General features: G+C 42.8%; 3 protein-coding genes across 11 annotated transcripts in view; 2 read left to right on the top strand and 1 right to left on the bottom strand.

The window, feature by feature from the left end:
* The window catches only part of LOC116930876 (hemicentin-1), a 36,080-nt gene extending 22,529 nt beyond the window's left edge, over nucleotides 1-13,551 (top strand). The window contains 24 exon segments of the mRNA XM_032938307.2: nucleotides 620-827; nucleotides 1,420-1,574; nucleotides 2,730-2,906; nucleotides 3,057-3,221; nucleotides 3,390-3,556; nucleotides 3,934-3,963; nucleotides 4,282-4,432; nucleotides 4,531-4,824; nucleotides 5,195-5,277; nucleotides 5,421-5,679; nucleotides 5,811-6,077; nucleotides 6,145-6,335; nucleotides 6,782-6,944; nucleotides 7,008-7,262; nucleotides 7,400-7,651; nucleotides 7,935-8,066; nucleotides 8,488-8,521; nucleotides 10,544-10,848; nucleotides 10,851-11,027; nucleotides 11,269-11,346; nucleotides 11,628-11,740; nucleotides 12,030-12,533; nucleotides 12,924-13,259; nucleotides 13,415-13,551. Of these exon segments, the coding sequence (XP_032794198.2) occupies nucleotides 620-827; nucleotides 1,420-1,574; nucleotides 2,730-2,906; nucleotides 3,057-3,221; nucleotides 3,390-3,556; nucleotides 3,934-3,963; nucleotides 4,282-4,432; nucleotides 4,531-4,824; nucleotides 5,195-5,277; nucleotides 5,421-5,679; nucleotides 5,811-6,077; nucleotides 6,145-6,335; nucleotides 6,782-6,944; nucleotides 7,008-7,262; nucleotides 7,400-7,651; nucleotides 7,935-8,066; nucleotides 8,488-8,521; nucleotides 10,544-10,848; nucleotides 10,851-11,027; nucleotides 11,269-11,346; nucleotides 11,628-11,740; nucleotides 12,030-12,533; nucleotides 12,924-13,247 (4,484 nt within the window). The 3' untranslated portion in view covers nucleotides 13,248-13,259; nucleotides 13,415-13,551.
* A 19,188-nt stretch (nucleotides 13,552-32,739) lies between these two features.
* Nucleotides 32,740-36,852, bottom strand: LOC123470159 (protein ARV1-like). Of its 9 annotated transcripts, XM_045169982.1 has the most exons (8): nucleotides 36,671-36,847; nucleotides 36,482-36,601; nucleotides 36,276-36,426; nucleotides 36,072-36,192; nucleotides 35,133-35,199; nucleotides 34,962-35,062; nucleotides 34,801-34,895; nucleotides 34,589-34,729 (listed from the first exon to the last, which is right to left on the bottom strand). In XM_045169982.1, the coding sequence occupies exons 1-8, from the start codon at nucleotides 36,764-36,766 to the stop codon at nucleotides 34,725-34,727; spliced, it is 756 nt and encodes a 251-aa protein (XP_045025917.1). In that variant the 5' UTR covers nucleotides 36,767-36,847; the 3' UTR covers nucleotides 34,589-34,724. The 9 variants fall into 9 exon arrangements, with proteins under 9 accessions (XP_045025896.1, XP_045025911.1, XP_045025917.1 ...); XM_045169958.1 differs by having other exon boundaries at nucleotides 34,589-34,895; XM_045169988.1 differs by lacking the exon at nucleotides 35,133-35,199 and having other exon boundaries at nucleotides 34,689-34,729; nucleotides 36,671-36,843.
* A 6,351-nt stretch (nucleotides 36,853-43,203) lies between these two features.
* On the top strand, nucleotides 43,204-43,776 carry LOC123474095. Its single transcript, XM_045175933.1, has one exon. It carries the CDS (start codon nucleotides 43,279-43,281, stop codon nucleotides 43,774-43,776), a length of 498 nt encoding a protein of 165 aa, XP_045031868.1. The 5' UTR covers nucleotides 43,204-43,278.
* Nucleotides 43,777-58,380: the final 14,604 nt, after the last annotated feature.

Raw genomic sequence — 58,380 nt, 5'->3', positions numbered from 1 at the left:
AGGTTTCGCGGAAGCCAGTCTTCATTCAATTGATGATTATGCCGAAAACGTTCGCAGTGCCCTGTGCTTTTACGCCAAGAAATAAAGAAATTAGCAAGATATTATTACCCAAGATGTAACAACATCCCACTTTTTCCCATCGACTTGGAATTTGCTGTTGTTCTTCCCTGGAAATTGTAACAGCAATATCGTTGATGCGAAAAAGCTCCGAGTGTCATAATGAATAAGCAGAGTTTAAAAAGCAAATGGAAAACAATTCAAGTGACAATGACCGAATACCCACGCAAACTATAAAAACTGCCTCGCATTGCAGACAGACAATTAACAAATACCATGTCCCCCGGATTTTCCCAACACCTACTCTATTCCAGGTCTACCTCTTCTCTCCCTTTGGTGAAAAACGTCAGAATGTTTATGAATTTCACACAGTACAAATACGAAAAACAAAACAAAAAACGTTTAACATGGCGCCAAATGGCACGACTTTTTGTCCACAACGGGATAAAAGAATTCAAAGCGCAATTACAGTATAGCTTTGCAATTTTTTCTTAGCAAACACAAATTGGATTTACCTCAACTTAATCTTGTTTCCTCTTTTAAATGTTCATATGTTAAACAGGTGCTGAGCTGGCATTGGCAGGCAACGTACCGACTGTATTAGAAGATCTATCAGGTCTTGCCGGCCAGGAAGTCTCGGTACCGTGCAGTGTGGACGTGGCCACCTGCGGAGATTTCCACAGCGTCAAATGGTACCGCGAATCGCAACGAGTCTTTGTCTACAGTGAACTGGCTAATCTAGAACGGTCGGAAGGATCATTGACCAACAGGTATGTCCATTCTTCTCATATGGTTTAACCGGTGGAGCGCATTGCGTTCAACATGTATGCGTGCATCAGTACTGTCTGTAGAGTATATGCGCTCTTGACCCTTCAGCGGTGGTTTAGTTTATCAAACATGAACGACCTCAAAAGGAATAAAACGAGACGAACGAACACTCGAAAGAATTTTTAGAGTTTTGATTTTGTTGCAGTAAGTAACTATAGACATGCATCGTACACAGAGCGCTACAACAATGGAAAGAAGTCACATTGGTTGGGAGCGTAATTCATCAGTTATTTTTTTGTCAGCCGTCTCCAACCTGCTAGTTGTTAGAGGGTGAGTCGCTGCATGGAATCACCACCACCTGTTGTGAGACGGATCGGTGTTTGTGATCAATGTTTTGGTTTTGGATATCGTCACAGACGTGTTTATATTTCTTCGACATACATATTTATAAAATTGATACATTATGTTCAGAAACAACGTTGTCGTTCTCCGTACTTGCCTGTCACCTGATGATTATTGATGTTGGTTTTTTGTTTCTGCTCTTTTTTTTTTTTTTAATGATCTTTGCTGGCTTGTTCTCTAACGCGTCTGAAGAGCTCGGTTCGTCCTGTCGTCGAATGAAACCCAAGCCGGGTTGAAGATCAGCAGCTTGCAGTTGTCCGACGAAGGTCTTTATCGATGCGAGATCACCTATTTGGAGATCAACGAAGGCTGTCCTGTCGTTCAATATGTTAACCTCACCGTTCTCGGTACGTATTCTATAGTCTTGTACGAACCTGTGTTGTTACATCTCTTGCCGTGTTCAAAGCAACCCAATCGGAATTTTTAAAATTCGATTTTGGTCATTTGTTTCAACATCATACCGACGTCGCCATCTATCGATTATATTCTGTATGTTTCCACTTATCTCCTTTAGGAGTTTTCACGTTTCATATTTTTTTGTGTGTATTCTATATGGTTCGTCGTGCTTCTAGCATCGCTCTTCTAGCGAAGCAGCTGCATTAGTCAGCACCAGTATCATCGATCGTCTTATAAGAAAAAGAATGATAGAGAAATGTCAGAGTACCTATGAAAAGCCGTAGTCCTCCAACAATTCATCAATAATCGATCGAAAACGCAGGCTCGTCATATCGCCTCGCTTAATGTGTCCTAAGGCTAGTTATATTTCTCATCGGGTTTAGAGGGAGCAAGTTACAGTTCTGCCTAGCAGTCAGCCGTTTTCATATGAGTTCAGCCGCGCATCACAACCTTAAGAAGAAGACGCAGAATTTAAAATAGCGATGAAGCAATCGATTCTACGAACGTCCTCACGAGAGATCTATATTTTAAAAATGATTGGAAAACAGGCACGGCGCGTCAAGCGCAATCTCTCGACTGTTGAGATAAGTCCGTTTAGGCAAATGCTGGAAAGCAACTATGATTGAAAGGTGAATTGCATTGATGGTCGATAGTATGTCATTCTTTGGCCGGCTGGGGGAAGTCGCCAAATGGTGAATAGACGTAAAACGGTCAGACAACTTTGAGGAGAAGTCGCTTCCCCAAAAGAGTCGAATGCAAAACTTTGTTTGTCACCGGTGCCAGCATTTCTTTTTGTACTAAATATTCGGAACATACAGAACAAATTGATCCCTGGAGAACTTAAGTGTTATTTGCGGTCGTCCGTTTTCTAGGCACTGGGATGCTGTCTGATTTTTCTACATTCTGTTTGACTCCTGTACATCAGGATGCATGCAGAGAAAACCGGAAATGTAGAATTTAGATTTGGGATGATTCAAATGATAGCCGAACAGATGCTGATGGCTTCGAGTATCGTTGGAAGCATTTAAAATTTTTTGATTTTAATAGTGATATGGGCCCTATCTTTGGCTGGAACATTCTGTTGTAAAAATTCATGTTTGTCATAGCGGCCCCTGATTACGTCGAGATTTTGCTGGAGGACGGGAAAACGTCAGCAGCAATTAGAAATGTATCACGCATCGGCCCGTTCAACGAAGGTACAATCGTCACCTTATTATGCCGATCTGGAGGCGGCAGACCCGTACCTCGCATAGAATGGTGGAACGGATCACACATCATGGAAGGTAAAGTCTTTCTAGTCGTTCTTTCAATGTTTTGCTCTTCACGCATTCCTCGTTTTATCTTCAAAGCCATTTAAATGGACCCCATATGAAATCTATTGGTGTTGACACAACAGTAGGCGTTTAACAATCTTTTTGTGTGTGTGTGTGTAGCAGATGAAGTGGTGGCCACGCAGGAAGACAATGGCGCAGTGACTGGTATCAATCGGCTTCAGATAGCCCTATCGCGTCAAGACCTGGATGCACAGTGGCAGTGTCGTGTCCGTAGTCCAGCCCTAAGTTCACCGTTGGTGGCCAATTTGCGCATCGATGTACATGGTAAGTTGCCTTTGCATTTTTTGTTGTTGTTTGTTTTGCGTGACACTCTGACAGTGGGAGATTTCCGGATGATAGTAGCATTGGTGACGAGGAATCGTAATCTCGAAATAAGAGTAAACAAATTGGAAGGAACATGACGGCACTTTTATAATTGGATTTGTGATTCAGTGAAACCCACCAACGTGACACTCACCGGACTGGATACGGCAGTGACGGAAGGAACTGCCGTTGTCGTTTATTGCGTGGCCGATGGCGCACGGCCAGCTGCTGCCATCACCTGGTACAACGATTCATCGCCACTGCAGAAGAGCGCCGTTGAGACAACGCAACTACAGGTCAGTGCCAACATCCTTCGCAATTCACTCTAATAATTTACGCCATATTTTGATTGCCTAAAAACGAGTCAAATCTTTGAAAATAGTTTGCTCTGAAAAGGTGGAGAAAGATATTTCAGGGAAAAAGGGAAATTTCGTAGGAGGGAATGGCCAGAGCCGTGAGTCGAAGTGGTAGCAAATATGCTCGTGAAATGTGTCACGAAAGATGGAATGTGTAATAGATTCTGCTTCATTAAGTATGGGGACTGCCAAACGTGCCAGAGATGACAGCGAGGCACTCATCCATCGTTTCTATTGTTGACGCTTCCCTCTTTTGATTTCTTTATTTTAATTCCTATCTTTGGTGTGGTTGATCTCGTCTGGGCGATCACCGTCAGCCGGAAGACGAAGCGGAAGTCGAAGAGCAAGTATGTTATAATGAATGTCCTTTTAGAGGGAAAACAAAGTGAACAAAGAGTGATGATAGCATGTTAACGACAGTTATTTGTTTTTTCTAACCAAATACTCTTGTGATTAGCACTTCCGTCACTAGCGTGTCAGGTGATACTGAACTCTGTTACATTTTCCTAAAGCGTCAACGTTTTCTGATGACTGCTTCCTAGTAAAAACTAGTGTCCAATTTGTGCTTGCCGCCTGCTTTAAAAAATGGCTTGTGTTCCAGGACAGCACGTATAACGCTTTTGATCAGAAAAGTGCTTTAATTCCAACCAATTATTCAATTACAGTCGGACGGCACTTTCAGCACGCGGAGCCGACTCATTTTCACGCTTAATCGACACGACCATCGACGTTATATCACGTGTCGTGCCGGTAACACGGTCACTGACGATTTACAGCATAAACCAGTCCAAGCGTCACAGCTCCTCAGAGTTGAATGTAAATACACTTTGATTTCTTTTTTTGCAATGTGAACACACGTCAATGTTTGATTTGTTTCTTCTCGCATCCCCGCGCGATGTAAAATACGTTTTTAGATGCCCCTACGGTAGCCGTTTCTCCGGAAAACGTCACCGTCAACGAAACGATGGACGTGCTCATTTTTTGCACTTACGACGCCAATCCGGTCACCTTGACGTCTGTCCAGTGGTTTAAAGATGATGTCGAGATCATTATCAACGGTCCCCACAAATACGAAGGTGCCACCATCGACCAACCGGCTCTTCTCCTCAAAAAGGCAACAAGAGATGACGCTGGGGCTTATTCCTGTCGCCTTACCAATGCCGTTGGCACTGGCCACTCCGAAAATGTTGCCTTCATTTCCGTTCAATGTACGTACATCAAGTTACATACATCTATAGTCTACTGCAACTCACGCGTATTCTGTGTGTCCTAAAAGCTCCCATTTGCTATTCTCTTTGGCTGTTATACGATTGATTTATACCTGTCTCTCCATGTATTGCAGAATCAGTTTTATTCCATTTGCGTAGGTAATCTACTGATATTTTTATTTGGAAACTTGATCGATCATTGTCAGAATTTGGCACTATCTCACTCAAGCCATTAGCTATTGACCTTAAACAGACGTTTTTTTTTTATTTGCGTCTTGTCTTTTAGCTAAAACCATCTACAAAAAAACTCTTATTTTCCGGTAGACTTTTGAACAAAACTTCTTAACACGCAACTTGAAATTCGTTTTAGATCCAGCGGAAGTGCGTTTGGTCATGGAACCCGAGCTGCCAGTCAACGAACTGGAACGTCCCAATATCACCCTCAATTGCCAGGTAATTTGTTCGTTTAGAGCTTGCAATTCTTTACTATTAAACGCAATACTGTATGAATGGATTTTTCGCTTTTACCGTCTAATATGTCGTCAAATACGTAATGGGAATATTGGAATAATGACTAATTAAATGTCGTTAACCAGGTGAGCAGCGGTTACCCACCCGTGCTCTTGGGAGTCCGCTGGTATTTAGATGGCGAGCTCCTCAAAGAGTTGCCTGATTGTCCGCTCAATGAAACCATTACCTCATTTTCGATGTACGACGAAGATTTGTGTGACGTAGACCCCAGCAAATTACTTCTCGAATACGTTGGTCGCTCATTCCAAGGGAATTACTCTTGCGAAGGCATGAACGCCGCCGGATGGGGACCACCTTCCGAAGTCGAAACTCTTGTCATTTACTGTAAGGAAAATAGAACAAATTACAACCACCATTTTGATTGACGGCTTACAAATTTTGACGGTGGAAAAAAAAAACCAACCGTGTTGCAGAATTAAACCCTTTTGAAAATCTTTTATTTTATTTTTTTATAGATCCACCGGGCAATACCACACTGACCTACGAGCCGGACGTGGTAGTGAAAGATGGTCCTCTGACTTTGACTTGTGGGGTTTCGGATGTCGGCCAGCCTGCTGTTACACAATACAGATGGACACGCAATGGCCACGTCATTCCAGAGATTAGTGATGCTCAATGGAATGTCAGCCAAGTGACGCTTAACTATCAAGCTAACTACTCGTGTACGCCAGTCAATGAGGCCGGTGAAGGCGAAACGGCTACCATTGAAATTGAGGTCTTCGGTGAGTGTTGCATCTAGTAGTTTCACATTTTTACTTCGTGAACCTTGTTTTATTCTTTGTATCTCAGCTGAACCTACTTTCATTGAACGACTGCCGCTGACTTCCGGTGCTCTCTCTGACGCCGCCGACGCCACCAAATTATCATGTCGTGCTGAGTGTTATCCGCTCTGTCAGATCGATTGGTTCCGCAACGGAATACCCATCAGAGAATCACCCATGTATACGGTTGTTGATAGTTTTGTGCCAGAAAACATCAAGGTAAAAAGAAAAAAGAAAGAAAGAAATGATATATGTATACTGTATATGTATCCGCTGTATAATGTTAGACATGAAAGGTATAATAAGTAGTTATGCTAATTCCTGTGTGGTTATCTTCAAAGAGAACGTTATAGTATAGAAATAAGAATAATATAATTTTCAATAATTGAATATAATAACGGGTTAAATATTTATGGTAACTAGCTGGCATGATTCTGTTCGTCATGCGATTTGTTTTTTGTATTAGTTTTTTTCTTATTTATTGAAACGACTCACTTACAGAACTACAAAATGTTCCGCATAGTCTGGACGAAAAAAAACAAAACAAAAGCACACATATAAACAACTATTTCTACAAATGGTCTTCTATCTGTGCATTGACCTGTTTCCTTTTCAGCAGGTCCTCAATGATTAACACATATTCCTTTTCTTGTTTCTGTTGCTAGTTTAATCAACACCAATCGGTCAAATCAAGTTTGTCTTTCAACATGCGTATGTGGAGCCAGGCAAAGTTAGATCCGATTGCCGACACGGCGAATTATACTTGCATTACGACAGACAACGTGGTCGGTGATGGTGTCTCGAGCACGACCTTCTTCACGGTTGAATGTAAGCAAAACCATTGCAATTTCACAATGTTTAGCAGGTTGAGTTATTCATTTGTTATGACAGATGCACCCACCACTGCGATTATTGATAACCCTACAATCGAAGTGGAGGAAGGTTCGATCGTGGGCCAGTTGGAGTGTTCAGCTTCTTCCTATCCGTTAGCCAATTACTACTGGCAACACAACCATCAGATCATAGGCAACGGACCACGTCTTACACTCGACTACGGACTTAGCCGTGACAAGACGGGCGAATACTCTTGCATAGCTCATAATCAGCACGGCAATACCAGCGCTAAGGCCTTCATCAATGTCGTTTGTAAGTTTTGCGTGCATTTGGTTTCGGATATCCAAATTCGTGACATTATTTTAGTTTATGTAAAATAATTGGTCAAATATCAGCTTTCCAATAAGTATCGAGTTAACTTTTGGGTACATTGTGTCACTCACGTACAGTTAAACCCGAGTGTTCCATCACTCTGCGTGAGATGGAAGGGAAAACGCGGTTAATTTGCGAAGTCCACGCCAATCCTAAGCTGGTCGACTTCATGTGGATGCTGAACAATGCCACGTTGACTACTGACATTGTGCACATGGGTTTGCAAAGTGTTCTGACAATCGACGGACCGGCTCCCACCAGCGGAATTTACTATTGCCATGCCAACAACTCGGTCGGATTCGGGACGCCCTGCGAGATTAGCGTTGAAGGTATAGATTGTTTTATTGCATTTTTTTTTTCATGTTTGTTCAAGTATACCTGCGTTTCAACAAATAAGAGGAACACGGGAAGTTCCATGATAGGAAAGTGATGTACAAGAATATTTTTTCTTAACGATGAACGGCATGACCTGCCAGACCATTAGAAAACACCATTGCGTGTTGGCCGGCGGAAACCTTGTGTAGAAAAACGGATTTAACGCACCATGCTCGATAAAGATTTACAGTACGTTTCCGTTAGTCATGTAGTATCTCTTTTTTTTTTTTAATTCAGGTGGGTTGTTGGCGAAGCTGGGTGACGAGAACATCATTATAATCGCCATTATAGCTGCCGCCATAGTCGTCATCCTCGTCGTCTGTATTGTGTTACTCGTCATTTGCCGAAGGCAGCGAACTGATGATAAATGTAAGTCCTTCTTTTAACTTGTTTTATTTTGGCGTTTCATGACTAGTTCGAATATCGATCATGGTAAGTAATTGGTATCTTAAAAGACAATGTGGTATTGCAAAGATGGTGGGGCACTTTTCAATGTCAGTCATTTCGAATGACGTAATCTGGACGTAATCGTAAAGACAGAATACGAAACTATAAACCAGTGTTTGCCATGTAATAGATCAATGCGTTTTGGTATTTATGTTTTGATTTACGTACGGAATGCATTTCCAGCTTTTTGTCGATTCGTTTGCTTGCGTCGATTTGTCACTAACAGTTTGTATTTTCTTGTTTCGTTTTTTTTTTTTTTGTTGTTGCATTTTTCCCCATTATTAAACAAACAATACCAAAATGCCCAACATTTCACGAACGTCGCACACTTATCATTGTTCAGATAACCCTGCCGCTACCATGGAACAACGTGAAAAGTAAGTTACCACTTTTTTCCTTTACGCATTTTTTTCATACCCTGTCTACGTACGACCATGACGAGGCTATTCGCTTTTCCTATTTATCGCTTTCATTCCAGTGCAATCTATCACCCACTTTCGAGGACATAAAATGATTTTTTCTTTTTCATTTCGCGGGATCTTATAGTATTTTTAAACATTAAAAAGCAATCAAATATCAGACAAAAGTTTTGAAGAATTTCTAAAATTGATTGCAAGAAAAGGTACACAGCAATTAGTGTTCCGACAGTAAAATATTCTTTTGCTAATGGTGAATGGTTGCGACGCACTGTCTTTCATGACCTCTTTTCGTTTTCCGTTGTTTTCATTTCCTTTTCTGAAACTTAAGGTCGAGTACTGATTTGCGTGATAGATGCAAACGCAGCTCAGTTAGTGAACACTTTAGTCACGAACGATGGTCTATTAAGCCAAATAAGATTGAGGATATAACTCAGTTCTATTTGTAAAATACGTATTTTGATAATATTAATGTATTGGCACCCTGTCTCTTTGTATTTCCAGTCACTCTGCCCGTTTTGTAATCAATGTGTACGCCAAACCGGGACCGTGAGCAATCTGCGTATCAACAGCAACTTTTTCAATGAAATATTTTAATACTACAAAGAAAAATTCGAAAACGTTGAAGTTTTAGAAACAAGCGAAGCGAAACAAATGCCGCCTATTACTTTTCTTTTCTTTTCTTTTCTTTTTATTCATTTATTTATTTTTTTCTTTTATTTTTTCCTATTCATAAAGTGATTCAGTTCATCCGCTCCTAGCAGGCAAATAGCCCCTGCTCGGCTAAGAATAGGTTCTTCGTTTGTAGTTATGTGCCTCTCACGATTGAATTGGTTCACCGATGGAGGATCATTATTGCATTTTCGGATTTGGCACCTTTAACTTGAAAGTGTGTCCCTACCGCACATCAAGATAACCGTTTACTAATCTTGTTTATATTTATAAATCGCGTTAAAATTATCTTCTTTTTTCACATGAATTTCCTATTCGCGCAGGAGCTTGTTTCTCGTTTCTTGGCATTTATTCATAGTATGATAGTAATGATAATGTTTGAAAAATTCTAGAACACTTTTAAAAGATTATGTTGAAGAAAAGAGCAATAGATACGATTGTTTGAATTCCATTCGTCACAAGTAGCGCCATCTTTATTTTCCCTTTCCAACTATGTTTACGTTTATGATACAAATGATTTCTTAGCTGAACAACGTAAATTCGTCTTGACTTGATATTTGCCCTGCAATCCGAGGGGTTGGCAACTTTCAGGAAAAGTGTACGGGATTCTCAATTTTGGCTTAGATTCACATTAGATTCTGGACTAAGATTCTTAATTTGATTTAGGATTCACACAGGTTGAGGCTTAGATTCAAAATGATTCTTGACATAGGTTTATCAGATTCAAATCAGTTGCCAACCCGTCGCTGCAAACCGATTTCAAATTCAATTTGCGGCGCGTAAAACGAGTGAGCCTGACCTAAAAAAAAAATATGTATTATTTTTCCAAGTTTATCGTTTGCACAAACTAAAAAAAAAGCAAAAAAAAAAACAAAAACAAAAACAAAACAGAAAAAAAAACAACAACAAAAAAACAGTTTTTTTTTCTTTTGCCTTTAAATTATGCCACTACGCGCTTCGCCACCTTGTTCCAAGATCAAGGATGCCACTCTGATGTTGATGACCCTTTTACGTTTTCATGAATTTTACTTCTTCAGACATCTAGAGCCAACAATCCTTTGCCATTCTTAATTGTTATCACCTCATTATCCTAAATGCACGAAGTTATAGTCTTTTGTTCATTTCTGCCATTTGTTTCTTTTTTTCTCGTATATTTTCGCATGGATTCACCACCTTTCCTCGCTGATGCTCATCTTATGAACCTGCATGAAACCTGCACCTAAACAACACCAAAAACAAAACAAAAACTTAATGAAATGATGAAATAAAATAAAATAATATAAAACGAAATGGATCAACGAAATCAACCAGTCCGGAGGGAGGATCCCTTATGACTCTACAATCAGGAACAACAATCCAACAAGTTCATCAACATAAATGGCCACTACGACCCGGTGTCCAGGTGCACGTCAATGATACAAACAGCCTTACATTGGCCGCTTCCGGCTCTGTCCTTCTTTCGCCTGTTGACCAAACACAAGACGAAGCGCCAAATTCCAATTCGAAACGACCGCGTTCCGATTCCTCTGGTTCGCAAGCAGACCAATTTGAAGCGGACAAAGCAGTTGATCGCCAAGTGGTAGAGTCCAACATTCCATATTACGAGACGCTGCGGGATCAAAAACACATTTGGGTGGAAACCGCGATTCAGTAGGCGAGTCCCAGGCAACGGATTCCGGCAGTGAGAGTACTCGTTCTGTCATCTGTATCAAAGGACCTTGTCGTCCTAAAACTCTAATCCCCGTCACATCTCATCATCTGAGTAACACTGAAGCATGTCGGGAGAATTCAGCAGGTAGGTTACCTCCTTCGCTTATGCCGACGTCCCAACTGGTTACATCTCGTAATTAAAGAAAAACAAAAAATGATTGACATTGCATTGACACTGCATTTTTACCCTATGCCCTTACTGTTTGGTCTGGCCTATTCCTAATCCTGGCATCCGTTTTTGTTTCGTCCCTGTATTTGTTGCGACGCACATGTTTTGCCTTTTGCTTTGGGTTCGCACCTGCTATCTCGGTTCGCTCGCCATGCAGTCTCCAAGTCAGAGAGCGGGACCTCTACTAGAAAGAGGAAAAAGCCGGAAGCCAATTCACTATCTTCGTCCATTACAGGTATGTTTCATAGCAGTCCGTACAAAAGCATGACAACCCGATAGGTTTCGTATTCGTCTCCGGATGCTACTCTTTATTTCTGTGTAATTGTGGTGACCTACTGCATACTGTATGCACGATTTATTTGCATCCTGATATTCATGCACTTCATACAGAAAATCGCCTCGGGTCTCTTTATTTACCAAACGATTTCAATTTAAATGTCATATAGATCAAAAGAACTAGCGTCTTATTTCGATTGCTATTATCTGTGATTATATTAAACGGATTTCTGTTTTCAGCTGTTTCAGCAACGGGACCCTCTACCAAAAACGGCAATGACAATCTCTCAGAAAATAGTAAAGCTTTCTACGAGAACCTCCCCTTCCACGGGCTTCAAACCGCCCCAAATAAGGTAGATGCGTGAATTAGATTTGTGTAATTATCTTCCTATCCAGAACTTGCATGTCTATTGTGTTAAGTACTTGAAAGGAGACTACTAATGTCAAACTGTAAGTTGAAGTTCGTCGTGACAAACTTCAAACATTTGTTTGTCTTTGTTTTCCCATTGAACATGGATGCATTGGCACTGACAATGTTGGATGCACGGTGTTGTTAATCGTTTTGCATGACTGCCTGAATTTATTGGATTGTCTCTTTTTCTGTTTGTGTTATTGTTTGTGTCAATATGACAACGCATCCAGGACTTTGTCAGCCGCCCTTCCAGTCAAATGAGTCATACTCCTTCTTCCGGTTATGGATCGGCACGGAGCACTAATCGAACCATGTCCGAAGCCATAAACACCAAAGACAACCAAACGGCGGCTACTGTCCCTGATCAGCTGGGACGTAGTCGTAACTGTCATCTAAACTCGCTTCGGAAACCTAAAGTAGCTGATGTTAGCTCCCGTTTTCGTTCTCTCCGGGTGCCGCGTGCCGGTCCGCCCCCTACGTCTGTTGGATATGACTCGGCTGATTTTGCATGCCAAACACCCAAGCCTGTGGGAACTGTTTCCCAACCACTCGAAATGGTCGCGACCCACGAACAAAATTGGCAACCGGAGCATGATCAGCAACTATCCATTCCCGTGCCTGCCCCCCGCTTTCACACGCTTAAACGTCACCCATACCAGAACATTCCCATTCCGTTGAAGAATGTGCAGATACAAAATCAAGAGCACCATGATAATTCAGATCAGTTCATGCAGGTAAAATAATTTATTTCTTGTTCTTTTTGGTTGTTGCTCTTCTGGTTATGGGCATGTTAAATGATACATCTTTCGTCTGACACTTGTCAACGGTCTTATACATGCATCGTGTGCGGATTCAGCTGGAGCCAGGTGTCATTTATTTTGCCGATGCAGTAGTCTTTTTAAAAGTGAGTGGTTCGATATGTCAGCAGTCTTTGAAACATTTCTGCCGCTCCCAACGGGATTGTTGCATGGCAGCTTGCAGTAGTATAGTTTTTTTTCCTTCACCCTTTTCCACTGTGCTATGCTTCTCAAGGTTTATTGAAATTTGAAACCCGAAAATTGCATGCCAAGTTTTTAAAACTTGTTTTTTTGTATTGTGTGTTTGATAATAATGTGACGTCATAGATGAACCCGTTGATGAGCTCAACCAAGAGCACAAGCATGAATGATCCACAGCTGCAACAACGAGCCTGGACACCTCGGTCGCTGGCTCCCGTTCATACCTCGGCATACGATCCTCCTAAACAGCAAGCTCAGTCACATCATGCTCCATCGTCCCGTTTTCCCGCTAACACTAACCACGCATCCTACAAGCAAGCCGGTAGCACTGTTTACGCCGACTTGTCTATTTCTTGTACTGCCGAATTGAAACCCCACCAGAATGAAATATCTCCAACGGAATACGCAGTACTGCAGTTTATGAATGGAGGCCAAGAAGTCCAGGTTTAAACAAGATGTGAGGTACCGTGCTGCAACTGCCTTCATTCATTTCTTGATTCCACCCAGACTATGCAATGATTTGAAATTGTTTTATATGAAAGAGTCAATCCTTGGCTAGATGTAAAGAAACGAAACGAAATTATGTTGACATCTGAATTTCTTCTAATATTATGCAGCCCTTCAAGCCGATCCTGTCCGATCTAGTCTATGCCGACATCGATGACAAAGATTATGGACCAACCTACTATAAAAAGGCTAGTATCCTCCAAGCGTCGGAAAAAAAGACTCAGGCGCAAGGACTGCCAGTTCGACCAACTCGTGAGACAAGGCTCTAGAGTTATGACGACCGAATCGAATCAACTTGGATGTCTCCTTAGTCATAAAACTAATAATTGGCTGTAAAACATGAAAGTTTTCTAACTACTACGAAATTCTGGTTCAAAATATTCAAAGTAATATGTTTTACCTGAGAAGCATGTTTGATAGAAATGCGTACTATATAATTTAAAAATCGATTGCAATCTGTTTTCCCCTCTGAACTAATCCGCTAAACGTTAAAACAAAATCAGTTTGAAGTCCTTTCCGCTCGTCTTTGGCTTTGGTCGAGGATTGCAGTGGTTGCTAATGATAAGGTAGCAACCACCGTTGCTATTAAGATCTTGAAATCGTCGCATAAGTGTATACTCAAGTGTTTTCAAGCAACAATATTTGCTGTGATGTTTGTCGTGGGTTTGCTCGGAAATGGAAATGCTCCTCCTTTCTTGTACAGCAGTTGTTGTTCTGTGCACAATAGCACACTCTGTTTCAGCTTTTAGGCATCTAGGTACCGCTAACCTGATAATATGAAAGATATCCTGCAAATAGTTATATGTTTTCTGTCATGAAAAACATTTAACGCAAACTGCTCGTTTCCGGGAGCAGCTTGACGAGATGTTACTGTACAGCGTAGGTCGTCTTTTTTGCCAAAGAAATTCCAGTATAGGTCTGGAGTGCGATACTATGAAGATCCGCAAGCTGACTTTCAGCATCGTCTTATTCGTATACCTTACTGTAATACTTGAGTTTATAGTACAGTAGTAAATTTAAACGTTCACTTTCATTTTGGGAGTTTTGCAATTCATTCAGACGCAGTGTTTATTTTTAAGTTGGGGCAATCGCCAGGCATACTTAGGGATGGCATACTAACTTTCTAGAGCTCTCTCAATATCTGTGCTGGAAGGCAAAGTACCACACGAGCGGAAATCGAGAAAAAATTGACCCATAATAACAGGGCATTGGTGTGGCAGAATCTGTTCTACATAAAACGGACGTAAATAAAATCTCAAATACTGCTTCCAATTCTAACACTAAAAAAAGCATTGTATGGCAATTTTATCTTACAAGTTCGTATGACCTATCCTCAAGTTCTGTAAATTAGCTGTTTAAAAAAATCAGAAGAATCTTCTACCCAGGTTGATTGAACCACCAGATTTTCTTGTGCAATTGCCATAACATAGGCAAAAGTAAAATATGGGCTAATATAAAATATCCGGCTTGTCGTGACCAGCGGATGACCAACATTAATTTTTTTATGGGAAGGCTCAGTAATGTCTAAGACGATTTTCCTTCGTCGCTGACATGGTCCGCGACACGCCAATTGTCCAGGTATTTAGTTTTACAGCTGAAAATGGCCCTCTTTTCCGTTCGTACCATCCTTTGGTATACCAGGAACTAGTGTTGCACCGCTGCTATTTTGTCCCTGACGATTGAGCTTTTAAGTGAATCTTTTGAGCCATAGCTTTCAAAACGATTTTGGTTTGAATATTTGAGCTCACCCGACTTCTGTGTGCATGTTAATATACGATAGTGCAATTTCGTTAAAATGTTCACAATATTTCTTTTTTGCCATCGTTCATTGTAAGCAGTAAAAAAAAATACAAAGGGTCAAACATTTCGGTCAATTGTATACATATTAAATACAGTGCCGGTCCAGTTATAGAACCGGCCTGTGCGCGGTTCTATAACTGAATGGTTCTATAGCCAAGCACTCGATCTTAATGCCACCTATCGTCGATTCTTTCATCCCTCAAACTTTGGCGTTCTTTGAATGTAAGGGTATATAGCGCAGTGGTAATAATGTTCGCTATGGATCTAGAGTCCCGTGTTCGAATCAGTGAGATGATTATCTGAAAAACATTTTAAATCTATGTTTAAGATAGTCTATGGATATAAATGGTGAGATACAAGTGTATCTTCACTGCTGTGGGACCATCCACAGTCAAAGCTTTCCCATTTCATAACAGACACAGAGAAAAGTAACACAGTAACTAATTTATTTTCTATTGTTTCCGGTATGAATTACTTTGCCGCCTATTATAATTAGTTGGGTCATTGAACCTACTTACAACATTGCCTAAAAAGATAAAACCCATTGCAATAATATTTTGTGCATGTTTTAAAAGGCAAAACCCGTTGATTCGCGCCATGGAAAAATAGGTCTAGTTCATAATACGGCCAACGGTGGCGCTGAAACACGGCAAAGAAAAATCGGTTCGATAACCGAGCCGGTTCCACAGCTAGGCGGTTCTATAAGTGGACCGGTACTGTATATATCTCTTTCTGGAGGGCAGACAGACTTGCCGTGATCGCGATCGCGATCCGGATCAATTTTTTGATCGGCGATCGCGATCATTGAAGATGATTGGGATCGTAATCACGATCGCGATCATTTTTCCGATCATTAGTGCTATTCAGAAGACATCTAGCAATCAAAACAGTAACAATTATCAATACAAATACCTTTTTATTTTCCCACTAAATAGTTCTGTCATTCTAGTCTAAGTCTAGTAAAAACTGATCTCATCTAAAATGTCAGAAGACGATTCTTTTACCGACGAGAATTTTGATCCATCTCAGAATACCAATGTTGGAAACTCCAGGTAAGATTTTTATTTTTAAAATATCCCTTTTGTGATTTGTCAAAGTCACTTAATAATAACCTGTTTGTTAGTGATGGGCCGTTAACTTTAACGATTAACGAAAACCTCCGTTAACGAAGCCTTTTTTGGTCCCGTTAACTAACGAATAACGTAACGATGCAAAATGAAAATTACCGTTAATTGTTTACGTTATTTACAAAATAAATACTGAGCAAAAAGGAAAATTAGAAATTGCCAGAAATCTTCATTCGATCAGACGACTACATAAAACTTGGCAAGGCCGCATAAGACAATACGTTATTTAGTCTTCTGCTAGAGTTCTCTGAAGTCTTATCTCGTGTTCTGGAGTTCTGCTTCTTTAAGCAATTTTTTGAAAATTGATTTCATAAACTTTCCTAACATTGTGAAATCGCATCAACGAGTGACAGTGATCATCTTCAGATTGACTCAATTTTCTTTTGGACAAAAGCAGAGCAGAAACATAGATTCCCGTTTTTACAAAGACTTGCTCTAAGTTTATTGGCTATTCCAGCATCATCAGGCGCGTCGGAACGAGAATTTTCAGTTGCCGGCTGGCAACTGTTTGTCGGAAAAACAAAACAATATGTAAGATTAGTTCAGCCCGTGACTGAACTTACCTTAGTAAAGATGAAAATATAAAGTTGACACACGGGAACACTGGTTAGACCTGTCGACTGTGAGGTGTATTCAGTAACTGACTGCCCCTTGCCCTCTACATTTGCCGGCCGGTAGGCCGAGGGGCAGGGCTACACAAATAAAATTACAAGATGGTGGCCCCCTGGCGAGGGCCACCCAAATCAAAGGAAAAAAAAACGTTGAGGGAGTCTCGTCCTTCACCCAGCTCGCGTCGTCGGCTGTTGGGAATACACCGTATTCCTAACACACTCCCCACCAGAGCCCGTGGTCCACGGCTCTTCTTGCTCGACGGGATCCGCGGCGGACACGGATGGAGGTGCCCTTTCTGGTTCCGGCTCCGGTGCAGGTGGAACCTCGACGTCTTCTGGCTGGTCCTCACGTAGCTCCAAGGGGTGTAGCGATTGGATGGCGCGGTTTATAAGGTTTCCGTTCGGCGTCTTGACCATAACCGAGCGGATTAATCCGTCCTTGCTAGTGATTAACTCCTTCACTACTCTTACCGTCCGCATAAGGCGCTTGGTGTTGTCATCGTGAATGATGACAACTTCTCCAACCCGGATCTTGCGGCCGGGTGCACCCTTGCAGTGGAATTTGTCAATTTGGAGTAGGTAGTCCGTGACGAAACGCTCGCAGATGTCACTGACATACTCCCTACGTTGACGATCCATTTCCAGCAGTTTCAAATTGGTTGCATCGGGAGCCATGAGGTTTACGACTGGCTCCGGCGGAGTGCAGTTCGAACGCCTATTATTGAGAAACTGGTTCGGGGTGATGGGGAGCGGGTCGTCGCTCCCCTCCGCCACGTAGGTAAGTGGCCGTGCGTTCACCACTCTCTTGGTCTCAATAAGGCTAACCTCTAGCTCGTCGTATTCCAAACATGCACGACCATTGGAGCGCCTTAATAAGTCCTTAATTTTCCGCACCATGCGCTCCCAAAACCCTCCTCACCAAGGGGCTAGGCTGGCCGAAAAAAATCCATTCGGTTTTTCGCATTGCCAGAAGGTCGTGGATCGATGGATCGGATCTTAGGACTTTCAAATGATTGGAGACGCATCTAAATGTTTGGGCATTGTCCGAATACATGTGGAGACGCTACCCCTCCTGGCGGAAAATCTTCGAAATGCGAGGAGGAAGTCACGCGCGGACATCGTTTTTGTTAACTCCAGATGGACGGCCCTCGTTACAGCGCAAGTAAATAGGCAGGCATAGCTCTTCGGCTGTTTAATTGTGCCTTTCTTTTTGGCTGAGGATTCGCCCAATTGGAGGTTTTCTTCGTTTTCCTCCGTTGGTTCTGTGGTTGGAGGTTCTTCAATGGGCTCCATCGCTGGAGGCTCTACCGTTGGCTCCAAAGCCGAACCATCCATTGACGAGGGATCCGTGGAGGATTTAGGATCCGTTTGCTTGCGTTTCTTACGCAATATTGGGTGTTTGTAATACAGCGGCCCTGCGAAATCAACACCCGTGATTTCGAAGGCTTTCGCTTGTGTCAGTCTGTTAATCGGTAGAGGTGCAGCTATTTCTCTGAATGGTGGTGAAGATAACCGTTGGCACTTGACACAGGCGTGCCAGACTGATTTGGTCTGTTGACCTCCTTTGATGATCCAAAAACGTTCTCTTAGATCCAATAGGGTGGTTTTAACTCCAGCGTGTTTTAGCGAGACGTGTTGATCTTGGATGACTAATTTGACCACTGGATGTTGAGCGGGAAGCAAGATGTCGGGTTCAATGTCCCTGTCTCTTAGCGCTAGCTCTACTCTTCATGTTATTCTAATCAACTTGTCTCTTGCGTCCCACACGGGTCAGAGTGCGGCAATTTTCTCCTTATGGTGCGGTTGCCGCTCTTCTTGCAGATCCTGAAACGTCTTGGTAAAGGCTTCTTTTTGGAGCTGCCTATAAATAAGTAGCTCCGCCATCGTCAGTTCCTTTACTTTTAGATGTTCTACCATTATCTGTTTTCCGTCTCCTGTCTTGATTGGAGTCTTCACTTGGTTGGCGTTTGTGGGACGGTTTTTGGAGGCGAATCTCAGTATCCAAGCAGTTCTTCTGAGTAGTCGATTCCAAGACGGAATTCGATCCAGATGCCATTCCACTGGAGTGGCTGGTTCCACGGAAGCTACCGACATGGTGACGAGCGTTGAATCCGGCCATTTGGTTTCGTCTTCTTTCAGCCATGATGGTCCGTTCCACCATAGCTCGGAGTTTACCAGCGTTACTTTTGGCGCTCCCCGCGAGGCGAGATCCGCAGGATTTTGGACGCCTTGCACCAGATTCGATGAACGGTACGTGTTTCACCTGTTGCCATAATTTTTATTGGATTAGCATTTGTGCGAGGCGACAGCAATTTGTAAAAAACTTATAAGACGGAAGAAAGTCATGCTAATCTGTTACGCTGAAGCGCAACACGGAAATAAATTGCGGGTGCATCTTGCCTGGTACCTACTCCTAAAACGGCCAAACGATTAGAAGTAGACCACCGTTCGACAGTAGGGGGTGTGGAAGACCGGTTTGAATTGCGCAGGCAAAATTCCCCAATAGTTTTGCAATATTACGAAGTGTGAAATGGGTCGACTTGAGAAATTTCGAAAAGTTTAACAATACGTGAAACATTTATTTTAGGAGAGATATGGCTAGAGAAACTAAATCCTCTATCAGGCTAAATTATTCGATTTTCTGACAGGCTTCCTCAATCGATTTCTCGTGATCTAGGGGTCGCCGACTCTTTTCCAGGGTGAACCTCGGTAAATTTTTCCGTCATTGCCTATTTTTTATTTCCGTGATTTCCGTAAATTTCTGTAATTTCTAGTATTTCTCAAAATTCCGTAAATTTCAGAGATTTCCCTATTTTTCCGGGATTTCCCTATTTTTCTGCGATTTTTCAATTTTCCTACGGTATTTTTAGCTTTTCCTACCTTTACCCACCGGATAAACCCCGAGAAAACGGAATCAAATTAAAGATAATTATAATATTTTATTTTATTTATGATGTCAAGCAACATTTATTTTAAACTTTCGACAGAAACGGTTTTACATTTTTGAAAATCTTGTGAAGAAACGAGCACATTTACCCCAGAGGGGATGTCAGGAGGAGGAAGGCTGAAAATATAGGTATCACATGGGTGGAACCCATGAGAAAAACGGCAAGTTTGGATCCCGATTCACAAATAGTCTTCGATTTTTTTGCTTGACCGTCAAAGCGGTACCAAGTACAGTTGACGCCCACGTCAGCAGTTTCAAATTTCCTTAAGATTTGAGATTAGAGATTGATAAAGGTCGTAAGCACTGGCTCGTGTCATGGCAGATCGTTGCTTCTCGGATCTTGTTTTATTTCGTTTAATTGAGGTTGTCTTCATGATAGCTTTTAAATTAGGTGCGACAGAAGACGAGCACTGTTTGAGAGTTTTATTTCCCTTCACTGAGTAACGCTTCAAAGAATGACTGCTTTTTATTTCATTGTACTTCTCATAGCTCGTCTTCTCACCCGTCTCTTCTTCCTGGGCAAATCCTTCAACTAGTAAGTTCACAACTGTTGACTTGTCGTTGCTGAAACTGACTGGATACCCTTTGTTGTCTCTTAGGTTGTTCTCATGTTGATTCCTGTCGTTGTTGCTATCATCGGAGCTTAAGGATGAAACAGGCATCACTATCGGATCTTATAATGGAAAAAGCTATTGATAATAAGATTACATTACAAATAAATATTGTTATCACCTGCATTTGAGGTAGCACCCTTTTCAGTCCTAGCGGTAGTCTGAGATCTCTTTTTATTTTTATGCAAACGAACTTGCTCTAAGATTTAAAAAAGTAATTTTTAATGATTAAATATAAAAAATTCGAACAAACTAATTACCTGAGTTTTCTGAAACATTTCCACTTGATCTCTTTCCTTTCTTGGGTTGCTCTAAAGTTATATCAACAACAGATGGTCCAATCAACTTAGGGTGCGTTTTATCGTCAACGGTTTAGCTCAACCCGAACTTAGATTGAGCTCAATCAGTATTTTTTCGTTAACCAATTCGTCACAGTTGAGCTCGATTTCCGTTTTATGGTTAACAAAAGTTCAACCAAGGTTGTGCTTGACCAAATTTTGCGAGCTCAACCACAAAAGTTCAACCACAGTCCAGACTGTGGTTGAATATAAATACTGAGGTAAAATATTAAATTAAAAAATCTAAATATATAAAATAAAAAAATCTTAAATAAAAATATGTTAAGCTTTGAATTAATTCCTACATTGACATTTATTACCATTCCAGAAATTTGAGATTAGAGATAAGTAAATAACTACTGAATAGACATTGAAGAAATTGTGTCATCTGCATTTTGTTGTTACAAATTTTTCATGTTGACGTTTTACGCTACTCCACACTAATCAATATATTAAAAAATTCTGCAAATTTTTGTGTTTCAGTGCATTGGATAACTAGCACCATCATCTGGGTAAAAGATTAAGCTTAATTATATTGTCGCAAACTGAAAATAAATGGTGACCTTTTTATGTCGTGTATAGGGCTATCCAAATGTAAACAAGAAAATTCAAAACAACACTAAATGGTAATAAAGTAAAACGCGTATATTTTCCATTAATAATCATGGCTAATCAAGTCAAGAAAACTAAAAATAGTGTTACAATTGTATCTCCCGCCAATATCCCCATCCCTAATTATGTGCTTGTCTCTGCCAGATGGCGGGTCAATTAGCCAGACGCCTTTGTCTACCTGTTGTAAAAGGCAGTAGAGGGTAAACCGTCTGAGCGACAGGACCATAAGAGGGAGCTTTGCTAATGCTGGCTTCCCCTCGCGGATTATTTTTCCATTCCTTTTTCGCGTGTTCCCCTTTTTCGCGTAACTGTGTGAATCCCAAGTGCAGGGACGAAATATAACTATTTCGTTGAATATTTAATTGCCTTTTTCAAGAGTAAATCCCTACGTACTCGTTACGAACGTAACAATTGGTGTCAGAAGAGGGATTACAAGGCCTTAGAACGACTTTTAAAAAGTCGCCTTACTGAACGCCACTGCCTTAAAGTATTTATTTATTATTTTTTTTTCTCTCTCTTCTCTGAGGTTTTGTCTTGTCAATTTGTGAAGTGGTGTGTGAATCTCCGTAAGTTTTCATTTTTTTTTTGGTTTATATTTTGTGTGTTTTGTGTGTAACTAACATTTTAGGGGCGCCGCCATATTGGATCCAGTCGCGTGTTGGAGGCAGGCGTGACTGTGGGCGTGGCCATATTGGATCTGTGTTACGCGACAGACTCTCCCGCAAAGTAGTTTCCCGTGGGATCGTGGTTTTTCGCTTTGAAGCAAAAAGGGGAAATATTTTTTTTTTTTTTTTTTTGTTGTTTGTTAATTTTTCGGCGTTTAATTTCTTGTTTCTTTTTTTTTGGCGTGCCAACAATTTAAGCGAGTTTCGGTTGGTGTACCTAAGCTTTTGTCGGGTATTTAATTTGGTTTTTGTGTGTTCGTCACCTGCCTTATTTGCTTTTGCTGGTGCTGTCGTTTATGTATGTTTATTCTGTTTTTTTTTGCAAGTGGGTTTTTTTTCCTTTTTTTCTTTCTCGTGGTTGACCGACTGATTAGTCACGTCTGTTTTGGGTCTTTTTCTTTTGGTTGCTTTTGCTGGCATCGGGACCTGCATGTCGGATACGGATTCCGAAATTAAAGAACCTTTTTTTGGTTTTGAACATCACTATCACTTACGGAACCGTAGCCAACAAACCGATCCAGAACCGGTTAGACCCCGTTTAGTTCGCCCTGTACCTCGCTATCCACCAAACGACGCTGCTAAACAACGTCTGGAATTTGACATTTCTCCTTCGGAAGCGTCGACCAAAACTGAAATGGCGGACAATGCAGCTCTCATCGCTGCGTTACAAGGGTTCACCACGGCAGTAGCAACGGACGCAGCAGCGAGGCAGAACCAGATGGCGCAGCTACTTCAAGTTATCGGGGGCCAACAGCAAAACCAAGCCGCTATGCAAGCCATTGTTGCTGCACCACCCAATGCACCTGTTATTCGGCCCTCCACAGTGGCGGTAAACTCTCTACCACATTTTTCAGGTAGTGCAGACGAGGACGCACAGGGGTTTGTTGACCAAGTAAACAGGGTAGCAGGGTTAGAAGGTTGGACGGCCGAGAACTGTCTTTTGGTTGCCGTAACACGTCTTTTAGGTACGGCGTCCCAATGGCATGCGCAAACCGGGCAGAACCATGGTACGTGGCCACTTTGGTCGGCGGCCCTTGTCACAAACTTTTCCCACACCTTGTCGTTTTTGGAGTGGAGCTTAATGGTGGAAGCAAGGGTGCAGAAACCAGGGGAATCTTGTTTGGAGTACGTTTTGGACAAGCGTAGATTATGTCTGCGCTCTCCTGTACCTTTGCCAGAGGCAGACATCATTAAGGCGTTGCTTAGGGGGTTAGCCAATCCAATTTACATCGCGGCGCTTACGGCTCAGCTACCTGTCAATTTTACTGACTTCGTAACTCGTCTACGGGACTTGGAACAGCTTGGCTTATCGAGTGTTCAAATGGGTATTCCTGCCCCGCCTGTAACATACACTGCACCCTTTAATGGCACGGCATGTCCTGCGCCACCTGTTGTCGCCCCACCTGCCCCACCTGCCCCAAATTTCGCGGCTCTTTTTCAAAATCTTGGTGACAGATTGGTCAATCAGATTTCAACGTCGATGTCGCGGCTGGCGGTTAACCCGATAGCCGGTGGTTCGCGCGCTGGAGCCCCGATGCCCCAGAGAGGCCCACCACAGAGACTTTGTTATGTCTGCAACAGGAATGGACATATTGCCCGGGACTGCCCTGCAAAAAACGACGCGTCTACCCGCCAACGGCAATGGCGCCCTTAAGAGGCTTTGTTTTTTTTGAAAACCGACCTGCCTTACCCCTTATCAAAGTCTGGATCGAAAAAGTAGGCGAAGTTATAGCCCTCGTCGACTCTGGTGCAAGTGTTAGCGCAGTCCGGCTGAGTGTCGTGCGCAAATTTTTAAATCCAAGCCGCAAGGTGAACAAAGCTAAACTCAGGGGCGTCGACAACAAACCGGTGCGCGTCGAGGGATCTTTGCCACTCAACGTTAAATGGGGGGGTAAACTTGTAAAAATTAATAATGTAACTGTCTTGAGGACTGCACCATTTGCCTTAATTTTGGGGGTTGATTGGATCGTTAAAAGTAATACAAGTATAGTGGTTAAGAGGGGGAGGATTGAACTAGTTGGGGAAGGGAGTAAAATTTCGAATGGGGAAGGGAGTAAAATTTTGAATGGGGAAGGGAGTAAAATTTCGAATGGGGAAGGGAGTAAAATTTTAAATGGGGAAGGGAGTAAAATTTTGAATGGGGAAGGGAGTAAAATTTTCAATGGGGAAGGGAGTAAAATCGTGGAAATTAAGGAAGGTGAAATCTTAGGGGAACGGAGGGGGAAGAAGGTACGATTTGCGAAGGACGTTTATATAATTAATGAAGAAACGGAAGAAGAAAAGGTTTGCGTGTGTGACGAAGAGCAAAAACGGGAAGCGGTTGACTTAGTTGTGGGGGGAGTAGAAGGAAATGAAGAATTTATCATCGGGAATGATATTTGCGAGTATCTCGCCGAACAGTCACCGTCAAAGCGCCGTGGGTGGATGCCTGTTAAGGTGGACGGACCCCAAACCATCCCGCCTAATTCACTCATGTTTGTGAATGGGAGATTGCCAAGTTGTATTTCGGGGAGGGGATTTGTTAAATTTAATTCTTGTTCAAAACCGGGGAAAGAATGGGTAATACCGTCGAGTATTGTAGATATTAGGGAAGGAATTGTGAAAATTGCTATTGTAAATTACGCCTCGGTGGAGTTGAAGTTGAAGCGGCGCCATTTTTTTTGTGTTGTTGAAGCAGACGAAGACGTGGAAATGTCTGGCGTGTCAGAAAGTGGCGGAATTCCAGAAGTTGGCGCAACCTTGATCTCAGAAGATCATTTCTCTAAGTTAGCTCCACAAATCAGAATGGGGGAGAAACTCAGTCCTTTGGAGCGCGCAAAAATAGTTGAGTTGCTTGAGCGTCGACAAAAGTGTTTTCCAGCGTCAAAAAGAGCCATCGGACACACGACAGATGTCGTGCACCACATCGACACGGGGGATGCTCGTCCCATCAAATCTGTGCCATACCGGGTGTCTGCTTTTGAACGCCAAATTATTGCTGACAAGGTCGAAGAAATGTTGGAGGACGGGATTATTGAAGAGTCTTATAGTCCGTGGAGTTCGCCCGTAGTGTTGGTGAGGAAGGCGAAATCGGGAGAATATCGATTTTGTGTCGATTTCCGTCGCTTGAATGCAGTGACAAAACGTGACGTATATCCATTGCCTCGGATCGACGACGTTTTCGATCGATTAGCAGGCGCCCAGTTTTTTTCATGTCTTGATTTGGCCAGCGGGTATTGGCAGGTGCCAGTAGCGGTAGAAGATCGAGAGAAAACCGCCTTCGTCACCCCAGACGGCCTTTATCAATTTTCTCGTTTACCGTTTGGTTTAAACTGTGCCCCAGCAACATTCCAGCGTTTAATGGACAAGGTTTTGGCTGGCCTGAAATGGCATATGTGCCTTGTCTATCTGGACGACGTTCTTGTTTTTGGGAAGACGTTTGAGGAGCACTTGGCACGTCTAGAGCTGGTTCTAACAGCCCTAGAACAAGCAAATTTGACTCTGAACGTCAATAAATGTGTTTTTGGCTCAACCATGGTGTCTCATTTAGGACACGTAGTTGACGCGGAAGGTATTCGCCCAGAGAGTGAAAAAGTTCGAGCCCTAACGACAATGCCAGTAACTAATCTGAAGTCCTTACGCGGTTTTTTAGGTCTTGCTTCATATTATCGACGTTTCATACCCGACTTTGCAGCCCTTGCGCACCCTTTACACTTACTTTTGAAGAAGAATGCTGGATGGAGATGGACCGAGCGTCAAGAAGGCGCAAAGAACAGGATCATCGAGCGCTTGACCTCAGCTCCTGTTCTGGCTCATTTCGATGACGTTCGGGAAGTCACCATCCAGACAGACGCAAGTCAAATCGGACTCGGGGCAGTATTGTCACAAGATGCTGGTGAGGGACATCGGCCCGTCTCTTTTATTAGCCGGAAGCTGAGTGATGCAGAAACGCGCTATCACGCAAACGAGCTGGAGTGTTTGGCAGTTGTCTGGGCATTAAAGAAATTCCGCACTTACATTTATGGTCGACATTTCATTGTGAAAACGGATAGTTCTTCCGTAAAATGGATGATGGGAAAAAAGGAGTTGAAGGGCAAATTCTCCAGGTGGGTGCTTGATCTTCAAGAATTTGATTTTTCCATTGAGCATGTCAAAGGCGTAGATAACCAAGTAGCAGATGCCCTGTCTCGGAATCCGGCGGAGACGATTGTCGAAACCAATGATTCTCAGACAGAGGAAACATGCTGTATTGCCGTAAATATGCCTGAAACTGGCTTAGCATCAAATGAGGTCGCCCTCTTGCAACAACAAGACGGCCAACTCCAACCAATTTTCGTTTCCTTGAGTTCCCCAATTCAAAACAATATGTCTAAACGGTTTGTTATTCGGGGTAAAGTCTTGTATAAAAAAATAGTCATTCGGGTAGAAAATTTCTTTTAGTCGTTCCCTCCATCCTTCGTCGCAAAGTCCTTGAATCTTGTCATGATTTTCCCTCATCCGGGCACCAGGGAGTAGAGAAAACTTTATTTAGAATTAAAAGTAGATTTTGGTGGCCACGGCTGGGTAGGAGTGTGAAAGTGTTCGTCCAATCTTGTCTTTTCTGTCAAAAACACAAACATGCTATTGGTCACGTGATTGGTAAGCTCCTCCCCATCGAGCCACCGTCATCCCCATTCCATCTCATCGGTGTCGACCATTTAGGTCCATTTAAGAGTACATCTGCAGGATATCGCCACATCATCGTCGCAATCGACTATTTGACTAAGTGGATCGAGGTACAGCCTGTTCCAGATACGTCGTCTAAATTTGCCACTGTTTTTTTGGAGCAAAATATCCTCTTCCGGCATGGAACACCTCGGCGCCTAATTTCGGATCAGGGCACGGCTTTCACCTCGAAGTTGTTTTCTGACTGGACAAGCAGGTGGAATATCGACCACGTTTTTGCGACCGCAGAGCATCCGGAGACCAATGGGCTGGTTGAACGGGTAAACAGGACGCTGACACTTGCTTTCTGTGCTTTCGTTAATACGACCCATGATGATTGGGATTTGCATCTGTCCGCGGCAGCATTTGCCATTAATACTGCTAGGCAGGCCACTACGGAAATAACTCCTTTCGAACTAGTGCATGGTCGTCTCCCAGTCTTGTCTATTGAAAACATGTTTCCCTGGCCGGATAAAGAGAAGGAGTCGCACTCGCAATTTTTGTCGCGTATTGCGGATTTGAGGATGGCAGCGCGGGTGCGGATTCTTAGGAAGCAACGAAAAACAAAAGAACGCGTCGATAGACGAAGAAAAGTGGACACCGAGCTCTTACTGGGCGATCTTGTCCTCGTTCGCCGGAAGCTCCATAAGAAAAATCTTACAAAGAAATTGTTGCCTAAATTCATCGGACCGTTCCAAGTGGTGAAAAAGGTGTGTCCAACAACATATTTGGTAGAAGATCTGCCCGCGCGCCGGATGAAGAACTCACATCGGAGGTTTAACGCTCATGTCTGCCAGATTCGTCGGTTTCATGGTCGGTCGGATCTTGAGTGGGATGAGTCGGAAGATATAACGGTAGAAGAATCTTCGTCATCATCGTCCTCATCAAGTGACGTAAGCTCATCGGAATCGGAGAATGAGCCACCGGAAGCCCCACCAATAATTACGCCATTACCTGTTACGAGGATTGGGCGACAGACAAGACGGCCGGCGTGGATGAGGCAATATCACACATGACCATACACGCACTTCTTTCGCTATGTTTATATACATTTTCTTTTTTTTTTTTTTATTATCTAGCTGTGTTTTGCCTTGTGGTATGTGTCCTTTGTTTTTTTTGCTTTGTTTTTTTTCTTTTTTTTGCTTCTTACGTGGCTACAACTAATTCAAGTACTTTTTTTTTTTCTTTCTTTCTTTCCTTTTTTTTGGGGGGGGGGAGGAACTGGTAATTTGAGAGCCGTGAGCGGAGGGAGGGTATAGTATTCTGGAGGGTTGGTAAAAGTGGAAATTTCGAAGTTCTTTGTTTTGCTTTTCTTTTGTTTAAATCAGTTGTGCTCGTCTTGTTCCCTTTTGTGTTTTGTTTTGTTTGTTCTCGTTTTTTTTTTGTTTTTTTTTATGGCGAACTTCGAGTCAGGAAGGGCCGAATGTTACAATTGTATCTCCCGCCAATATCCCCATCCCTAATTATGTGCTTGTCTCTGCCAGATGGCGGGTCAATTAGCCAGACGCCTTTGTCTACCTGTTGTAAAAGGCAGTAGAGGGTAAACCGTCTGAGCGACAGGACCATAAGAGGGAGCTTTGCTAATGCTGGCTTCCCCTCGCGGATTATTTTTCCATTCCTTTTTCGCGTGTTCCCCTTTTTCGCGTAACTGTGTGAATCCCAAGTGCAGGGACGAAATATAACTATTTCGTTGAATATTTAATTGCCTTTTTCAAGAGTAAATCCCTACGTACTCGTTACGAACGTAACAATAGTAAAATACTCCAGTGCGACGATGACCAGGAAGACTAAGGAAACATTCTGATATCAACTCGAGAAAATTTAACGCAGGATACCGAGCAGGAAAATTGAAACTGCAAAGAAAAATGAGGCAGAGAGAGAATCAATGAAATCATTTCCCAACGCAAGAACACACTATGACAAAATTCTAGAAACCCAAAACAATAGAATGACAAACAAACGATATGATTTACGAAAACGTCACAGAGTAACAAGATTCTAAACCTTTACTATTTTTTTAAAGAGATGGAGCTATTGCTTCTTTTTATTTGTCTACTAAACATTCTTACATCTACATACCTCACTTACACATCCGCCTGGGACTGTAGCAACTTAAAAATGAGAGGAATCCTAGACATACAATCACTCTACTACTGCAACAATTAAAAATATAAACACAACACTTACCAAGAATACCAATCGCCTACACTTTGATAACCAAGCAAAAACCACCAACGTGGAAAGGTTGGACGTGCAGGCAATTGACAAAAACAAAGAAAATAACCAAACAGTATCATTCGGTACCGTGTATTCTCAAGAAATAAAACCCATCACCCTTCTGGAGTGCTGGCGGATGATTAACGACAAAATGTGCGGCGAAAACAACATGCCTACCGGACCAACAGGTCTGAGTACGCGTATTAGAGGTCAGATATTTTGTACAACAAGTTAAACATTAAGTAACTCATGTTTTTAATTCTAATTGGTTCTCGCTAGGTAACGCCTACCCGCCATAGGAGGTATTTATGTTTACAGGCTTTAACTATTAAGTAGGCCTTGATATGGTATGGCCTTTAATATGAACATCCATTTTAGGACGTTTAATGGATGATTATAAACGACGTTCAAATTACCAGATATCAGTTTGTCCTAGCGATCTACAAAAAACATGGCATGGGATATCCCGCTCACCCTAAATGAAGGACCTGGCTGGGATATCCTTGTGGCGGCAGAAGGCTGCTAGGGCCATGGACTACTCATCTAACTTAAGTACGGGATTCATGGACAATTCCTATGTCGGCCATGTAATTTTTGTCCTATCCATATTACATTAACCATTAAAATATAATTATTGACTTATACCGGCTATATTATAGGGCTTTTCGACATATTTTTTTTTACCCTTTCCAGACCATGCAACATAGCTTTCGAAGGAAAATTTCGTTTGCTAAAACCGTTTTTTTTTATTAGAACTTGTTTTGTTATGGCAACGCCACACGGGAGGCACCTAAAACAAAATAATAATCATCACTTCTCTTTAGTTTGTTTAGTGGACTAGTCGATGTTTCAAGCTGAAAAATGTCTAGAATAATTATTAAAAGTTATTTCCATTTTCTGCAACCATACGGCTCCTACCTCCTTTGGTAAACAGAATAATTTTATATTAAAAATTTTCTATTCCTGCAGATGCAGTTTGACACTTTGCACGTTCTTCGATGTCCTGTTCCTTTTTTTCAGTGTTCTGTCGAATAAAACATTCGAATAAAATTTCGAATGGAATAACACAAAAATTCAAATATTTATTCGTTATTCGTCGAATAAAAATTTTACTTATTCGTATTCGTTATTCTTATTCGTTGTAACTCCGAATTTTATCATTTCGAATACAATTTCCAATAAGTAATTTTATTTTTTTCGGCAAAAAATCTAATTTTTATTGCTGTTTAGTACAAAGAATTTTCTCTTTTTAATGGCCTAAATTCCATTTTTATTCGATATTCCAGAGCCATAGACCCCTGGTTGCTCCATTATGGCTATTTTCCCTCTCAGAAAAAGGGGTACCCTTTTGTGGGGAACACTAGACGTTTTCCACCAGAGGAGAGCGCCTCTTGTGGGTGTGTTGGTGTTCACTCCACGCACAGGCTCATTAATAGCCAGGTGGCGCTCGCACCAGGTGGAAAATTACTCTTACGCTCCGCCCTAAAATCCTTGTTTTTTCGTATAGTGTTCCCGCAAGAGGATACCCCTTTTCTGACAGGGAAAATAGCCATAGTGGAGCAACCAGGGGTCTATGACTCTGGATATTTTAATTGAAAATTTATTCGTTATTCGTTATTCGAATATTATTCGTATTCGCGAATAAAATGTCCTTTTTATTTGTTATTCGTTATTCGTATTCGTTTGTACTGCTTATTCGTATTCGTTTACAAAACGAATCAAGTTTTTCCTTATTCGACAGAACACGGCTTTTTTCATGAAAAATTACTTAAATTTTACGTATTACTGGGGAGATAAGGATTACCTAAGAACCGCTTATCGCACCGACCTACCCAATATTTCTTCCAGAATTAGCACTGTAAGACGCTAATGTCATTAGTTAAATCTAAATTTAATTTGTCAAAAGATAAAAAATTTCCTTAAATTACCTAAAAACTAACAAAATATCATTACTTCTACTGTCAAATTGATGTCGTAGTTCTTTAGAAATGAAACACAGTAATAGTTCAAGAGCCGGCGAGCAAAACTATCGGAACTTTTTATGAGAAGTTTTTGATAGTTCGCTTCAAAAGATGAAAAATGACCGTCTGTCGTTATTGCCATCATTCATCAGAAAAGGAAATGAATCCGTTTTCCACCACTTGGGGGATCCGTTTTCGACCAACACGCAATCGGATCTGTAGCCGTTCTCTGATGAAGACTGTGTTGTGTTGCCTGGCAACACAAGTTCGAATGGAAAATAACCGGTAGTAGCAGACGAAATGTTCCATCGATTTGCTGCGTTGCACGATCTGGAAAGGGTAACAAAAAGACTTCGAAAAGCCCTATAGATTTCACGGCATCAAACAGCATCAACATCGTCAATAGCGATCGGCCCCGATTAGCTCAAATCGGGAACCACCCCGCCCTGCACGGAAAAGGGAATTTCCCGGAATCGGGGTGCCATTTCGTCAGCCGGGGCAGGGTGGGGCAAAGAATGAGGTTACCCCGATTGCCCTTTGCAAAAATGGCGGAGTAAGGTGCAACATTAAAAAAGCGACATGGTTGGCCTAACAGTACCAGTGTAGTTCTCTTCTGGGTTCAAACTTCGAAGTTGGGTAAGGTTTGTGATCGGGGCAACCGGGGCGAACTCACAGATTTTCATCATAATAATCAGTTTTGACTTGATCGATTATGTTTTTACGTAAATCGATTGACTGCAATCGAGGTTGCATCCCCGATTACGCACCCCGATTTAACCCCGATTTGGTTCGGGGCGCAAAATTTTCACCATGAGCCCCAAACACCCTTCCCTGAGCCCTGAAATGCGAAACCCGATGGACAAAAAACGCCCCGATTAGGGTTGGAGCCGATCCCTAATCGTCAAGCAGACGATCAGCTGACCACTTGAAAAATATGGGAGCGGGAAGGAGAGAGGGATGGAGGGTTGAGGGTAGGGAGAGAGAGCCAATCACAGGGGCTGACCATGTTGTACAGTATCCTGCACAAAAATCCGAACATCGATTTAATTTTTTAAAGCCACCTATTGGCGGGGTAGCGGGTTTTTTGTTTTTTTATAAAGGGGAAGGGTAGACGGGGGTGATGGACACGACAGGGCAGGGTTGGGTAAGTCTAGACCTAAAAAAATGCCTTAAGGTATTACGCTTTAAGGCAAGTTACAGGTCAGGACATTTTTGCAACCCCCAGGGTGGTGTGTTTTTTTTTTTACGACAGTTGGAAATTTAGGGCTTGGGCTTGGTAATGTTGCTTACCGAAACAATTTAGCTTATAGACTAAGAGACAGCTATCAAGTGATGTCAAACCTAAGGGCAAAAGGTTTGACGATTCTTATCGATAGATGGGGTTCTCACCAATAATAAAACCAATCTCTGTCGGCTGACATCGGCCGCGTTCACCCGTGACACGTCGTCAAAGTCGGCGTGAATAACGGTTTTTGTCAAACCAAGCGGCAAGGATAAAACTTATACCATTAGATTGGGGAAATTACGCTGACTCTTAGGTTGTACGAACAGACGTTTTTTTTTGCCGTTTTAGGGACAAACAGAGGTTTTGAAATTGGGCCAATTTGACTGTTTTTGTCAAACTTGGCGGCAAATAAACCAAAAACACCATAAAATAGCCCAGTTCCTCCTGATAATTATGGTATAAGAACAGACGTAATTATTGGCCGTTTTATAGGAAACAGAATCAGTTAAACTGCTAGATTTGTCCTGTCAGACGTATTTATTTAACAATGGCAACACCGCATCCCACCCGCCTAATTCGTATACCAGTCTAATAACAATTCGCCAGTTTCATTAATAATTGATTAAGTAACTCTTTCAAATGATAAAAACAGGTAGTTTATTCTGGATTATTAAACTGGATCAATAAACTGTAAATTATTACAAAGTAAAAACAATAATTTTATTTTAAACTTATTGTTTTGACTAATCTGCATCGCTGTCAGCTGATTCCGAATCATCGTTTCCTTCTTCGTGACCTTCTTTTTCTTCTTCTTCTTCTTCCTCTTCTTCTTCTTCTTCTCCTTTGTCTTCCTCTTGCGGATCAGTATCCAAAACGTCATCCAGATTTTTTGGAACCATTTCTCCATCGAACCAATGTAGATTATATGATTCGACACCGCAGTTGTTTTTTTCTTTCCTCCAACCGTTTTTGTCTGGTGGGAAAATATGAGGCTTAGGATCCGTAGCAAAATTCCATCCCGAGCAAATCGAATTTGCCCTGAGAATTTGCTGAAAAAGAACTGTATTGGAAGTGAGCTTCCATCCAACTCTTTCACTTTCGACATTGGATTGCTTGAACCAGACTGGTAGACTTTTGAAAAAATTTGAAGCCTGGCGTCATCGACATCAAGTTGATCTGCATTTCCAGTATGTTTCTTGAAACCATACATTTCGCACACGTACAACCCAATTGTAGAGATTGTGTTCTCGTCAATTGTTTCTGATGCACCAAGGGATGAGAAAGCATCTTGATATAGTAATGATTTTTCGAGAATCGCTAGTGGCCTGACTTTTCCTTTACGTGAGAATGCAGGATTTTGATCACAACCGGTGAAAGAATGAAATCCAGCGAGAGATCTTGCAAATCGAGGTCCGAGTTTTCCGTACAGGGAACTAACATCAATAAAACGGAGGGAGTTCTTGCTTGCGATTCCGACTCCCATGTATATAGAAATGTCTTTACTAATCATATGGCAGTTAGCTAGCGCGATGACCAACACGTTCATATATAAAACAAGTTTTCATCGAGCAATATGTGCTTTTTTTGTTTATTAAATAATTTAAAAAATAATAATTCACTTCGTTCTAAAAAAATTAATATTTCCAGCATATTCGAATGAAAATATTATCAAGATACGAAATGTTTCGCAATTCCTTATCGGGAATCGAACACTGATCTATGGCGTCGCAATCAGATGCTCTACGCATATGCCATCGGTATCGATATAATTGTGCACAGGCAGCTCTCTAAATTATTTTGGGTAAGGAATATTACACAGCCAAAATCCAACATTTCCAACTGTCGTTTTTAAAAAACACACCACCCTGGGGGTTGCAAAAATGTCCCGACCTGTTACTTGCCGTAAAGCGTAATACCTTAAGGCATAAAAAAAATGTCTAGACTTACCCAACCCTGCCCTATGTGTCCATCACCCCGTCTACCCTCCCTCTTAAAGAAAAACAAACAAAAAACCCTTTACCCCGCCAATAGGTGGCTTTAAAAAATTAAATCGGTGTTCGGATTTTTGTGCAGGATACTGTACTATTTCCGAGTTCAATGGTCAATCAGCCAGAAATTGCGATTTTTTGGTGATAGATGACACCGGCAGAGCGCCCTTTCCCCCCTCATTCTAAGATTTAAATCAAAATATCTTCTTAAGTTATAGTTTCATCACGAAAAACTTATGTAGTTAGAATCGCCTTTTAAATCTGTATTTAATCATATATTTTTTTCGTGGAAAGAGCCATCCGACAAGCTTTAACACGGCGAGAATCCCGTCTTTATAGTAGTTCATGCTAGGACTCAAGCGAACAAAAAACGCTGACGGATGTTTTCGAGAAATGAAAACGATTATCATGCTTTCTGAAAAAGCACTGGGAAATGTTTTCCTGTCCATGCCAGTTATAATAGAAGCTGTCGATGTTAAAGATCTTTTATACATCTGTGTCCTTTAAATGTTCTGTATTTATGTGTCAAATGAGTGTGTAGAATGTTTTGTCGCAATCACAGATGTTCATATAGACAATTCCGACTTCCTGAAACGTTGTTTATCAGGAGGTAAGCTACCCTTTACGCTGTTTATTCACTCTGGGTGAAGAAAAAAGGGGACATTTCAATTGGAATAGAAAATAAAAGGCGATTTTTTAAAATTATCACACGTTTAAATGTTGAAGCCATTGGGCGACACTCTGTTGAACTCCCCAAGCGCCCAAAACCGTGATCGCAGACAATACATAGCTTCGACAAACACAGACTGAAAAAGAAATTAAAATGCTAAGTTTCTATAAGATGCATCACTTCACAGTACATTGCATACTACCATGAAATGTGTGGTTGCAACTGATCAGTAGTGCTATTTGGCTTAAGAGACGATAAGTTGAATAATGGTTCCACACCAAAGAAGGGACCGTAACAAGGTGCCTGCGGTACAAAAAAATCTGTTACCCTACATAACTTCTAAATGCTTTTCATACTACATGTACTGCATTACCAGGTGAAAATCCATTTTCACTACACATTGCCATTTAGAACATTGTCTACCATGGTGTTGTCTACCACTACAAAGAGAAGCTGTACAATACGCTGGTGAATTCAGTTATTACTTGAAACGTATTGGATAAGCAACAAGAGTGTTAAAAGTAGCAATTTCGACATATCACTAATTTGTGCTTAAAACTGATAACAGCAAGATATTGGCAACGCTAAAAACCCAAAACCCTCAAATGGGCTTCAAATAGAAGCATGAAGATGCAACGATGTGTTACCTATAAAACATGGAGTTCTAACTCTGTCATTTAGCAACATAACGATTCCAGGCAACAAGCTCGAGATTTACTAAAAACGGAATCTCATACAGTAGTGATAGAAAGTTAGTTTTTCTTCGATGCCTTATGGGCTTAAGTATTTCGTCTCGTATTTTCGGATATTACAGTACGGTAGGTAAAAAGTACAATCAAAATTGAAATGTAAAAAGTTATGGATTACATGACTATGCTGCTCTGTACCGGCTATAAGACAACTCAAGTGTGCAACAAAAGGTCACTTAACGATCTTCCATCCATACCGGCGTGCGGTGGCCATCCAATTAACGGAATAACTTGTCGTTGCAAAAACTGACTGTTTTTTTCGAAACTCAAAATGTTATGATAGTATTTTCTAATTTTTAAAATCTTGAGTTTACACTTGCTATATACTTGACCCTACTGGCCAAGTAGCAAGCTTGATTCAACACATTCGGCAATGCGACAGGGCTTGATATTCATTTATAATCGTAATCGTGCATTTCCCTTCTAAGTCTATTCTACCTATCCTTCTTATTACAGAATTGTGTGGTTCCACCAAATGTACAGTACTCCTATTTGGAGTTAATAAATACACTGCACTATTTTAAACCATTACTGAGATATCTTTAAAATCTAGTTCTCCATACCAGCAGTAGCTCATTGCCATCCCACAAAGCATGTGTGTCCAAGAAAATGTTTCCCGGTAGACACTCATCATTGAAGACATGAATCCAAGTAACATGAATGTAAAAGAAAACAAAGCAGCTTCTGATAACATAACAAGAAACAAGTTGAACAGCTTTAAAGCATTTAAATTTACTCTAACTTACAGATAGGAATGACATACTTACTAATTAATTCTTGCCCAATCATGATATAAAAGCTCCATTCTAGTTCATAAAGAATGAATTCAGATCTTTGTTGAATTTGGCCTTTTTGATATACCCACTCAACATAGCTAGACGAAAGCAGAGTAAGTGCCAGAAGACGGGACAGGTGTGTCTGAATACACTTTATTCTTTATATTTAATTGAATTATTATAACTATATTGATTACCTTGGTATTTGAGTTGTACAACACATGCCGGTAGGCAGAGAATTTTAGCAATAATATGTCAATTAATATAACCGTAAAGTCATATTCAACATACTTGTCAATGACCTTACTACAGTTAGCCTGTGTTAAGCAAATTAGTTAAGCAAAATAGTTGCAGTTTAAATAAAAATTAAACTAACAGTAACCTACACATGTCTGCAAAGTTAATGCATTTTCACTAAATACTTGAAATAAGGCTACGTTTTTGGCTCCACATTCAATACACGAATAAAATTTTGTATTCATTTTTTCACAATAGAGCCATGTTATAGGAACACGGTACACGTACTTCCCAGAGCCGTCGACTGCGAAAATGGGAATGGGCAGCGTTGCCAACTACTTTTGGCCGTTTTCCCGGTTTTGTCGTTAAAAAAATCCCGGAACGATCCCGGTTTCTGATTTTTTTAAAAAATCCCGGAAATTGATGGAAAAAATCCCGGTTTTCAGTTTAAATGAATTTAAATGCTGTTTTTTGAACGACGGAAACACTTGCTTGTTTATTGGAAGACAAATACTGCATTGAACGAACGAGATCTCTCTGGATTATATTGTCACGTGGAATCCAAGGACACACACGTGTTAATGGATTCCACGTGAAACTCTTCTCCCGTCCTGGACTGTAAGGTCAAGTAGAGTTATCTACTTGACCATCTTAACTACTTCTTCCGTATTTACTTTCTACTTTACCCTAGAAACGGGTTAGATCGTTCGTAGCGGTCATTTAGGTGTTATCTAGATGTCCATCTTTCCCTAAGATTCTTCCGGCGTCACCCGGTAACAGGGTGACCCTTGCCTTTAAATACCCCGAGCCTAAGTAGGTTCGGGGCTCAGTCTTTTCTACAAAGTGCCTTAGATTGTTCCTTCCAAATACACTCCGTTCTCCTCTAACACCGTTGCAAGTGATCTTATTTCGTACCTCGACGTCCCCAAGCCTTTTCCCCGTCACAATATCACATTAAATGAATCGCAAAACAATTTTTGCAATTAATTACTGAAATGACAAGGACAAAATTAAAAAGCATTTTGATTAGAATGTGGGAATTGAAAATTATTCAATTGACATTGTGTCACAATGATTGTGAGAGGGATATGACTAGGATAAGGGATATGTTAATAACATAGGTATGCAACCAACGACACCTATCGAGTATTGATAAGGTCTTCAAAAAACTATACGAAAAATGGGATTTAAAGTGTAAAAAAACATCGATTTTACGATTTATATAGTATCACACACAAAAAATATTTTATTAGGCAAAATTCCTGGGAAAAACCCGGTTTTGGTCAAATCCCGGCGTTTCTCCCGGGTGCCACTCCAAAATCCCGGCTAGTTGGCAACACTGGGAATGGGACGAAAACAACTTGATCTCGGTCGCCGGGGCGAACCCTACCGTCTTTCATGGGTAGATGGGTACACAGAAAGGTGGTAGGGTTCGCTCCGACGACACTAGGGGGATATTGCAACGAAATCTTTCGGTGCAATAACGCACTATTTCACTATTGCAACGAAATATGTCGTTGCAATAAGTGGCGTTATTCCCTATTGCAATGAAATGTTTCGGTGCAATTAGGGCTCGGCCCCGCACTAATCGGGGAGTTTTTTAGTCGATTCGGTGCGGTGAATTTTTTTTCGGTGCGGTGATTGCGGTGCTCGGTGCGGTGATTGCGGTGCTCGGTGCAATACCCGATTTCAAGGAAAGCAATTACAAAATTCAATACATAAGACAACGCTAATAGCCTGTGTAGGGCATTTTTAGAAAGCGAAAATCCGACTTTCAGAAATCTGGCAACGCATGCGTTTTGTAGTCGTTTTCCGTTTACATGGCAAAGGCCATAAGAAATTTAAGTGTCTTTAACAAAATATACGTAACTCGTTCAATTCGCAATATTTCTTCACAAAAATTCCACAGTGCTCTAGGTAAGATATCGGTCGTTAATTTCATGTATAGTTTACTCGGACTAAAAAATTATTAAGGGCTGAAAATTGAAATACAAAACTTTGTTTTGGTTTTCTGCAGGCGATTCTCGGCATGGCCGAGTTGGACGATAGCCTAGACCAAGTTCCTTTTAAGTTTTCTGCTTATTCATTAGACCAAACTGCTGATCAAAAGAAAAGTTACGCCTCAAAGCTTCAACGCAATGGCGTGAATGACTGTCCATGGGGCATTGACGAGAAATACTTTATTGTTGGTGATCAAGATCTTCGCCAACTACAGAGAAGTTTACCCAACATAGCCAAATACGACCTAATTGATTACCTTTATGTAACAAAAAGTCGACATGATGGCAACAGAACTGAGAATTTGAAGAGTATGCTAAGCTACAAGAAGTTTCAAGATGGATATGTTCTGTACAAGGCCTTGTATAAACTGAAGGATGGCAAGGAAATCGTTTTGGGCAAAGTATGTGTAATGTGTTGCAACCCCGCACCCTTCCGTCTTACCCCCGCAGCTCTGTTTCACCCCTCAGTCGCCATTTAGTTGTCTTTCTGCGAAGGTCTCGCCTTCACTCGACTCAGTTTAATACACTGGCGTGTATACAACGACTTGCTTGTTTCTCACGTCATTACATGGCGCAGTTGGAATTTTCGAACTGAAGTTCTCCGAAAAGTGCCCGTAAATTTGATGCAGTTTCCGTTTTTGTGCCGTTGGCAATCGTTCAACGTTCGCTAGCCACTCTTGCCGGTTGACTCAAGTGTTACGGGGCACCCACTCGTGTACATTTTCTGTTCGTGTTTGTTTCGCCCGTTTTGCTGTTTTTTTTCCTGTGTGTGAAAAGAATCAAGCCTGGCGAAATTACTCTTGTTGAATTTACCTGTCTTTTGTGTCTCGCTCGTATTCGTGAGCTCGGTCGGTTCATCAACGTCCTTACCACGAGATTAGTTCACGGCGCCACCACTAGAGGCGCCGAATCACCACCGTGTATGAGCGAGCCGATCGACGTTTTCGACGGGGATTTTTTCTTCGGTTGGCTCTGGAGTCCTACAATGGCTGCCCCCGCTGCTGCCAACACGAGGCCTTTCCGGCCTTACGGCACTGCCCCTCCATTTGACATGGATGATTACAAAGACTCGTTTGAGATTTGGCACGCACAATGGGACATTTTCCTCGAGCTCTCCACCATCAACACGGCCCTCGACGCAGCCGACCAGCCACGATACAAGGCAAACGTCCTCAAGTCGTGCATGTCGAAGTCTACTCTCACAGTGCTCCTTACTTCCGGTATGTCGGCCACCGATCTTCAAGATCCCGACAAAATCATCACGGCGCTCCGGGATAGATGCAATGCCGGCCGTAACTGCCATGTGTGGCGCCAACAATTCTCGTCCCGCGTCCAACGAGACAAAGAAGCTATCGATGACTGGCTATGCGATCTGCGCTCTATCTCCAGCAAGTGCGAGTTTGGTGCCGACTGTTGTGCTGCTTGTGAACCCACCCGAATTCTGGGTCAACTCGTATTCGGCGTGCGCAGCGACGACGACAGGCGGAAGCTGTTAGAGCAAGGGCCCACTTTGAAATTGGATGATGCCCTGAAGACGCTGCGCCTCACGGAAGCTACTCGCAAACAGTCAGCTAATCTGAAAGGTAGTGACGCCAGTTCCATCTCGCGGATGTCTCAATCCACGTACAAAAAGAACAAAAGCAGCAATCAACAAAAGAAGGTTTCATTCGAGTCGAAAACGGATACACACTCGTCCGCTGCCAAGCGTGGTAGCGCATTGAAGGTCAGTGGTTGTTTCAACTGTGGTAGCAAGGAACACCACAAGAGGGCGGATTGTCCGGCATCCGGGAAAGAGTGTCACGCTTGTGGCAAAAGAGGCCACTTTTCGTCAGTCTGCAGCAAAGAGAAGAACAAGAAGTCGGGCGATGTACGCTCAATCAGCGTTCACTCCACTACAGTCGGTGCAGTCACAGCAGCCGAACTCGTCGATATCTTCGTCGCTCCGAAAAGTTCTTCAGGATCTACTGCCCAGGTGCGCTTCCTGCCGGACACAGGGGCTGAACTCGACGCCATCCCGCGCGAAACGTTTCGCCGAGCCTTTCAAGGCGTCAAACTCGCACCAGCCGCCTCTCCAGAGACCGCCACAGGATCGCCGATCGTGAACGATGGTACCTTCACTGCTACGCTCAACTGGAACGCAGACGATGATTCGAGACGGCCCATCACGGCAACAGTTCACGTTCTACAAGATCTTAAGCAGGCCGTGCTCTCCAAATCGTCTCAAAAGAAACTGGGTATGTTGCCTGAATCATACCCTCATGCTCGTGTGAGCACGCTCGCCTTGTCGGCCATCACAGACGTCGAAACGGACACCAGTCCAAGTTCATCCCTGCTCTTCCCTCACCTCCTCTCGCGCCCACCAGCACCAATGACGGTCGCGGCGCTCGAGCCAGGCGTCACAGGCGAACGAAAAGCAGCCGATGTCAAGAACCTTATGACCGGTTTCCGGGTCATTTTCGACGGTGTTTGCCGCCCAATGAAAGGCCCGCCTTGTCACTTCGAACTGAAGGCAGACGCTACACCGGTCTCGATGCGCGGATCACGCCCGGTTGCAGTCCCACTCATGCAGAAGCTCAAAGACGAGCTCGAACTCCAGGAAAAGCAAGGCATCATTCGGAAAGTGACTGAACCAACAGCTTGGGTTCACCCAATGGTCGTAGTGCTCAAAAAGTGCGGCGGGATCCGGATCACCGTGGATTTCCATTTTCTAAATGACAAAATCATCCGCCCACGCTTTGAGTCGCCCACCCCGTTCCAGGCCGTGCGCACCATCCCGAAAGGTATGCGGTTCTTTACCGTTGTCGACGCACTCAAGGGCTATCATCAAGTCCCGCTCGATGAAGAATCGTCCGCTCTCACGACTTTCTCGACACCGTTTGGCAGATTCCAATACGTCCGACTCCCCCATGGGCATCACTCACGCCGGTGATGATTTTGGCAGACGAGTCTCCGACGTGTTCGACGACATCCCCAACACACGTCGAGTCGTAGAAGACATCCTGATCTTTTCTTCAACCTACGAGGAACATGTGGAAGCAGTCCGCCAAGTCTTTACCCGCGCGAAGGAGCACAGTATTTCCCTCAATCCTCGCAAAGTGATTTTTGCCGAGTCATCTGTTCCGTTCGGCGGATTCATTGTCGACGCGGAAGGGTTCCGCCCAGATCCTGCTCTCCTCGGTGCGATCTCGCAATTCCCGACGCCGCTGAACATTACTGACCTCAGGGCCTTTTTCGGCCTCTGCCAGCAACTAGGGAATTTTTCCCACGACATCGCAAGCGCGCTCGTCCCTCTCTCGCCCCTTTTGAAGAAGGGGCTCATCTTCGAATGGACTTCGACCCACGACGACGCCTTCAAAGCAGCACGCGCGGCCCTATCGGCTCACCACAGCTTGGCATTCTACGATCCCGATCTACCAACTTCACTCCACGTCGACGCTTCCCGTCTTAACGGCTTAGGATTTCTCCTAAAACAACAAAGCACCGACGCCAGGTGGATGGTTGTTCAAGCTGGATCACGCTTTTTGTCATCCGCCGAATCTCGGTACGCGATGATTGAGCTCGAGTGCCTGGCCGCCGCATGGGGAATGCACAAATGTCGGCAATTCCTGGAAGGACTGCCGTCCTTCGAATTAGTCACGGATCACAAGCCTCTCATCCCGATCCTCAACAACTACGCACTAGATAAGCTGGACAACCCTCGTCTCCTCCGATTGCGGCTCAAAATGCAGCGCTACGCGTTTACGGCGAGGTGGATCCCGGGAAAAGAAAATCGTGACTCAGACGCGCTGAGCAGAGCACCTATCGCAGCAGCTACTTCTCAGGACGAGCTGGCCGAAGGGGCGTCTTTCGTTTCTCCCAGGATCACTATGCTGTGTGCTATCGACGGGTCGGACCCAACGGTCATCGATCCCGTTTTAGAAAAGGTGAAAGCTGCCGCCGCCACCGATCCCGTCATGAAGGAGCTTCGCGAGGTGATCCTCAGCGGTTTTCCGAACGAGAAGTGCAACCTTTCGCTGGCTCTTCGACCCTTTTGGCGTGTTCGACATCATCTAGCCGTCGACGGAGAAGATGGGATGATTGTCATGGGAGCTCGAGTCGTCATTCCGAAGGCGCTGCAAGGCGATTTACTGCGTGACCTACTGAAAATGCACCAAGGCACCACCAAACTGCGGCAACGGGCACGACTGTCCGTCTTTTGGCCCAACATGGATGCTGAAATTGTAAATCTCGCCGGCGCATGCGAGGAATGCACTTCTAGCCTTCCATCACACCCGCCGGAACCTCTTCGACCTCACGAGCCAGCTTCGCGACCCTTTGAGCAGATTCATGCAGATCTCTGCCAACTCAACGGTCGTCATTTTCTCATCCAAGTCGATGCATTCAGCGGCTGGCCTCATGTCGTCTATTTTCCGGACGCCCACATTTCCGCCAAGAAAGTCATCAATGCTGTCCGGGAGCTATTCATCAATGTCGGTGTACCGGTCAAATACTGGTCAGACGGCGGCCCTCAATTCCCTGCAGCGGAATTTAAGCAATTTCTAAAGGAATGGGGAGTCTCACTCGGAGTGTCGTCTCCTCATTTTCCCCAGTCTAACGGCATCGCGGAAGCCGGAGTGAAATCCATGAAGAAGCTGATCGCCGGATCATTCACCTCCGGATCGTTCGACGTCAACAAATTTGGACAGTCGCTACTTCTCTTCCGCAACACCGCCGTATCTGGTGGCCGTTCACCAGCTCAAGTCGTCTTCAATCGCCCCATGCGCGACTGCCTCCCAGCCCACCGCCGTTCGTTCGCTGCCGAGTGGCAGAAAGACGCCGACGTCCTCGAAAAAAGGGCAAGACGCGCGAAGGAGCTGAGGACAGAACATTTCAATCGCCGAGCACATCCCTTACCGCCCCTCCAGGTCGGCAACGCAGTCCTGATCCAGCACCCAATCTCAAAATGCTGGTCTACTCCCGGCGTCATCACCGAAGTCGGACCGAATCGTGACTATTTAGTCAAAACTCCCGCTGGACGTGTGTTCCGGCGAAACCGGCGCTTCCTACGTCGTCGAGTTCCAGTAATGCCTGCAGCCGTCACGCCGCCAACAGTACCCGCGACACCCGCCCCAGCCATCCCTGGGCAAGCTGTCGTCCCGTGCCCAGCACCCGACCCCGCTCCAGTCAACCAAGGCGAAGAAGATCCCCCTCCGCGACGTTCAGCGCGGGTCCCGAAGCCATCATCATTGTATCCCCCTCATATGTGGTCGAAATAATGCTGTGTGTTAGACATTAAGCTATCACCTTATTTCCCTTGTCTATTACGGCTTAATTGTCTGAAAAAAAAAAAAAAAAAAAAAAGGGACGTGTAATGTGTTGCAACCCCGCACCCTTCCGTCTTACCCCCGCAGCTCTGTTTCACCCCTCAGTCGCCATTTAGTTGTCTTTCTGCGAAGGTCTCGCCTTCACTCGACTCAGTTTAATACACTGGCGTGTATACAACGACTTGCTTGTTTCTCACGTCATTACAGTATGGTCTGCTATATCCTTATTCTCTACATTATTTTTACATCTGCTTATTGATATATATGTGCATCTTTTTGTAATCTTTTCTTTTTTTATCTTAATCTTAATTTTTTCATTTTTTTTCATAGACCGAAAATCATTGGCATTCCATCCGTTGCAGATTCAACCGGTATTTTGCAAAAGAACGCAGTAATTGAAATGCTAGATGATTGGCAACTAAAACAAGACGTCGCCGCTTTAGTTTTAGATACCACTTCTAGTAATACTGGCATTCGAAATGGTTGCGCCAGTTTAATTGAAAAGGATCTGAATCGCCCTCTTCTTTGGCTGGCCTGTCGTCATCACATGTACGAGGTTCACATAAAAAATATTTGGAAAGCCGTCTCCGGTAACACAGTTGGCCCAGAGGAGTTGCTTTTTAAGCGGTTTCAGAGTGACTGGGAGAATATCGATCACGATCTTAACGACGTAACTCTATTTCAATGGCCTGGGACCATGGATGACAACGGGAAACCAATTACATCAATGATAGCATCAACTGCAACAGAAGTTCTTAAATGGGCGAAGGATTGTTATTCGACTAGTGTGTTTCCTAGGGCCGATTATAAAGAACTGCTAGAGTTAACGATTCTTTTTCTTGGCGGTGACGTGACGATTAAATTAAGGAAACCGGGAGCGCTCCATCATGCCCGGTTTATGAGTAAGGCCATTTATTTCCTAAAAATGTGTTTGCTGTCAACTCGTCTTGAACTTACAGACAAAGAGCTAGATCAAATAACCCGGATGGAAAATTTCATCGCACTTTTTTATGCTAAATCTTTCCTTCGATCTAGATTGGCCCTTATTGCCCCAACGGACGATTTGTTGTTCCTGGGGTCAATGATATGGTTCAGAGACGATGACGAAGTAATAGCAAATGCAGCGATTGAATCTTGTCTCCGCCATCAATGGTATTTTACAGAAGCCTTAGTTGTGTTTGCAATTTTCAACGAGCATTTATCGGAGTTTACTCGGTCAATACTAGCTCGAAAGTTGTGGGAAACACCCAGACCAAAGGAGTTCATTGTGGGAAAACCAAAATTTCCGATTAAATCCATTGACGACATGCCTCTTTTACATTCACTCATAGGCCCGAACTTATGGCTACTTTTTCACGTTATGAGACTTCATGCTAGTCAAACAGATTGGTTGCAGCTTCCATTAAAGTATTGGGAGCGGATGACTGATTATCGTGAAATTAGGGATTTCGTTCGACAGTTAGAAGTCGTAAATGACTGCGCAGAACGCGGAATAAAATTGATTTCTGATTTTAAAGACATTTGCCAATCCGAGGAACAGCAGGCTTTTTTATTTCAAGTTGTTGAAAATCATAGAGTATCAATGGCGTCCCTGAAGAAGTCTGATCTTGATCGCTTATGAATTTATTCTGTTTTTTATGTTATTGATTATCGAGCTGTGTTATTTGAATATTCATGAACTGAATAGTCTTTTTGTCAAAAATTAACTCAGGGAAAAATAAATTTATCTCATCAATACTACTAATTTATTTAATCAAAACTTATCGCGGGGGGTCTAAATTTCATTAGATTTTCTTCAAAATTGGTAAAAATATGTAGTTTCACTAGTTAAATAATAATATGTTAAGGCCCGATTTTTAAAACTAACACGCAGTCCAAGCGTGCCGAAAAACCGTCCAAAAACACCCATTTTGACACTTTATGAGTTGGCGGGGGGTCTAGATTTTTTTTTTTTTTTTAGAAAAAAAAATAGGGTAGTTATTCAACCTATAAGTAACCTCAATAAAAAAATGCCCATATGAAAATCAAAAAAAGTGCGGGAATGAAACAGACTAATTGACAGTCATTCACGCCATTGCGTTGAAGCTTTGAGGCGTAACTTTTCTTTTGATCAGCAGTTTGGTCTAATGAATAAGCAGAAAACTTAAAAGGAACTTGGTCTAGGCTATCGTCCAACTCGGCCATGGGTCAATCCACACGGATTTGACAAATCCGATGCGTGACCAAAACTCGGATTTCGTTGAAATTTGGTAAGTGAATCAATAAATATGTTTAAAATTTATTGGCCAAAGGATTTTTTTTTGCGCAATTAGGGAAAAAGTTACAGCAAAATGAAAATCAGATTTTTTCATTTTGCCGTAACTTAGGATTTTTTCCGCGTTTTCATTTTTATTTATTTAAGACTAGTTTCTATTTCTCTATTGATTTTTGAATAAGTACGTCTTATTCAGTTTTTGACGCTCTTTTTAATGGTATTTTTTTGTTTCAAAATTTTTAAATTTAATTACGTTATTTAATTTTTAAATGTTCAGAGTGTGTCTTACAAAAGTAGACCTGAACAGATTCGCTTCTGAGATTTATTTGTAATTTTTGCACGAAAAAAAAGAGGACATATGATAGTATATGCTCAATTTTTTTCGCTAGGGTTAACTTCTCCATAGTGCCGATTTAATTGTTTGAAATCTCCCTATTTTGATGTAAAATATTGGCTTCGGCGGTCATTTTCACTCATCCTTTTACCCTGTCTCCCCTTTTTGACCTTGACTACCCCAGGCGGTCTTGGCGGATTGGTGCGTATTGACAAGCTTGTGTTAAATAACTTTATTTCTGTTCATTAATTGGTATAAACTTACCTGTAAGAATGCATGCTTCATTTGTTGATTGCATTTCAGCTCCTTCTTCAACACTATCGTAGAGTTCAATGCTGATTGTACTTGGTGAGCTAACGTTTGAAACATTCGACAAAGCCGACACAGATCTTTTCTGCCCTTGTGAATTCTTTGGTGGCATTTCTGTTGAAATTCACTAAATGGTTGATAAAAAAACACTTAAAAAACAACAAACACGAATCCAATTTGATTCAAACTATAAGTAACAATAAACTAAACAACTTAAACACACCACTCATCATTGACTGACAACAAACACAAATGTCACACTAGTCACGTGGTCCTGATTGACCTATGAGGAGCAATTTTATTATAGATGACCTATCAGGAGACAGCTCCGGTGTTAAGTCAACCATAGCGTCATTTATTGTTTTTCGCACCCCCTCAGGCAAATTTCTATTCGGTGCTTTCGGTGCTTACCGGTGCTTGCACCGCACCGCACCGGAAAAAAATCACCGCTCCGCACCGTCCCCGAACCTCATTTTTCGGTGAGGGTTTTCGGTGTCCCCGATTAATTTGAAATCGGGGCCGAGCCCTAGGTGCAATTAGGGATCGGCCCTGATTAGCCATAATCGGGTTAACCACCCCACCCCGGCCCGGGAAAAGGCAATCGGGGCTGAATCGGGTTGCCATTTCATCAGCCAGGGCGCGGCGGGGCAAAAATCTAGGTTAACCCGCTTGCCCCGACGCCATTTGCAAAAATTGCGCCTGAATTCAAACTACGAATTTGGGTCGGGTTTTTATCGGGGCAACCGGGGCGAACTCCCCGATTTTCATCATAAAGATCAATTTAAACTTGATCGATTATGTTTTTACGTCGATCGATTGATTGCAATCGGGGTTTCATCCCCGATTAGGCACTCCGATACAACCCCAATTGAGATCTGGGTTCAAAAATTTTTACCCCGAGCCCTGAACGCCCCACCCTGAGCCCCGAATTTCGAAACCCGATTGGAAAAATGCGCCCCGATTAGGGTCGAGGCCGATCCCTAGGTGCAATAAATCCTCGTTTTCCCTATAGATGTTTTTCACTCCTTTATCGGGTGGGTAAAGTTGGGACCAAAGCGGCTGTTGCGCTTTGGTACAACACCACTAGGGTGTCAACCCTGACGCACGGCAACGTCCTTGACGCGTCGTATGCCCAATCCCCAAGTCTTGTCTTTTTTCATGGAAAGCATACTGCCGTCTGCTATCTCAATTAAATTACCTCGAAATTCGAAAGAGACTCAGGGCTTGATTAGTTAAAAACGTGTTTTTTGTGAGTAAATAGTGTATATTGTGAAAAATTGTGAAAAAAATGAAAAAAAAAAGACTTGGTGATTGGGCATACGACGCTTCAAGGACGTTGCCGTGCGTCAGGGTTGACACCCTAGCGATGTTGTACCAAAGCGCAACAGCCACTTCGGTCTCAACCCTACTCACCCGATAAAGGAGTGAAAAACATCTATTGCTTAATTAAGTAATATGCTAATAAATGAAAACAAAATTGTAAAGTTAAAAGGCATTGTATTACGGAAAGGAAACAGAAAGAAAAATAAACAATAAACATAAATAATAACAAACACAAAACAAAAAAATAAAGGCCCGGGGGTTTTGTGTAGAGGAAGGAAGATGCGCAGCTTCACGATGTAAATAATTCCCCTAGTGTCGTCGGAGCGAACCCTACCACCTTTCTGTGTACCCATGAAAGACGGTAGGGTTCGCCCCGGCGACCGAGATCAAGTTGTCCTATACCATGATAGAGCAGTAAAACATCCAGCGTTGCGTGTTCTTGCAAATGTGAAAAAACTCATCTGTGTCGAAGTTGTAGCAGAGTCATAGAACCCTGGTTGGTTCACGACATGGGGGGAATCGTCTGTCGTTGTGTCTAATTTCGGAAATAGCAGTCAAAGCCTCCAGCGGGTATGTGATAAGTGCACCAATCAGGAAACACGTTTGAAAACTTCAACAGCCAATCACAAAAGTGATAAAGGAAACGAACAGAGCAGATGATACAAGAAAAATTGAGCTCAAATAGAAACACTGACAATGGCCGTTGAATAACTCAGTTTCTCTCGATAGATGACTCTGATTCTAGTTTCCACCACTGTGCCCCGTCCCAAAACCGTCGAAATTTTAGACATACAGACCAACGAAACGCGGTATAGGGATTCCTCTCAGCATGAACCAACCCAACCATGGTGTACAAGGCTGCACCAATAGCACAGCTTCCGCCATAAGGGGTTAGTCTTACCAGTGACCTTGCGTTCTGATAGGCCAACGAGATTTACGTGACTAGGTCACATCTTGTTCTTGTTGGCCACAGGGCAACTGCCAATTTAGATCACTATTCATTATTAATCGGGGAAGGCAACGATAACCGATATCACCACACCGATCACCGAAATCCCTTCCCCCGATTAAGATTATCCCAGCACCGGATCGACTAAAAAGCTACCCCGTTGGCGCGGGGCCGAGCGCTACGAAGTTGGTCTGTAGGAAGCGCTCGGCCCTTTATGGCTGAGCGGTGCTATCTATCAGGTAGCTTTTTGGCTGATTGGTTAGGTCATTTCGGTTTTCGGTGTGGTTCTATCGGTTTTTTTGGGGGGCCGGGGGGGGGGCGGGCCTTATTTCCCGGGAAGAAGCTAATTGGTTCCAAAACCCAGTTTATTACCACGATTACACTGCTTTCAGACACGATTATCTGACGTTTGCCCCGATTTTTACCTAGAAATTTTATTTAAGCTTAAAGTTCGGTTAATTCATCGTATTTGTCATCGTTTTGTAATTTGGCGCCCCGTATCCGCCATTTTTTCAAGATGGCACGGGGTCTTTCAGTTTCACCGGGTATTTTGAACCGAACCGAACCGCTTGAAAACTACCTACCCGGGTCGCAACCGATCGGCCATTTATCGGGTAGGTCAGTGCGATTTTTGGGGTTCAGGTAATCGGGGACACCGCTAACCTTCACCTATTTAAAATAAATCGGGGAAGTTCGGTGCGGAATGGTGCTATAATCGGTGCTGCACCGATAACACCGCTTCAGCCATAGGGCTAAAGAATCACGTGACTAGGGTCACACTTTGTTCTTGTTGGCCGCAGGGTAACTGCCAATTTAGATCACAATTCATTGATAATCTGAGAATGGAACCGATCACCGATATCACCGCACCGATAAAGCCAGGGTCTTACGGCGAAACCAACTTCTTCACGTTAAACAATAAGTTTTCGTAACTATTATCTAGACCCCCCCCCCCATTTCTTCCTAACAGTGGACACCCTATTCATTTCTTCATTTCTCAATTTTTTTTACCTCCAATTCTATCTATTTTATTTTTTAAATTATTATTTGTGAGTGGCTTTTTTGCTCATTTCTTGTAGCAGACGAATTTATTGCAGCAAACGAAATTCTTCTGCCAACAGAGACGAGCCACTTACAAACAATAAATAAATAAAAATAAACTAGATAGAATTGGGGCTAGAAAAAAAATTGGAAATGAAGAAATAAATAGGGTACCCACAGCTAGGAAAAAAGCGGGGAAATCTAAATTATATTTTTGAAAACTTATTTTTAACGCGAAGAAGTTGGTTTCTTCCTAAGACGCTGCAGGCACAGCAGACCAACTTCGACACAAATGAATTTTTTCGCATTTGCGGTATCTCGCAACACTGGATGTTTTACTGCTCTATAGAGCCATGATCATAGACCCCTGGTTCCTCCACTGTGGCTATCTTTCCTCTCAGAAAAGGGGTACCCTATTACGAGGTTTACTATTGAAAAAATCGATGGTTTTGGGTCGTGGCGTTCGGGGCGAAAGAGTGATTTTCCGCCCGGTGGGAGCGGCTCTTGCGGCTCTGTTGTCTTCCTCCACACAGAAACTCATTTGTCGCTAGATGGCAGTCCCAACAGGGGGGGGGGCTTATCACCCATACGCCCCGTCCCAAAACCCTCGCTTTTTCAGTACTATTTCAGAGCAGTACTGTGTAAAAAATCGAACAAGGAAAAAAGGAGGAGCTTAATGGCTGAGAGCATGCTCTGATTAGCTTCAATCTGCCACTGTCTGTTGAGTATTGGCGGGATGGGACTGCTGAATACTAGAGGCATAGAGGTTGGATGGAATCGTGGATATTTGCAACTTTTCAGTCCACGGGCATTTATTGAGATGGGTGGATGACAACATGTGAGTCGACGGGCGGAGGAAACAAGTGGGTCGACTGCCAACGATTATGGACATTTTGGCGGTAAGTAAGTGGGTCGACGGGCAAAGAGTGTGAGGTGGAAGACGGGCAGAGGGAACAAAAAGGTCAATGGGCCAGTAGTGCCAGCGGGCGTTTTGGCGAAAAGAGAGTGGATAGACGGTCAGATAGGAGGTTGATGGACTGAGGCTTTGTTGGAAACGACGGGCAGAGGGAACAAAAAGGTCAATGGGCCACTAGCGCCATCGGGCGTTTTAGCGAAAAGAGAGTGGATAGACGGTCAGAGAGGAGGTTGATGGACAGAGGCTTTGTTGGATACGACGGGTAGGGGCAGAAAATGGGTAGGGGAGATCGGACCCATTTTGGACCATTCCGATTTTTCCCTTGTATCTCTTATCTCCCTACAGCAATTACATTTGAGTTTTTCATTAATAAGTTGTTCTCTTCCAGGAGATTTAAGAAGAAGAGAGAGAATAGTATCGTGCTAGGAAGCACGTTGAAAGAGTGGACTAGCATAATTAACAGGTTGGGAAGAGTCAAGGCTAAACAGAAATGGAGTTTGGCAACCCATACGAATGAGTTTGTCGTATACTTCTAATACGTCCCCTCAAACGAAATTATCTAGTGATGACTCCATAACTTCCAATTTCTTCCTCAGCCACTGGAAACGAAGAGCCGGCAATGGTTTTGTTTGCATGTCATCCAGTTGGTCTTTCCCGCACACAAACTTTACAATGATTACCCAATTTTCTTGTTGTTTTTGCACAAAGTGAAATTTTACAGACGGAATCAATGTAATTTATGAAGATTTCACTTGCATTACCATCACATCTTCTACTTGAGGTGGAAAACAATTTCATATTTGCAATGTCGTCACCTGTGCTATGGCAGATACAAGTCTACATTTGCAATACGTTACCTGTTCTGTTAATTAAAAGTTAACAAACTAGAGGAATAAAATACACCGAGTCACCATGTGCACAAACCCCATCGAGTTTCTTCGATTTGACTGTAGCAATTTATTACCTACTCTGGTTTGGTTTCACTTTCGTCGACCACTGAAAGTAGCATTTGCTTCTTCAGTACCATCAAAATGCCGTACTTCCCAGATGGGTAGTTGCTTCCATCAAACTTCACCATGAGCTGAATGTCTCTGAAAGCTTTGTTTGCCATCTTGTTTGTGCAATCTATTTAAAGCATAGGTAAAAAAAATTATTATCTTGTGAAAAGTGTCAGCTGGGACCATAACCTGTTAAAGTTAATCTTAGCTGACATACACACATTTAGATGATTGTATGACCAAATATGGTATTTCAGAGACCATTGAGATAAGGAACATACCTCTTATTTATTTGTTCTTTTTCAGAGATTCAAACACAAGAGAGAGAAAAGTACCATGCTAGGCAGCACGTTAACAGAGTGGACTAGTAGGGGAGAACGGGGTCAAACTGGACAAAAAATTTCTTTCCTCTTTATTTAGATTTCTATGTTCTTTTTCTAATATTTATTTTTAGTTAATGGTGCAGCACCTTCTTGGGTAACTCCAAAATTTTTTTTGTATTTTTTAAGTCTTAAAATAAACGAGTTATAAGGATTTTAATGAAGTCGTTTTTTTTTTAGTTTTTATTTAAACGGCGGGGCGAAACTGGACAGGGACGGTGTGAGATTGGACACTGCCAGTTTTCCTCATAAGGAGACATAAAATAAATTTTAAAAAAATATGGGTAGACTGCTTATTCAATATTTTAGTCATTCATATTGAAATATTTGCAATAGAAATGAAAAATAGAGAGTTATGTCATTTTTACCAAATAGGGGGCTGAAATGGACAATTTGTAGGCAGGTAGAGTAAAATGGGAGGGCTTAACAGAGAATCGAGTATCGATTTGTAATCGATATCTTATTTTTACGTATATGGCTTCTCCACAAGCACCTCCCACTCCAATATCGAAGTTGTCCGATATGACCCCAAAACTGTGTGTCCAAAATGACCCAACCCGATGCTATTTAGTATTTCGTTAATAACTTAACACTGGAAAGGCATTAAAATTTAAGTTTTTTATCAATCATTAAAGAAATGAATTGGCTATTTCACATATCATTATTTTATTCATTTATAGGGTTTTTCACTTTAAAAATGCTTACAGTAATAGGGAAGAATATTACATCAAACAGGGCAATTTTTTTAATTCTGCGATAACAAGAACAATAATGATTCGATTTTAATCAATATTTTTTCTAGAACGTTAAAGATTGCAGTCTATACAAAAATTAAAAAAAAAATTTTTTTTCCATAACATGTAGCATTTAGGGTCTTTGTCCAATATGACCCGTGTCCAAGTTGACCCCGTTCTCCCCTACAATCAACAGATTGGGAAAAGTCAGTGCTAAACAGTAATGGGGTTTTGCAACCTTTACGAATGAGTTTGCCGTATACTCCTTAAACCATTTGGGGCTGAACCTCGACGATCTGTTATGCACATTTCATAAAAGTATTTCTGGTCGCTGGTAAAATTTTCGATTAGTTCTGTATATAGTTGATTCAACCCTACTAGCATTCTGCCGTCAAAGAGATATCCCAGGTAACTCCTTTTGGACCAAGCGGGATCCCTACTACCTGTTTTCCGCATAGAAACTGGTTTCAAACGAGTATATTGAACCAGTATTGCGTTTCAAACCGGTTAGTCATACTGGTATTATACGGCTTGTTTCACTCTAGAAAAGCGTTTAATACTAGTATTTCAAACAGATTGGTAACAATCTTTTTCTTGCTTATAAGAGAATTGACTAAAACGAAATAAAAAAAAAAGGTTTGTCAGGTTTCAACGATGTACTGCTTTATACTACCATTAACATTCAGACGCTTTAACAATTCAGCCACTTTTACTTATCATTACAAATTTAATTTTTGATAAATTAGTGATTCCGTTGAAACTTTAAAAATGTCCTGGTCGTACTTTTCTCGCCCAACCCTTTACTCGTCCAACTACAGTTTAATGTTCTTCAACAAAAAAGGGGGGAAGGATATCGCAAACGAGTAACACACGAGTTTTCTAAGGGTTTTATTTCACTCCCTGTTTTTTCGAATATGCCGATATCAACGACCGTTTTACAAACGGTTATCATTTTCATTTTTAAAACAAAAATGCGTTTAAAATCGGTTTTTCAGACGTAAATGGAAAATCTGCTAAAACAGGTAGTAGGGATATCCCATCCAACGTCTAATGAAGGTCACCACGACGTCCTAACGCCCAGTTTTTTAAACGTACTTTAGGATCATCCATTGGATATCCTTCATTAGACAGCCAAAGAAAAAACACAAAAAAGAAATGCCTACCCTTGGGATTGAACCCTAGTTCTCTCTTACTTTCTATTGCGAATCAGCTGCTTTATCAACTCAGCTGTTCTGAAAAAGTTTAAAGTATACATTTTGCTTACTGTTGCGCAAACTTTAAAAAAAAAACTAACTCAGGAAAACTATTCTCACAGAGGGTTGCGAGTGTGTTATTATAGTAGTTTGTTGAAGTTATTGAATCGTTATGGTAAACATTCCCTTGGCTATTATTGTTTAGCAACTAGGATCACGATCAGCTGTGCTGGAACATTCCTTCCCAATCTTCCTCTTGCCCTTTACATGATTTTTGCAATATCCCGTAAAGATACCGATTCCGCATTCTCGCAAAGCAGTACAATTTCTTTATTTTCTTCGGAAGAAGCGACAAGGAAAGTTTCTCTGAATTAGTAGGCCCAGATATTCGGTATTTCTCGCACCTTCTCCTATCAATTTTTCTGCATTTATTAAGAACCCACAAGTTTCCAAAATCAGCACTGTTGCAGCAAAATCTTTTTCTACCCCTTTCTTGGATTGGTTCAAAATAAGGATGTTATCCAGATATATTATAAGCCTAATCCCCTGTTTACGCAAAAAGGCGACTACTGGCTTCAGTATTTTGGTGAACGCCCATTGAGCCGACGCAAGGCCAAAGCATGAAGACAAAAATTGATAACCCTTTCCCCTCCACCTGAACTGAAGAAACTCCTGGTCGTCTGGGTGGGGTGGGATAGTCAAATACGCGTCCTTGAAGTCGATTTTGCAAAAGTGATCGCCCTCTCTTATTAGTTCCTTCAAAACCCCAATACCTTTCATCTTGAAATGTTTTTGTTCCACAGCCCGATTCAACAACTTTAAATTAATAATCGGCCGATAACCACCCGAACTCTTGGGTATTACAAATAACCCGTTCACAAATCGCTGATCCGGGCCAGCCACCTCCTTGATCGCTTATTTCTCGATTAATGCTTTAATCTCTTCGTCACAGATTATGATCATTTTCTCACTCATATGCACGTTGTCAAAACAAAACGCCACCGTTTGCCTCTCTATAAATGGGATACGCACTCCTAACGAAACCACCTCCAAGACCCACCGATCCTGAGTTAATGTCCGCCAAAATCCGGAAAAACGCTTAACTCTACTGCCCAGACAATATTTGTCACTGGCAGAATTCTTACTTAAAGGGCTAGAAAAATCCACATACCTTCTTCCCCTGGCCTGCTGATTGAATCCGCCGCCCTTGCTGAACTCGGTCGAACTTCTGTAGGGGTGGAAACACGAACCGTAGCGCCCGTGATCCTTTCCACTCCTTGGGAAGCTGCTATTGGAACGCGGGAAGGACTTCTTAGGTGGGCCGCCGGTTCTTCTCATGTTCCTCAGCTTCCGGTCGTCGTCGGCATCACGCACCATCCTTCTCAAAAAACTTTTTCCGAAGAGAGACCCAGTCTCTTTCTTGCAGAATTGATGTGACTCGTTCAATAAAGATACAAACTTGGGGTCCGTAGTCTTTAAAATGTTTTCCCGTTACCTCGCCGTTAAATTGAAGAATGAGTTGCCCCAGAGCTGCAAGGCCGTCCCGGTGGCTTCGGATAAAGGAGAATCTTTTAAGGCCGGATCTTTCGACAAATTTTCTCATACGAAAAGCAACGGCCGAGCAATGTCCAAAATCTCGTATTGCTCGACCAATAAACCATTCTCGATGGTCTCCGCTCTTCTTGCTTCTACACTTTTCAAGTCCTTCAGTCTTCTTGCCATAGAGCTGTCCAGCTGCGGGCAAACCAGCTCGAAAGAATCCGATCTGAAGCTTGGCACATACTTCTCTCTTAACTGCTTACCCTCCGCCGACTTCAGTTTTGCTGTCATCCAGGATCTGAAATCCCTGCCCTTCTCGCGGTCCAGGGTGAAACTTGTGTTGGCCAGAGCTGGAACGATTGGGGCCATGCCTGGAGCTGCGTCTGCGCACGGAGGTCTATCCCGTGGTGAACGTCCCCTTGAACGGCTGCGGAATCTGCTTCATGTTCTCTTGTCACTTTTCTCTCTTTCCCGGCGGCGTCCACGCTCCTCTCCCTCTCTTTCCTGCAGAACTCTCTCTTCCTGTTCTCTCCAGGCTCTCTCTCCCTCTCCTCTCTCTCTTTCCTCTCTCTCATGTCGATCTCTTCTTTCTCTACAACATACAATCACGCCACTGTTGCAACCCGTGTACATCGCTGTTCCGTCCGCACCGATGACACAAATTTAGTGTTCTGATTCTTTTTCGGTTTCAAATTTGATTATCTCTTTGGCTATGTACAAAACTTTTCCAGTAGCTAGAACGAAATGATTTCGAAATATACTGTAACAGTATGTTGTATTGACGGTTCACAAGACTAAGACTGCCTCCTGATACACGACCACGGGGGACTATATATGGGGGGAAAACACTGACGTCACACGTCCGGTAGCATTGCATACCGGATCACATAACGTGGTCATTGACCACGTGACATCCCCCCCTCTAGCTGCATTCGTCCCCGAATGCATTACTAAAAAAACAAACATTACAAAAAAAGATACCGAAAGAAAACCGGGAACATTGGTACATGATATAGGCCACATGAAACCCCCCCACAAAAAACAAAAACATCATCCTTTTTTTTTTGGCGGCCTCTATTGTCTGCCCTGCTGCCGTACTCAGTCCTAGTTGGTCTCCGGGCCACGAAAAATAGTCGCCATATTCCACTAACACTTCTCGGATCTTTTCTCTGTCTGTCGGCATTAATCCTTCTCCAATCCTGCTGTCAAATTTGTGCTCCCGACGCGCTTTCTTCTCTGCCTCTGCTGTCGCGACGGCTACTGGCATGTCTCCCTCCTTGATTTCGGTCACTGGCTCGATTATTCCTAACAACGTCCCCTCTTCGATCCATTGTTTGTGGTCCGATAAGTGGGTTATCGCCATCTGTCCGATTGTTCCCACGCCGCTAACTAGGACCTTACCCGTCGACACCCTTTTCGTCGTCTGCAATGCTTGGGATGGTTCCATCAGTGCACCTTCGCCAAACCCATTCAAATCTAGTGTTGAGTTGCGACCACTTTCCTCGATCGGGGTGGGACCTCGCATCCATTCTGGACTACTAGTTTCGGTGCTTCCTCCGTCATCTCTTCCACCGGTGCTCCCATGGCAGTGTCTCCAATGAAGATCTCCGGTAGCGCCCCAATCTTCATCCGCGTTCCAAGTTTTTCCAACATGTCTTTCCCCAGAAGTAATTCGATGTCGCCGTCCAGAACCAAAGCCTCCCCCTTGACGGTCATCCTCCCATCTGATACTGACAGCATTGCGGCTCCTCCCGGTTGAATCTCCTTGCCGTCAACTGATACTAGACGATTTGCGCACCATGGTGTCACTGTTATCCCTAGTTCTCTTACTAATTTGGGCGAACACACGGACACTCCCGCCCCTGTATCTATCACGGCAGCCGCCCGTTTTCCCCAGCACCACACATCCAGTACTACCATCCTCTGGATGTCGATTTTCAGAATTGGCCATGCTAGCACCTCCGGGTCTACATGCTGTGTCCCTACTAGACCAATTACTTGCCTACCCTCTCCAGCGAATCGCACCTGCCGTTGCTGTTGTGGTGCCCCTCCTTCTCGCTGGGAGCTCGGGCAGTCACGACGTATGTGTCCTATCCCTTCACACCCGTAGCATACGACCTGTCCGTCCGGTGTCCGACCCCTCAGGCCTCCCTGACCGTTTGTTCTTGTTGGACACTCTCTCCCGATGTGTCCCTCCGTCTTACATCTGCTGCAGATAGGTTCCCCATCCGAAGTCCATTTCAGTATCGATCGGTTATCCGACCGATACTGTTGACTCTCCGCTCTTTCTCCTTGCTGTGCGGCTGCCCCTGATGCGTTCCTTAATGCAACGGCTCCCATCAGTCCCTCTAGCAATTTTTCTATTCAATCCATTCTCTCACTTCCCGCCGTTGGTGTTTGTTTTCCGACCACGCCCATCGCTTATTCCTCGTGTCTTGCTCGGAAAGTCATTTCCTGATACCGCTTAATTTCTTGAAGGAATTCGTCACATGAGTTGGGTTTCAAACTCCAGAGTTTCTCTAGTAAACTTGGCTTGAGTCCTCTCCATAGGTGCGCCAATCTCGTAGCTTCGGACATATTCGGGTC

Source organism: Daphnia magna, linkage group LG1 (assembly GCF_020631705.1).
Source record: "Daphnia magna isolate NIES linkage group LG1, ASM2063170v1.1, whole genome shotgun sequence".
Classification (NCBI taxonomy): domain Eukaryota; kingdom Metazoa; phylum Arthropoda; class Branchiopoda; order Diplostraca; family Daphniidae; genus Daphnia; species Daphnia magna.
The sequence above is the reverse complement of the archived record's forward strand: the minus strand, read 5'-3'. Positions and strand labels throughout refer to the sequence as shown.

Bases quoted from the DNA above. Each gene is read 5' to 3' on its own strand.
- LOC123470159 (XM_045169958.1), bottom strand. From the start codon at position 36,766: ATGAATACAAAATTTTATTCGTGTATTGAATGTGGAGCCAAAAACGTA. The intron at 36,427-36,481 runs GTAATCAATATA...AAGTGTATTCAG, and splicing joins TGTACAACTCAAATACCAAG to ACACACCTGTCCCGTCTTCT. The intron at 34,896-34,961 runs GTAGTATGCAAT...TTTCTTTTTCAG, and splicing joins TTGCAACCACACATTTCATG to TCTGTGTTTGTCGAAGCTAT.
- LOC123474095 (XM_045175933.1), top strand. From the start codon at position 43,279: ATGCGCGACTGCCTCCCAGCCCACCGCCGTTCGTTCGCTGCCGAGTGG.